At 44.2% G+C, this 71,039-nt stretch overlaps 5 protein-coding genes across 7 annotated transcripts; 2 read left to right on the top strand and 3 right to left on the bottom strand.

Moving 5' to 3' along the window:
• Positions 1-8,751: 8,751 nt before the first annotated feature.
• Positions 8,752-10,314, bottom strand: LOC135383466 (uncharacterized). The gene has a single exon (XM_064612928.1). It carries the CDS (start codon positions 10,312-10,314, stop codon positions 8,752-8,754), a length of 1,563 nt encoding a protein of 520 aa, XP_064468998.1.
• Positions 10,315-14,701: 4,387 nt separating this feature from the next.
• LOC135377862 (eukaryotic translation initiation factor 2-alpha kinase 1-like) lies at positions 14,702-44,993 on the bottom strand. 3 transcript variants are annotated; one of them, XM_064610576.1, is made up of 15 exons: positions 44,101-44,993; positions 36,003-36,194; positions 34,257-34,285; positions 31,084-31,191; positions 28,102-28,184; positions 25,150-25,270; positions 25,001-25,081; positions 24,718-24,851; positions 23,384-23,765; positions 21,587-21,683; positions 21,375-21,472; positions 16,638-16,835; positions 16,370-16,507; positions 15,442-15,537; positions 14,702-14,914 (listed from the first exon to the last, which is right to left on the bottom strand). In XM_064610576.1, exons 1-15 carry the CDS (start codon positions 44,246-44,248, stop codon positions 14,783-14,785), a joined length of 2,037 nt encoding a protein of 678 aa, XP_064466646.1. In that variant the 5' UTR covers positions 44,249-44,993; the 3' UTR covers positions 14,702-14,782. The 3 variants fall into 3 exon arrangements, with proteins under 3 accessions (XP_064466646.1, XP_064466647.1, XP_064466648.1); XM_064610577.1 differs by lacking the exon at positions 44,101-44,993 and adding an exon at positions 39,747-39,981; XM_064610578.1 differs by lacking the exon at positions 44,101-44,993 and adding an exon at positions 39,747-39,981 and having other exon boundaries at positions 36,003-36,185.
• On the top strand, positions 41,521-51,794 carry LOC135377865 (FAD synthase-like). Its single transcript, XM_064610583.1, has 3 exons — positions 41,521-42,121; positions 43,675-43,938; positions 49,580-51,794. Exons 1-3 carry the CDS (start codon positions 41,532-41,534, stop codon positions 49,725-49,727), a joined length of 1,002 nt encoding a protein of 333 aa, XP_064466653.1. The 5' UTR covers positions 41,521-41,531; the 3' UTR covers positions 49,728-51,794.
• A 3,600-nt stretch (positions 51,795-55,394) lies between these two features.
• Positions 55,395-60,220, bottom strand: LOC135377866 (retinitis pigmentosa 9 protein-like). Its single transcript, XM_064610584.1, has 5 exons — positions 60,069-60,220; positions 59,813-59,973; positions 56,275-56,366; positions 56,119-56,180; positions 55,395-55,697 (listed from the first exon to the last, which is right to left on the bottom strand). The coding sequence occupies exons 1-5, from the start codon at positions 60,182-60,184 to the stop codon at positions 55,505-55,507; spliced, it is 624 nt and encodes a 207-aa protein (XP_064466654.1). The 5' UTR covers positions 60,185-60,220; the 3' UTR covers positions 55,395-55,504.
• Positions 60,221-60,272: 52 nt separating this feature from the next.
• Positions 60,273-68,483, top strand: LOC135377864 (uncharacterized). Its single transcript, XM_064610582.1, has 5 exons — positions 60,273-60,762; positions 60,818-60,962; positions 62,395-62,525; positions 62,751-62,928; positions 67,505-68,483. The coding sequence occupies exons 1-5, from the start codon at positions 60,560-60,562 to the stop codon at positions 68,132-68,134; spliced, it is 1,287 nt and encodes a 428-aa protein (XP_064466652.1). The 5' UTR covers positions 60,273-60,559; the 3' UTR covers positions 68,135-68,483.
• Positions 68,484-71,039: the final 2,556 nt, after the last annotated feature.

Raw genomic sequence — 71,039 nt, 5'->3', positions numbered from 1 at the left:
GAAAAAGGAACGAGACCAAGACGCGCGTGCTCTGGGGAAGGGGATTGGCTTATATTCTTTTCTCTCTGGGCAATAGTGTTCACGCCTAGCACTGACAATTGTTTTGTAACAGCCTGCTTTCCGCCCCTAACAGGCTTCGCTGTCATAGAAGTCAGTGGCACTGGGAGACCGAAGTTGATTCGTCATGCGCAGCGAAGGGCGCAATTGTTATGATTCGAGCCTACTGTGATAATTGCGGTTTCACTGTGATAAGTATTATAATAATAACGAATACAGTTCTATATGCCATTTGACAGCAGGGCTGCTTGTCCGTCGCGTAGCGAAAAGATTGCAACGAAACAGCTCTGTTGTACGAAATACCGCAAGCGTTCATTGTACACGCACGCATTGCTTACTAGGGGCAAAAATAGGATGCTACGATTTTTAGTTCTGTCCACAACAGTTGTTTCGATCCAAAGCCAATATGTTACTTTGTGGAAACCTTGCAAGAATGTCAGAAATACAAGCAAAGAGACACTCAAGAGCCAAGCTGTGAACAACAGCTTTGTTGCGTTCCCCTGTGATGTCAACGCGTGCGCATTCTCGTTGCTTTTCCTCGGTCGTTCGTCCTGTGGCCATGTGTCACGTTGACCCGGTTGCAGCAGCACAGTGGATGCCAATCTCCCGTGAAGTGGTCTATTTCCAGGTCTCTCGTAACGGACTGTTACACTGGCTACACTCTGGTCATTGCAGATCCACCCGCTGCGCCGTGGAGCACTACGTAGAAGGTAAAGAGCATGTTGGTTGGGACTCAAAGGAAGACGTCACCTTTGTCGCGAAACACGCTCCCGGGTAGCGGTAGGGAGGATTTGTGTCAAATAAACCTCGGTTGCTAGTTGAACGCCGTCCGTGTCTGTCGTGTTTGTGTTCGTCCACCACGATGCGCCGCCGAGAAAGCACGAATTCAGCTGAAATCACCCGCAGAGCGCTGTCGTCACTTCCGCACTTCGTTCGCAGACCATGGCGCAAACGATATCCCCAGGGTTCAACTGATATCGAGATTATCGCTGCTGAGTAGACTTTTCATGCGGTTTTCATTTGTTTTGAGCAACGACCGCTCGTCAAAAACGCTTAGGAAACGTTCCTGTGTGGGTTTCCGCGAATCTGCAGTTGTGAATATTTCAAAGAAAGGCGCGAGTAAAGGAGGGAAAAATAGGTTTCCCCCCATTTCCTCTCTCTTTTTTTTTTTTTTTTTCGCTAATAGAAAAATCGGGAATTCAGACTAGGTGAAAAGCATGGCGGCACATGATGCGCAATGGTTCGTTGTGCTTTGTTTCTATGATGTTGTTTTATGCTTGCTACACATAACCACCAGCCAACCAAATACAGTAGACACTACAGTACGAGAATACAGCAGCATTTTCGTTGTTCTATTATTTTTCTTTTTGGAATACAGCGTACGGAAGAACTGAGACCGGGAAAACGTCACACGCGAAATTGATACACCAGGGAAACGGCACAGGGAAATGTCACGGGGTTTTCATTTCGTCATTTCGACTGGGACATTTTACCCCGTGTCTTCCCATTTCGCCTATTCCCATTTTGCCTAATGCTTCTTAGCAGATTATCTCGCCATCGCTTAGCAGGTTCACCGACCTCGAACTGCAGGGGGTCCCATTTGGCCTAATGTATGCTGCAGACAGTCCCACTTCGCCTACTAATCCGTGTTACGTACGAAAGAAGGCGGTCATCTGGCATGCTGCCAAAAGTCAATTCCGAATCTTCATATAACTTTACATGCAACCTTGTTGGTTTCACTGAAGCATGAGGTCTGTATTTATAATTCATATTACACTAGGGTTTCTTCCCTCATCTGTTGGTTCACAAATATAGACTGTGCAAGAGTGAAAACATAGTTTTTATTTACATTTTTTTAATTAAAAGGGCAGCTTTGTTTTCTGCACTTCAAAATTCTTCCAAATTTGCAGCTCTACTCAATATGCATTAGATGTCCCACGGCATCGAGGTACGACATCATGTCCCGTTCGCCATTCTGAATTATTGACTGCTCAATGACATTCTTAAGTAGCATCACAACTTTTTATTAATTCCAACGCCCTACGCCGGCTTTTTCAACTGACCCTAAGTGATTTGGGAGAAATTCTCAGCACACCCTGGAGGAGACTAGAATTTGTACGACACCGACCAGAAAAGGAATTCCTGTCGGAAAATATTTCCGTGTATAACTCCCACCGTTAGGTAATGCGCAGGCCCTCTTCAGAGCACCTTTTTACCGAATAACGCGCGCGTTATACACCGGAAAATACGGTAGTTAGGTTGAACGTGGGTTAAGGCGTCTCGCTCGGTGGTGTCGTGCTAACTGGGAGGCGGTGGGTTCGAATCCTACCACCGGTTGTGCTGTCTGAGGTTTTCCCTGGGTTTTCCGAAGACTTTCGAGACGAATACCGGCACAGTTCCCCCTGAAGTCTGCCCAAGACGCATATTAACCCCCTATCCCCCCCACTCCTTCCTGCTGTCCTCTCTCCATCTGTTCTCATCTGTACGTCGCTCATAGCCACCTCTCATCTCCACATAGCCACATCTCGCTCATAGCTTCGCGGCTCTAACACTGGATCTCTCACGCTCTAACGCGGATCTAACTCTGTTTTTTTCTTTCGTGTTAGCTTCGCGGCGCTAACACGAAAGAAAAAAAAAAAAGTTAAATTAAACACGACTATAGTGACACCAGTTTCCATATTTAACATCGCTCAGGTGACACTGAACATGGCTCGAAGCCTTGTTTCATTCGTCATGCTGTCCATCAGGAGTCACTATGTAAAATGTTTGTAAAATGTTTTTGTTATATTTGTACATTATATTTACACCTTATATTTGCAAATGTAAAGGGTATTTGTTTCGGACGACGTAAGGTAGTTGTCCGACGAGCACATTCATTTCTTGCACACGTCATCATCGGGTCGGAGCGTGTAAGTAACGCCCACTTGCCGACATCCCGTTTTGCCTAATGAGATTGCACGGCAGTCCCATTTTGCCTAACGGCTGTTACCCCTCCCGCCTCTTTAATCCGATAATCCGGGTTAGGCAAAATGGGAATAGGCGAAATGGGATGTAACCTTTTACCCAACGCCGTTTCATCGAACGCCGATTTATCATCCCTTGCCTTTCGTCGTCCCTCGTCTCGGGATTTTACTGCCACGCAAAGACATCGGCTGCACAATCGGTTATATGAACAGCAGAAAAACGTGAACGCAAATACAAGAAAACGTACATCTGATAAAAACGTCTGTGATCTTGTCAGCCTACTGGCCGGCATGAGCCCCACGCCATCATCATGTCTTCGTGTGCGTGTGTTGTTGTAATCTTGTATTTTGTTTCGTTAGAACGGATGCGGAGATTTTTTCTTCTCTGTCCCGCAATAATTATACTTGAGCCCCTATACGAGGAGTTCCTCGTGGCATTCACACTGTAGGAATTAGCTAGCTCTGAAATTAGTCGCAGGAATACCGCTGATAGCCTGAATAACGCGGTCAGTCGGGGACATTTTGGGGGCGGAAACGGGACATTTCGGTGTGGAAGTTTCGGTGCACGGATATATATATATATATATATATTTTTTTTTTTTTTCGGGGATATTGTTTCCTACAACAATTGTTCGCTGTTTGCGAAGGCAACGCCGATAGTTACTGTCATACTAATAATAATTCGAGGCTTTACGTCGCGAGACGACTGCGTCAGTTACTGTCATGAAACAGGTTCTCCGTTCATGGGACTATCCCCTTTACTATATACTGAGGCTATACTGAGATTATGACAATAACGTGAAGGTAATGGCAAATGCTATGAGCCCGATATGGAGAAATGTAACGAAATAAGCGCAAGTTTCTCACAGACACGTAGCTGATTGACGTACTGTCACTGTGACTTCCCTGAGAGAAACATGCGATGCACATGACACGCTACTGCTATTTCCTTTTCATGTTCACTCCCAAAATCGAAATTTCTCTTTCCACACCCAAAGTCATCGAGTATAGCTTTAGAACAGGTTTGCTAGCCAATTTTAGATAGTTTTTAATTATGACACCCAAGTACTCATAACGTTGTACTCGCGCACTTTAGCCCGAAGAGGAAAAGCCAGTTCGCCGCGTGACTCAGAAGAGGCACCCGTTTGTTTATGCGAACATATCTACCTATGTACTCCAATATCTTGTACATCCTCGAAGGAGGAGCAGCAGTCGCCAAGTAAAGATGCTCCAGAGCAGTCGTGTGCTTTGAGCATCTAGACGAGTGAGAGATTGTCTACACATTGAACACGCGATCCTTAGGATATCCCGCGAAACGTTCGTCCTGAGTGTCAGCTGGATAGACTGCTTGGAGGGGACCTTGCCCCCGCATGATAAAGTTCCGATGGGCAGTGGGGCGGACACTCAAGCCCCCACGTAGTTGTGCTAGTGTAAGTATATCCCACAAACAAATGTCGTTGACTAACAACGCAGTGTGGGGTTGGTATGACATTTTGGACGCGACGGAGCTACGGCAGACGAGGACAATACGGAAAAGGGCGGTGTGGTGCCTTTCCGTATTGTCCTCGTCTGCCGTAGCTCCGTCGTTTCTAAATGTCGTTGATCACACATTTTCCGCGGCACCCTTTTTTTTCTTTTCTTCTTGTCTTGATGGGAAAGTTATGCATCAACTTGTACAACTTCAGGAAGGTGAATTGCATTGTTGCATTTTTGGTGATACGATATGCCATGTAAAACAGTTGACACGATTACAGAAATACCACGTTTTTATTTTAATTTTACTAAGTTATTTAACTAACTAACTACTAACTACCACGTTTTTGTGGCTTCATAAGAAGAACTATTAGCTGGGAAGCCACATATGTTAGGACGCGTACATGTTCACTCGCAAGAGTCAAGGACGTTGGAGATGGAAGGAACGTTCTACGGAAGCTTTTCGAGATCATGCAATGCGAAAGACCAGAATACAGAAGGCTTTGGGCAATTTTAATTGCGGGAAATTTATTTTTTCAATTGAACTTTGAAAATTGCCAAGCGAACCTTACTTCTTCTTCTTCTTCTTTTTTTTTTTAAATAGAAATATGATGTCCTCCACGGATAACTGCAGACCCAACAAAGACTATGCACAGTATCGCAACAGAAATAGTCGAAAAAAAAAAAAAGTAAAAACTACGCTGTAGCCCCGCCTGCTTGATTTTCGCAGAGAAACGTACGCGAAATCTAAGTCTAGAAGAGAAAGTGTCCCCGCCTTCATTTGTTTTGGCCTTTGTGATAAGACGGTTGTCACCAGCATCAAGGTCAACGTGGCGCAAAGGAAGGTAAAACAAAAGGCGGGAACACTTACCCCTCTCCCCTCAAATACCATGGGCTTTTCTTTGTGACAATCAAGCCGGCGGGGCTAAAGCCGAATTTGTACTAATTTTTGGGGTGCCTGTGGTTATCCCCTGGAGGACTTCATATTTCTGTAAAAGAGTGAGGTTCGCTTGGCAATTTTCAAAGTTCAATTGAAAAAATAAATTTTCCGCAATTAAAAATTGTCCAAAGTATTCCTCAAGGGTGACAAAAGTTTCCAGAAGGTAATTGCGGGAAGTCTGACAATCCTCCGGCGAGTACGTAGCCAGTTGGATTTTTTATCACCTTAGGTGAAACACCCTGCATAATATAATAAAGGAATTATGTTACAAATGAGTACTATATTCTTAACTCGGCTTTTGCTTACATGTGCTGATGCTGAGGAATCCAATCATTTTTTACTCGTAGCAACCATGCACAATTGGTTTCCCTATATAAACGGAAACGACTTCCACAACGAACGTTACCTAATCTGGGCTGTTTTCTCTCGTCGTATGGGTATGCATGCCTTCTTTTAGGGTTAGAGTACCCAAAGGTTTCTTAGAGGATCCGCAGGGCAATCACCCTGCAAACGACACAAAGAGGAATTCCCCACGATCAGAGCCGTAATGAGGCAAGTTTGCGGCCAGGGCAGGGTAAATCTGAAGCCCCCCCCTTCTCCAACTGCCGTCAGAAGCTCTGTAAACAAAGGAATGAAGACGCCTATTTGCACTGCCGTGATCGTAAATTCAAATTTCCTTCGTTCCCGCTTTATCCTGTCCAACCAACCTGCCAGGGCCTGCCGTTTGGCGCCCCCGAGGGCGCCCGGGACCGTTACCCCTCTCGCACACCCGTCGCTACGGCTCTGCCCACGATCCCCAACCTGAGTATGACTACTCTACGTTACATTCACAAACAATACACAGGGGCAAAAAGACGCATCTTGTTGCGTTTTGCAATACACAAGGTCAACCAGGGACCTGAAGGAAACTCCAGATTGTGCATAATGTAAAAACCCCGAGACTAGGGAACACGAAGGGACAGACACAACACGAAGTCACAAGGCGAAGTCACGAAGACACAACACAGTGTCTGTCCCTTCGTGTTCCCTAGTCCCGGGGTTTTTACATTATGCATCATCTTCACCAGTTCGCTTGCTTCCTAGCCATTTTTTCATTTCCAGATTGTGTTTTCCGGGTTCAACCACCAGTGGAATTTGCGCTGTTCTTAGCATGCTTTGCTAATGCGTATGAGAATGAGATGACAATAAACGAAAATTTAGCCTATAGTTCGAGTCCTAGTCTGGACGAAACTGACTACTGATTCTTGTACAAAATTGATTACCTGTTCTAGGCACAACCCGGTTATGCTAAAGAGGACACTCCTATTTGCTTTTCGTATTAGAAACCGATTTGACTGACCAATAAAATCGAAATGAAGCAAACGCATTCTAAGGTACACGTAAATTTTGCAACTTCGCCATTCATCTTTAATAATGAAATGTTATCTCCCTGAAATGTATCATGACAACCATCTAAGTGGGTAGACCCAGGAACATTATCGGGTTGGTTGCATCTAGACAAACTATGCGCGGATTAACTCAGAGGGTGCGGACATCGAATAGAGACCTTTTACGAACAAGATACAAACACAAGATAGGAATAAGAACAATTATATTGTGATTCTGAGATGGGCGAGCAACACGCCCTGATTACCACTCCAAAATATAAGCCGGGGCAGTCCTCTTAGTGTGAACATTTGCCGTAATCTGCCGTTACATATTTAATTCATCTTAATTCCAGTAAATATGCTGATAATATTGACAAGATAATCAAACTTTTCTTTATCGAAACCAAAAATGCACGGCAGATTTTGTGGAGAGCGAAAGGCACAAAGCGCATTGTTTGCTACGTGGATTGAGCTTACGAACTTTCAGTTCGCGAGTTCACGTGCTTTTGTATCTGCCATTCGCATTTTGTCTCCAAAATAATAATAATAATAAAAAACACGAGGCAGATAAATACGGTTGAAAAGGAAAAAAGTTCGCAGACGGTCGGTTACAGTGACTGACGGCAAGTTCCCGAGTTCCAATTCAGTGAAACCAATACACTACATTAAAAAAAAAAAAAAGAATGAAGAAAATGAACGGCATAATTCACAAAAAGTTCATGACAGAAAATGAAAAAAAAAAAGAAAACGAAAAGTGCAAAAGAATCAGGGCGGAAGTAGCTTCGCAGGCGACACGTTCGCGGAAGACGCCGTCAGGTGGCGCGCCAACAGGGATGTATGCGAAGATTCTCCCGAACGCTCCCGAAGCGCGTCTGCTGAACGGGCCGTTTTCGCCCGTGTGGCCGAGAAGTTTTGCGGAGGAATGGAACAGTGAGGGGTAAATATCAATGGAAAACGAATAGCTTAAAACGCATTGAAGATCGCTTATCCAGGCATGCAAAGGATCAGGTACTCAGCTTGGTATGTCCCATGCGTAGCTCGGACGTGACAAAGCTGATGGCAACCTCCCTTTTCAACTTTTATATCTCCCTTTTATCAGGTTATTTTTTTTGTCCATTCTTACTTTTAGTTTTCTTTTTTAATGTCATAACAACAAGGCCGGTTGATCTTTCTTTTTGTCCCTCGATGTATAACGTTTCCTATCAGTCAGCTAGTGAAGACATCTCCAAATTTCAACCTGGCAATGCCAAAACAATATTTATTATACACAGCAATAGAAATAACCTGTTTCGTCCCCTCATCATGATATATATGTACATACATATACACACAATGAAAACAAGGAACATCTGTACACGAGTCTGAATGCTCACATAAGTGTATTCACTGGAGACGCGCCTCCTTTGAAAGTTTCTGCTTTTGCTCCGCTCTGCGCGAGAACGGTTAATGCTCTTTACGAGGAAGTGCATTCTCATCACAGCATAGAATTTTTCTATGTTCATCGTCGAATATTCACTATGGGCTTGACGGCCAACATTTCCATAAGGCTCCCCCTAGCCAGTGATGGGCAAAGTACAAAGTACTAGGCAAAGTACTTCAAGTATTCATCAAGTACATTGTGAAATTAATTTGTATCACTTTGCATTTCACTGTTTAGTATATGTGTCTTGCTTTTTTGGCAAAACTTTAGCGAGCATTCTTGACAAATGCTCTAATGCATTAAAGTCCTAGCTTAAGTGCTAACCTGTGAATATGGTTGTAACAAAATTGTAACAAGAAGAGAGGACGTCTGTTCAAGGGTACTGCAAGACGTTTAATGAATATGAAGATGGCGGAAGAATCTCAAGTCACGAGATCCGTGCCATGATTTTACGCGATATGATGTCATCTTTCTTTACACTCCCACCCCTGAATTGACGATGTCGATGAAGCAGATGAGAGACCCTAGCAATTAATCTAACTTGTGTAGCAGTTGAATTGGTCTACAGATAACTTTGCCCCTCGATATCCTGACCTGGCAAGATCGGATGCGGTCATCGGCGCTCTCTCTTGTACTTTCAACGCGGCCAAGGGGCCAAGACACCCGAGGCGCATTCTCCTTGGCTATGAGAACGACGTCTCCTGTCTTGACGCTGCACGGTGAAAGTGGCCTGCGCATGTTCGCGGATCTCAGGTACAGGATATACTCCTTGGTCCATCTAGTCCAAAACGACTCCATCAAGCGCTCGAGGTACTTCCATCGTCGCCTCAGCTGGTTTGACGTCGAACGCAACTCGACTGCAGGCTCGTAGGGAAGGGTTGTAATACGTTTACCAACCAGGAAGTGACCAGGCGTGAGCACGGAGAGATCGTCTGGATCCTCGGAAACATAAGTCAAGGGCCGTGAGTTCAGAACGGCTTCCACCTCCGTGACAACAGTGGCAAGCTCGCTATATGTTAGGGTGCTTTTTCCCAGTATCTTCCGTAGACACACTTTGGCGCTTTTTATTAGGCGTTCCCAAAAGCCTCCCCACCAGGCAGCGCGCTCAACGATAAACTTCCAGCTGATCCGATGTACCGTACGGAACCCGTTCACATCTGGATCCTGCGACAACTGGCCAACGGAAAGTTCACGGGACACGCTCTTGAAGGTGCGGAAATTATCAGAGTATACTGTTCCTGGCACACCTCGTCTCGATACAAATCTCTTGAAGGCCTTCAAAAAGTCTTCGGCAGTCATAGATTCTCTGAGCTCTAAATGAACTGCCCTAGTTACGGCGCAAGTGAAGATGAGGATGTAACACTTTCTTGAAACATTGCTCTCTCCATAGGGTGGTCTGTAAAAGAGTGGCCCAGCATAATCGGTTCCTGTCACATCAAATGGCGCTGCAGCTGATATTCGGTTCCGAGGCAGGAGACCAGCAATCTCAGTACACGCGCGGGCTTTCGCTCGCCGGCAAACGCGACAGCCGTGCACCACCCACTTTACCACTTGCCGTCCTCGAATGACCCAGTAGGCCTCCCGTAGGTCATTCAGTGTTCTTTGGACGCCAGCGTGCAGCAACCGTAAGCGAGTCTGCCTGATAATCATGGCTGTGACAGGGTAGTCCGAGGGCAAGACTATAGGATGCTTGACTGCATCAGGAAAGACACCGTACTGGAAACGTCCTTGCATGCGGAGGATCCCTTCGTCGTCACGAAACAAGGAGGCGTTCCGAAGAGAAGTGTGGGTGGTAGGCTGCAATCCAAAAGACTCACGCTGAGCATTTCTAATCCAATAGTGCTCTGCCGCATTAATCTCTTCTGAACTTGGCATACCCCTGTCCTTGAGGGAAGGGCTACTGCTGTTGTGGACAAACCGTAGCACCAATGACGTAACCCGGAGCAGTCTGGAGAATGAGCTGTACTTTCGTACTTGCAGGATGGGCTCGTTGATCACTGTCATCACTGCGAGAACGTCGGGGGTCTTAGCCTCGGAGTAGACATCTCCTGGAGCATTGGCTGGATTCAGGACTGCACAGCCAACTCGGGCCATTCCACCAACACGTAGTGTCTAGAAGGCGTCGGCATGACACACCCCTCGTCAAAAGGTCGGCAGGATTGTCGGGACCAGGACAGTGTCTCCATTGGCGGGTTTGCGTAGAAGATTGAATCTCAGCAACGCGGTTCCGTACAAAAGGTTTCCACGCCGAGGGAGATCCGTAGATCCAATGCAAAGCAACCTCGGAGTCTGTCCACAAGATGGCTTCCACATCTCCTGCGTAACACGGGTCTCCTGGGCTCCCTGTGTTTCTCTCTCGACCCAGTGGGCAGTCACCACAGCGCTCCTCCGCTTTCTCCACGCTTCGAACCTTGTCAACGCCTTGTGATTGTGTGACTTTTCAGTTTTAGTTTTGTGTTCTTCCTTTCCTTCCCTTATCTCCTTTGTTCTTAACTTTTTTTCTTCTCCTTTCCTTTTCTTCTTTTCGTCCCCTTTTCTTTCCTTCGCCTTTTTTGTTTGGAATAGCAAGCCGACCTTCGTCTGGCTGACCTTTCCTTTCTTAATAAACATACCCCCCCCCTATGAATATGAACTTAATCAGATGACATAATTTGCAGTTACATGTAGAGAGGTAATCAGTCAACTGGGCTGTTCAGCGCTAAAATGACGACAAGAAGACGAAAACACACAGATAGCTCTATCTGTGTGTTTTCGTTTTCTTGTCATTTTAGCGCTTTTAGTAGGGTGCATTTTTGATACTCTTTTGTGACTTTTTGTCTGGAGTCCAGTTTGGGTACTTGATGGGAAAGTACTCGGAAAAGAGTACTTTAAGTACGGTACAAAGTACACGGCTTAAAATGTACTCAAGGTAAAGTACAAGTACACAGAAATGTACTTGGGTACTTGGTACGTCAAGGACTGCCCATCACTGACGGATGGTCTGCGCTCTGTTCGTTTTTGCACGCTGCTTTTTCTTCACACTGGCGTTAGATGTCTTCTCAAGGTTCACCATTCCACAAAACGGTGCACAGCCGACGATAAAGTAGAATAAAGCACTTCAAAGACGCGACAGCGTCTTTACCCCACCCTCTGATACATCACGCACGAAAGAACTCCGCCCCGGGACTAGCCAGAGCGCACAGAAACTAGCATACACCCGTGGAGCAGCGCGCCTGGTGGCAGTCTTCCGCAACAGTCCCGCTCCGTCGGGTAGGAGGCTGCGGCCGCTCCTCACACCAGACAATATTCATCTAGCCACCATACAGAAACAGCTGTAGCAGAAAACGTCTTCTTTCGGTATTTGCCTGCGACATCTCATCTCTCGGGGAAGAAGATGATGATGATGATGGCGGCTGCCCCTTTGTAGCGGGTCGACTTCCAACTTCCGCGGTAAATCTCGCTTGCCACAGCCCATCGGTTTCGGTTTCGCTGGGCGGTGAGTGGGTAGCTTTTAGGCATTCGGGCTCCCCTTGATACACTCCGATTACGGTGAAAATTTCAGGATTTGTTCTGTGCATAATTGTCTCTCTTCAGTGCGGATTTTGCTTTCAAACAAGCACTAGAACAATCCGAAATGACAAGTTGAAAAATCAAAATTTTCAGGTTTTCTTATGAGTGTTTATAAATTACCTACGTCAAATATCAATAATACGGAGCTGTGGCACACTTTGTGTATCCCAGGACACAACGCTGCAAAAAACTACATAGCGCTATTTTCTTTTTTCTTCGCGTAAAACCTTGGCAAAGATGAGCAAAAAATGAGAATATGGTCATGTTCCTCGCTTTATAGTAGAACAGCTGAGCGATGTATAAACAAAAGGGCGCTGTAGCACATTTGTATAGAAAAAATGCTTTCCTAGGATATCAATACTTCCAATGTCAGACAAATAGGAGCGGCGCAATCTCTTGGCAAACATGGCAGTTTTCACAAGAGGAGTGGGACCGAAGCCTCTCATCCTGTAGAGAGGCTACAGCACTGTCACACTCTGTCATTGCTCCTGCATCCACTGCCACAACCACAGTGCACTTCGCGCTCCTCCATGTGGACGCGTCCTTCCCAGTTTCCGTCAGACCTCAACTGCTAGTACTGCTTTCTGTGTGCTCTGTATACGACAACCTGCCTCTATTGTCTCGCACCAGCGCTGCAAGGATTTCTAGCATTCCTTGACATTGCAACGCTACCGATGCGAACTGTGTTCTGTCATTTTGTGTTCAAAGCTATGACTGAAGTGTTCTTCTTGTCAATTTACCTGCGGTCATCATGTGTCAAATGTAAACTCGTGCAACATGGGATGCTGCACGCCAGTTTTAGTGTATCGGAAGAACTCTACGAAAACGGTACAATAAAAGATGCTATCAAACCCAAGCTTAGTAAGGTGATATCATGTCACCCACTTCAAAGAAACAAGGCTATCGGCTTATGTTTCCGGAAATGTTATCATGAACACCTTCCGTATAGGCAGACAAACTTTACGTGTAAGATCACAGCACCATTATTATTGAACACCTTCAGATTTACTAAAACATGCTAATGGCATGACATCCGTGCGATATTGGCCATCTTTAGAATCGCCACAAACCCAAGCAAATGTTGCGATAATAACCAAAGCTGAGGGAAACACCCTTTCCCGCATTCAGAGTCAATGGCTTATGACATGGCAGACCAAGGTTTCGAACCAGAAGTGAACCGCTATCTTTTCCCGAACCGGAACCATTATTATTTTGCCATCTTGGAACTGAACCGAAACTAGAACTGTTCCGAACCGGTTTGGCAAACGGTTCAGAGTTGTCTTCGTAAGGCGCGTGGACAAGTATGATATGAAAGGTGTGAAGGACACCGTAGTTGAGGGCTAAAAATGCCCGATGTGCTGCAAATGTTATTCAAAATTTCATCTACATACAAATGTGGCACACAATGCTCGTAATCCTTTTCATCATGCGGTGTGGTCATGTTTCTAACTTTGTAGTAGAAAACTTATTTTTGTGACCTTGATTCGCCTAGTGTAGGCCTGTGGTGATCTGGACACCACAAAAAGTAGACACTGTACTAATAAAAAATGTACTCATTATTTTACTAACATTTGCTTTCTTCGGCTTGCTTTCAACAACGGTTAAGTATGGTTGATGTCCAAACGCTCTTGACTTAAAGGGGCACTAAAATGCAAAACCAACTTGCTCTCAAATGAAAGTCCGTGTTTCAATTAGCATAATACACGCAACATTTGTTCACACACCGCTGCCGTTTAGAAGAAAAACACAATGAAAACAGAAGAAGAAGCGCGCTCATATCTATTGTGGTCAGGGGCCGATCCAGGGAAGAACCTCGGGGAGGGGCCCCCACTAAAAAATAAAAAGAGAGAGAGAAGACGGGGGGGGGGGGGGGTCGCCATGTAAGACGGCGAGCTGCTGCGCTTTCATTTCACACCAGAACTTTATTTATGATCTACATGTTGCGAAGCTTAGCAAGCTGTAGAGGAACGCCACCGTGCGGCGTGTGCGGAAAACGGAGCATGCGGCAGGAAAATCTGCCGGAATGGGGGGTAGAGGTAATTAGTCAGCTAGTGGTTACATAGTCTCTTTGACAGAATGTCCACCTGCAAAGACTGCATTTGTGCAGCCCTGGTAGCTTTGCCATGAAAAATCTGTATCAAATAAAAGTAAGACACCCGTATATTGCTTGGTCGAACACACACTTTGTTGGACTTGACTTTCTATGTGGAGAATGCATTAAACCAATGGAGATATGACCGCATCGATGAAAATAACCACATTTTAGATCTGTCTAACTTGGGGCGAAGTGTCACAACCTAATACACAAATCTTCTGTGCAGAGTTTGATGAAACTTTGCAAGCATAAATCTAGGCCAGTCATAAAGCAATCGGCAGAAAAAAGTTATGTGGGGAACGGAGGGAAAGCTCCTAGGGAGTTTACAAGAAATAATATCTATAAATGTGAGGCGAGGCTACATAAATACCGTTAATGCTAACTTGTGGAACTACGTCGCAAGACAGAGAGATGCCACAGAAGTCGGCCCGTGGATTAATTTTGGCTGCCTGAGCAACTTATACCATGGCACTGTCTCCAGCCGCAGTTGTAGAATCATTCGGCAGATATGTTTCCATAGTGGAACGTAGGAAAAGGACATAAGCCAGACCGTTGGTGGATCCAGGATTTTTCTGAGGGGGGTCCAGCCTTGGGGATAGCATGCTACATGCTCTAGTGGCAACTGAAGCATTGCGTGGTGACAAATTGAGGAGGGGGTCAAGACATTAGGACCCTTATTCCAGATCTGCACCGGAGCCAGACCAAGTTGGACCAGGCACACCAATTTGGTTCATGGGTTGGCCAAAACTGACGTAAAGATAATGTTGCACCTTGCGAGCGAGTTATGTGCATGGCCCTATCCTTAAGTCGTCTATTGTGTTGCACCACTGCCAGAAAAAAACAACAACAAAACGTTTTATTCCTTCAAAAAATAAACTATGTACACCTATGCTGAAATACTGATCAGACTAGTCCATGTCACCACTGTGCCCTGCAGTGACAGTTGGCTTGGTACCACTCCAGCTCTGCACACTTCTTCTTGAGCAACACATTTAACTCAGTAACCTCCTGTTCCTTTCTGAGTAAATCTCCTCGCAGCGAGGTGAGCAACTAAGAAAGAAACGCCATCTTAGTAACCAATCCAAACCGATGACAGCAAAATGGTGATACAAGAACATATGTGAATGATTTGTAAGTGTGTCTTATTTTTCAGCACTTGAAATTGAAAACATGTTACACAGCTGATCTAATATTGCCATGCGCTCACTTTTTTTGTGATGCAGTGTGTATGTAATCTTCAAATGGCACACTGACAATGCATTAATCGCTCCAGGAGCTTTCCCAAGCAATCTCTAGTTCCCGATTTTAGAACCTTCACAGTAAGCAGTTATGAGAGAGTTCATCAACTGGGTTTATAAGGCGATGGTATACTCTTATAATGATATTGCACCTTGTGATTTGTAGCGCTTGCAGCCTGACCTGAAACTGACGTATTTATCATGACATTTAACTTCCATTTGCATGCATGTACTATGTCAAAACTAGAGTATGACAATATGCTGCAGAATCTGCTACCTGATGTAGGAGAAAAGCAGGGGCTTCAGCAACGACTTGGTGAATGCACAAAAAGTAATTACCTCATCCTTGGTCTTGAAAAGGGTAGACATGAGAATTTCCGCAGCAGTTGGTCTTTGTACAGGATCTCTTTTGCACATGCGAAGTATCATATTCGCCTGAAACAAGGGAGGCTATGCTATGAAATGTGGTGTGTATGTTGTAAATAACACAATCTAACATTTGTCTTCCTCAAGTGGAAACTCCCCTACTATCCTACTTTCCTGAATTGCAGTTCTATTTTCAGTGCATCCAGTCTACCTCTTTGGAATAGATGAACGGTATGAATGAAGCCCCACTCTGTTATTGTGCATTACTTTGCAGGTATTTTGATGTCTCATGTAACAAACTAGAGAACATTCTACTATCAACGTGTGACATTTTTGGTTTAGCAGCTTGTTACTACACTGTCACTCTACTGCTAACACACACACATTCTTCAGTAGGGTTGTGAATTTTACAAACTCAATGAAGAATACTTAATATTTAAGCGCACACGAGGCCTACAAGCATTGCTTCTGTTCAGCGTGTTTACTTGCTAAGCCAATTTGGTACATCTCCTTATAAATTATACAATTAGGGTACAATATTCTCAGGTAGTCTATGTTTACCCCATGAATTCATTTTTCTCTGGCAGGAAAATACACACTGCAAAGGTGGAGGACAGCTGATAAAACTGGCCTCAAGTATAAACCTTGAGATGAAGCTACTAGAATGACTTCCGTAAGTTACAAGATTTACACATTTTTCTGCCTAACATGGAAGCCAGTATACCAAATATGCAGGCACACACATTTGTTCATTTGCATTAACTGCCCAAAATTGCCAGATTCTTTTTAAAAGTTTAAACAATGAGAGAACCCATTATGAAAAATTATGAAGAAATCAAATTTTCAAAATTATGGAGTGCTCATTATTCACACATCTATGCAGAAACAGAAAATTCTGTACCACTTCTTGGCATTTCAAAGCAACAGGAACTGGTACAAATCCATCACGCAGCAGCTTCAGTGTGGTGATTCTCTCGTGACCAGTTGTGAACGGATGTACCAGCTCTGTCAGGATGATACCCAAGCTGAAGATGTCAGCCTGTAATGCAAAATTGCAGAATCTGGTGACATCTCTGAAGCTAAAGAATCACTGACTTTTGCTTGCTATTCAGCATGTTTTCATTATGGAACTTGAGGAAATATCTTGGTAGAACAGGACACAGACTCACCTTGGAATCATAGAGACCACCATCCCTCTGTTCAGGTGCAGCATATAGATCGGTCCCTACGCCCTGGGTGTGCAATCTTGCTCGAATCCATGGGTGTCGATGTGGGTCTGAGCCTCTGTCTATGTTACTCATTGTGGCCAACCCAAAATCGCCTATCTTCACTCGGGAACCTTTTCCATCAAACATGATGTTGTGTGGCTGAAGAAGTAATAAAACACTTTGTTTTTTGTAAAAGACATCTTTAAAGTACTTTAAATGCTACAGCATTACAAATACCTACAGGGTTAGTCTAGCAAACGTTACACATTTGAACTGGATCGTTAAAATAGAAGACGGGGTTTAGCCAACCACAAACTTCGCAGACTGGTAGCCGTTGCTCTGAAGTTTTGTTGGAATTTTTTGTGAGCACTACGGTCCTGTAGAAGAAAAATTAAAAATCAAGCAAAATCTCACTCTGTGCATTTTCTATGGCCTAGCTGACTCAATAGCAGCCACTTTCTCCTGTGTGCGCCTCATTTTCATTTCACGGCACACAGGTGGCACCACCATACAGAAGAAGAGCATTAGTGCATAACGTCAGAATCATGGTCAGAATGGTCATGTCACATCGTTGTAGGCAGCACCGCTTGTGTGAGATGATGCGAATGTGCAGAAGACACAAGGAAAAATGGCGGTTTTCGCGTGAGATAGGCCATTGAAAATGCATGGGGCAAGTTTTTGCTTGATTTTTAATTTTCTTTCTACATGAGCATAGTACTTACAAAAAATTACAAGGTAACTTGAGACAAATAGCTAAACCCAGTCTTATATTTTTACGATGCGATCGAAATGTGTAACGTTTGTTAGACTAACCCTGTACATTGAAGAAATAAACCTACTACACCACCTTTCCTTGGGCTAAATCATACACATGAAGCTGCGCAGTGGTGCATCAGGTTTTGCCTTCATATACGTGTATGCATATATGTCAGAGTGAAAAGTCGTCCCTAGTCTACTGAGAATTTGCAATGCTCGCATACTCCTCCTATGTTGCCTTCATGAAAGCACAGAAATCCTCTACTTGACAGGTATCATTGCACCAAAAGTAAGAAGGCCACTACTTATCTCAGTTTTATAGGTGCATCCAAAATGTGTGCACTAGGCACATTGCCTGCTCTACTGTAGCCTGAGTGTTGCTTCAATTGCACAAGTCAATTTTTTTTTTCATCTTCTGCACTACAGAAGTCATCACATTCATCCCAAAATGCTACAATAGTCGTGTTCAACTTAAGGAGGAAAAGAAATCTAGTTCATCAACTACATATGCCACTGGAGATAAGGACACTCACAGTGATGGAACTGCCTCAGAGCCCACGGGCGCTGGCGCTGGCGCACAAAAAAGCTGCATTTGGCGCAGAATTTCACAGAATGGCGCACCTCCGCCGTATGTATCCCACTGCGTCCCACCGCAATACGTCGTGTTTGCAATGCATACTCTCCACTTTATGGCGAATATCGGGGTTCAGGACATCTGGGAACAATTATCGGCACGTACGGTTTAAGTCCTGAAAGCTCAATTTCTCGCGCTCTCCTTACGCGCCTACACTCTGCGAGCACGCGCGATGTTACGTAGTAGCGGAAAGCGTGGAGCGATCCATAGTACACGCGCTGGCAACTCCGGAATCAGCGTCGTCAGTTATTCCCATCCACAATTAGTTAAAACGCGGTTGTTTAAAAACAACTCCCATGCAAACGAGCCAATATTCCATCGCAGGCACGTGGCGTGCCCACATGTTCGGTAAATTTGTACAGCCACCTTTCGTCCAGGACGCAAACACTTGATGCACTAACAGTGCGCTTTATTGTTCACAACTTCTCTTTGAAGTACAACAACGTAATATTCGGTTCAGCAGTGACATCCCAGCAGTTTAAGAATCTTCGTCGACTTGGCGGGCTCGGCCGAAACGACACGGCTTGACTCGGCTTTGCTGTCCAGAGGCATCACGAGAATAGACAGGGCGCGGGAGCATCGCTCGCGGTTTTTGTTTCGTTTTCATGCGTCCGAACCGGGGCATCTTTGTTCGGCGCAGCTGTGGCGCAGAATTAGGGAAAATTGCTTTTTCGGCGCAGGGTGGCGCAGGCAATCCCAAATGGCGCACTTTGGCGCAAATGGCGCAGCAGTTCCATCACTGCACTCACTAGCGTGCCAGGAGAAATACTGCAGTGCCACCACGCAGTGTAGTGTCATGCGGCCAGCACAACCTTAACAGCCTTAACAGCCTTACAAGCCTTAACAGCCAATACAAAAGCAGTGTGAGTATGATGGAATACATTATCTCACGGAGGAGCGAGCATGACCTCTCTGTGTACACGCAATAATATTTTGAGAGCTGACAGACTAGATTTCTTTTCCTTCCTATGTTGAACATGACTATAGGTACGGCAAATTTGAGTCACACAATGCTTTAGAAGTGTGGCACGTTCAAGATAGACGACTCATTTTATAATCAAACACACATGGAAATTTTAATAGTGGAGTGTCCTCTACTTGAACTGGTTGTCGAATTGGTAGGTCTGAGGAAATACTGTGTGGCACAAATGCTTTGTTGAAAGGAGCAATGAAATACCCCTCTATAAATTTTCCATTTTTGGCTGCAGGGTGCTGTGCAACAAAGAACATGAGCTCTTGCAATGGAAAGGCGAGCACAGTGACCTCTAGCACGTGCGAGAGAGATAGAGAGGCCTGCATGCCCACTAGAAACCCGCCACTTCTTCAGAGACTGTGTAAGTGAACGATGTCACTTTGTGGCTTTTGCTGTCCCGACTGAAGCTCCTCGTGTTGGCTCCCCATGCCGGACTGGCGGCTGCTTCCACCGAGCGTCCTAGTGGATTTGATTGTGTAGTGACAATACACCACACAGACTTTGTGATGAATGAAAATGGGTTTTGTGCCAAGTTAAAAGTTACTTCCCTAGTCTTTTAATTAATGTTTGGAAACACTTAATAAGTGAAGGTCTTTAAAGTAGCAATACGTTGCTCAAACGTTGCTCGAAACCCCACTTCAGTTATCAAGCACACTACTATGAATCATCGTGCAAATTTCTTCTGTTGAATTCGGTTAGGTCACTGCGAAATGGAATTTACAAAAGGTCTGTGAAAACGATACGAAAAGGGGGCCACCAACACCATCAGGGGAGCGCCAGGTCCACTGTCGTGACATCGTTAGTCTGCGCCTTTTCAGTGACCTTAAGAAAAATCGTCTGCTATGATCCATTTGCACTGTCAGCTTTCCCATTGGCTCTCCACTGTCAGTCGCCTTATCAACAAACACTAACTGTGTCATCAGCGAGACGTCAACAACACCCGCAGGTGGTGAGCCAGCACCACCTAGAAGAGAAGGCCTCCCTAATATCCCCTTGCCCTCGCGATACGTTAGCCTACTCGGATGATCCAATGAAGCGCGTATCGTCTGCTTCGCCAGGACACCGCTTTCGTGTAATTGGCTGACGGCGCTACACGGAGCTGCGCTGGCCTTCTCTCTAGGTGGTGTTGGGTGAGCGTGCTTGGCAAAACCGAAATTCGAGCGTGCACCTCGTGCTCCACGTTTGAGATTCGGCCATAAATCTTTTGCAGATATTCATATTTTTGGCCATGCAAACCAAACCAATGGAACATTTAAAAAATATTGGGGGTCACTTTATTGCTCCTTTAAGCACAAGCACAAATGGCAGGCAGCATTTTAGTCATATACAGATGTTGTGGAATTTTGCAGCAATTCACTCTGTTACTGTGCAATTTGCTAAATTGATAACAAAATAAAAATAAAACTTTTCCTAGTGCACATGGCAGCATGCCTAGCATCATTTATGATTATGTCAAACCCATTCATAGATAGGAACATGTAATAAATATATGGGGGTTGATGAAAACTACATTATCAAAGTATCATTATGTACAAGCTTTCTTCAAATCGACAGTTCAAACCACATTAGCGAAAATAGAGCAGGCACGACAAGTGGTATACTGCTGAACATGTGTGTCTGTTGAAAGAATAAAACCGGCCTCGGTGGCTCAGTCGGTAGCGTGTTCGCCTACTGATCCCGAGATCACGGGTTCGAACCCGGCCGGTGACGCCAGCAACTTGGTGGCAGGGTACAAGTTGCTTAGACACGCCGTCTTCCGCGAGGGACGTTAAATACGGGGTGCCGTGTGATGAGCTTTTATCGCACGTTAAAGAACCCTCAGGTGGGCAAAAGCAATCCACAGACCGACCGCTATGGCGTCGCTCATGATCTCAGTTGTCTCGCGACGTAAACTCCCAATTATTATTATTATTATTATGAAAGAATAAAGATCTTCTAGCTTGTCTCCGGTTTAAGCAGCTTCGCATCACATTCCTTTCAAAGCGTGTCCAGGACAAGGCGAACATTGTGGTGGGACTGCTTGAAGTTACAAACTCTTAGAGAGCAACAACTGCATGCACTTCTCGTTGCTTTGATGATGCACCGTTTGTCAAGAAGGGGCCCTAGGGCAGTCCTTGGGACAATCAGTTGTAGTGCTTTAGGTTCTTTGGCTAATAGGACAGGTGTCATCATATGTGTGTTTTAGCATGTGGTGGACTAAAGCAAGCGTGTGGAACTAGTCAAAGGTAGAAACAGGTTCGGGTTGACTAAGCACACACCGGCCATAACTCAGTCACAGGTCTGCAGTCCCTAAAACTTTCCTAACAGTGATCGCCAACTTTTACAGTGCTCTCACCTTCAAATCTCTGTGAATAACGCCTTCTGCGTGAATGTATTGGACACCTTTCAGAATTTGCTTAAATATATTGAGGGCGTCATCAATATATGTACTGTCTGAAAAAGAAAGAAACTGCCTTCAAGTACAGTCCCTTGCAGAAGTAGCACAGTCATGAGGGAAATATATCGCTATTTCACAATAACTGAGATAGGAAGATCACTGGCACTCACCAGGTGACGATGACAACCTCATATTTCGTGCAGAAATCCAGTCAGCAAGATTTCCTGAACAGAGCTCCATTTGGATAAATAGTGTGGCACCAACCTTCTGCACAAGAGTGATTTCTTTTTTGTACAAAACACTAACTCCTGGAGCCATGCAGGAGACCTTTTACGCAAAGTAGAACTTCATGAGTTTTTTTCCGATCAATACGACGGTCCACTTATTTTGTCACAACTCGGCTCTAGTGTCACTCAATAAATAAAAAAGCTGAAAGCTGCTCTGCTGCTCAACTACACTTAGTGAAAGTGCATGAGAGTACTACTGCACTGATGACTCTGTGTATCGAAAGGAACTTGCGATTGTGGCATATCAGCAACAGAACATTACTAAGCAGAGCTGTAACTAACACAAGTAGAAGAAGGGACAAACAGCTAACGGCAAGAAAAAAAAAGGCATTTCAGGAAAGCACCTGTGTGTTCCAGTGAGAGGACACAAACCAACAGCTCTCTGATTACTGGTCAGGTACACTGCCCCAACAGCTGTTTGTTCATGCTATAACTAGGGTTTCAGAGGTATTATAAGATAGGGTGAAGACAAGTGACAAAGGGAAGTTATTCTGTTATTTCATTATGTGATAAGTAGGGCCCAGAAATTTTGGCACTAAAAATGATCGAAACAGTGATCGAAATAGGCAGGCAATTAGGCCCTCAAAAACAGCAAAATAGGCAATAAAATACCAGAATAGGCACGTTAATCTGGTACACCCTTTGGCTTTGTTGGTGCTTCATAATGCTCCATCCAGGAAACAAGGCTACGGTACCGTACAAGCTTTGACTTCTTGTACACGAATGCTGAGGCAGGATAGAACCACGCAATATTGAATATTACTTCTAGTTCTCCGCCCTAGAAGATTTCGAAAGGCCAAGAAAGGCCAAATGCTTTTATCAAATATACATAAACCCCTTCTAGCAAACCAAGGTACTGAAAAAAACCAAACACAAAAAAACGAAGAAGAAGAAGAAAAGAAGAAGAACAAAAGGCACAAACACGCAGAAACGAAAAGCAACATGCAGCACTCGGCATGAGACTGAAAGGTGCACTCACACATGCACCTTTAAAAAAAAGCTGTTATGGCATCTAAAAATGTTCAAAAAGGCTACAATTCAATAGAGTCGATAAAAAGGCAGGCAACCTCAAAAATGTCACATTCAGGTGTTTATAGGCAAATGCCTAAAATTCCAGGCCCTAGTTATAAGCCAATTCAATCTTGTACTACTGTAATTTGGTTTGGCATTCATTTTTGCCACGTTTTGGGAGATCTCAAAAATTATAAATGCTGAAAACCAGAAACCCTATCTATAACTAAACACGTCGGGATAATTCTGACTATTAGTGAGAAAACCGTTATGGATCTTTTGTACCCCAATGAGCGTTGCCCACTTGTTTTCCCCTCTAAGGGACAGCCACAGGAGTAATAAGTCATAAGTGACTAATGAATTACTAACGTTTTGCTCATCTGCAAATTCCCGCTCAAGTCTCACATGTTCATCTTTTTTTTTTTTTTCATTTTCTATTTTGCACCTGCCTAACCCCACTTTTTTATATTTTATGTATGATATACATGTCTAGCTTGCACGGAATCACACAGATCAATGTTTTAGAGTTCGTTTCTGTACAAGCAACCATTCAAATACACAACAAGAAACATTCTTACAAGATAACCTGGTATGTAGCACTAAGCATGCATTGCATAATATACTACGTACTAAAATGAAAGCAAATAAGCAAAAGAGGTTTTTACTCACAGCCTCAGTAAGCAGTTGAAATAACAAGTCTTTAGCTGGCATGACAGGTTGTAGGTGACAGTTTGAACCATTGCTTGATGCTTTTCCATTGTCTTGTTGAACTTTAGGAACACCACAATCACTCTTGGAATTAGTTCTAGCATTTCTGACAGAACCACTTGCAGTCAGAGGGGCAGTGCAACTGATACACTCTACAGTAGCGCTAGTTGTAGTCTGACTTGCCTCTTGAAACACTATATAACTTTCTTCCACACGAACACCATTAACACATGCACATCTGGAAAAGCTTCCAGATTTTTTACTCAGGTGTGTATTCCCATTGGGACAAGAGCATGAAAGATCTTCTGCAGTACCCTTGTTAATGCAGCTGGCAGCACTTGATCTGCAAAATATTGGTCAACAACTGGTCAATAATGGTCAACCCATCTGCCTTACATCTGTATGCTTTAAAGTGTTTGAAAACATAATCTGCAAACATATTTTAACATTCTTGAATGACAGACAAAAAAGAGAGAAAGAGAGAGAGTGGGGGTGTTCCAAGACGAGAGAGAGGTTCTACGAGGTTCTAACCTTTCCACATAGATATCACCAGGTCCTGATACGTAGAAAAAGAAGAATATCCAGCGAACTGTTAGAAACTCAAGGAAATAGAGAGTTTAAGTGAATTGTTTTCACCCAGACAGTTCACAAACGGTTTTGCCACTGCCCAATCAGAGGATTCTATTCTGAGTCACTCCCTTTTTTCATTGGCCCTCCGCAAAACTGCTCGCGAATCATTTGAGTGAAAACGATTCACTGAAGTTAAAACTGTGCTTTGGGTATGTTGGTAATCGACTGATGTCATCATTAAAAGCGCTAGAAAGACGACACAGATTGCCAAACCAAAATTCACTAAAACTAGCTAATGTTAAGGAAAGAGTTCAGGATGAGAAATGCCGATATTTCGAACAGTCTCTGTTCGAAATATTAGCAGGCTCTTCCCTGAACAGGTCCTGCTAGGTTTTATTAGTCCTGCAGCGCAGTAACAGCAGCATGTTGCAGCCCCTCATATTATGATCTGTATGTAGCCTTGTGTTATATTTCAATATGCATAAATAAATACCACACAAACAAAAAGAAAAACAAAACGAAGAATTATTCTTAATACCTGTTCTAAATATCTGCAGCACACTGAAGGCCCTGTCATGAAGTTAGCATGGGAGCTGTATACTAAACGAGGTGCCTATTTGGTTCTGCGGATATGACAGTACCAGGTTTTGCATTGTTCAGGTAAGAGCAACTGAACCGAATGATCTATGGACTTTCTTTTACTGGACAATATCTTAGTAACGTACGTGTCAGATGAGGTGTTTTCCGAAGAATTCCTCTGTACAGCAATAATGGGCACCTGGTTTTCTATCCAGGCAGTCTTATAGGCAACAATATTAGGATGACATAGTTGTGCTAATAACTCCACTTCTTTCAATATCTGCAAGAAAAAATATAAATGTAAAGGAATATTTTAAATGCTTTAACTTTCCATGTTTGCAAAAAAGAAGTATCCACCACCCAATATGAAGTAGTGACTTAGCATGAGAGAGAGAGAGAGAGAGAGAAGAAAGGTGCCGTTCCACACACCCGTTGAAGAAGGTCCCGGTTTGAGTACTTGAATGGAATCATCTTTATGGCGTAGACACAGCTATCTACTCGTTTCTTTGCCTGTAATAAAGAGGAAAAGACATTTAAAGTTGTGCTTGTTAGTTGTCTGATTTTTTCTTTTTCCGTACCTTGCAAACAATTCCAAAGCCTCCTTCTGCTATTTTCTCTATTTCTTCGAAGTCATACTGACATCGATTCTGTTGGCACGTTACTTCGTCAAGATGGATAAGTGCAAGGTCTCCTACAGGGCTAAAGACACAATGTAAGAAATAAGGAAATGGCTGTGAAGCTACCAAAAGGATTTACTGCAACAAGGCCCTCTTTAAACCCATAATGTTCATATGTTTACAACATAGCCTATCACCTAACATCTGGTACCCGTAATTGGACTAATATCACTGTGGTTTGAAAGTTTTTTTTTTTTCCAACAAATCAAGTGATGCTTGCATGCAGTAAATTCTATTTCAGAGAATGCTTATCACAATATATCAGTTCTAGACATAATTTGCTCAGTTCCTGTCACACACCCTATGTAGCACACTCCGAACTCGCCTGAGCTTCACTCCCCTAAATTTTATCCAATGATATGCCGCTCCCTCGAGTCTCCAGTAAAGACAGAAGACTGACTGCTGGTGTTAGGGATGATTCCAGATACAATGTCAACAAGGAATTACGTGCCTAGAATGTAATCTGCTCTTGAGCACTGCCTGTGTAAGTTTGTCTGTGTGTGTCTTGTGAACATGACTTTAGTTGAGAGTCTGCAGTCGTGTGTATTGTGTTTCTTTTAGTCCAAGTTCATTTGCTGTGTTACATCACTGTGCAAAGTATGTACCAACTACCCAGCATCCAGGCTTTAGTTCTATAATCCCACATTGGGTGTAATACAGTCGAGCCTCGTTTATCCGGATCTTGCCGTTACCAGCGAAAATGTCCGGATAGTGAAGGATCCGGAAATTATTAAACTCTAAAGGAGATGAATCATCAGTTGCCAACAAAGCATGTGTTTATTTCGGAGGACGTAAGGAAACGTCATTCACATAAAATTACTGCAGACACTCAGCTCCTGTAAACTATACTACCTATGTTGTTAACTTGAGAAACATTCTTCCGCGCAAAGAATGCCAAAGCTATTTTCTGTGCCACTCGTACATAATCAAGTTTCACATCACTGGATTCTCCACTCCTGGATCCGAAATCTTCATGCGTGTGCTTCATTTCTTCTTGCATGTTGCAGCTTTGCTTACCATGCTAATTGCTAACCTTCAACGCTTTCACTGACAAGGGGTGCATATGAATGAAAGCATCGTTGAAAGCTGTAGAATCACCTTTCATTACGGCATCAAAGGACTGAACTGGTCAACGTGGTGTACACATGTATAATGGGAAAGGGGAATTTTTTTTAAGGTTGTCGCCCTGTATTGACTGAATGTAGGTCGCACATGGTCTCTGACTCTGAGTCAACAACAGACACAAATGCAGCACACTTTGTGTTGAGCCCTCATTATAAGAAGCCCTGCCAGGGTTCCTCTAATCTAATTCAACCATCCAGATAAGTGAAGGCAGTTGTTGGGTATTTTCCTCAGCAGTTCCAGGAAATCCTTGTTCGGATCCAGACACTGAAGCCCGGATAAGTGAAGGCAAGTTACTGCATTTTCCAGTGTATAATGTGCACCGATATAACGTACAGGCCCTAAAATTAGCAGAAATTCTAAAAAGTTCTATGTATAACGTGCACCAAAGGATAACGTGTGCCACAGTCCTGAATATACCAACACTGTACTATTGAGCAGGAACTCAGACCTGTACGTTGAGTACAAGTCATTTATTGTGTCTTAGGCACGATCGAACCCGTCCCTGACCAGGCTGGCTCACGCATGCCATGTCACCCTCAGTCAAGAACAATGGTGCTGCAGAAAAAGGTCACTATCATCGCTATCCATCCAGAACCTGGGAAGCCCAGTGTCTTTTTTTGGCCGAGGTCAACTCCCTCAATCTCCAAAGAGATCGCCGCATTGGAGCCCGCGCAAAGCTATACTTATTGAGTTCGCAGGCTGGGGGTATCTTCCCGGAAAAGACTCCGATGTATAACGCGCAGTGCCCCTTCGCAACACTTTTTTCAATGCATAATGCGTGTTACCCCCTGGAAAATACGGTACACTGACTGAAATCCGTCCCCATATTTTTTTGTCCTGATAACGTGGGATTCGGATGAACGGGGGTCGACTGTACAAGAACTTGGTACCTACAAATCTGTACAAATCATCACATTCCACGCAACTGGTTTCTTTGAACTATGGTGCCCTGAGCACATTCAGTCACTTCCACATAGCAATGGAAAAAAAAAAAAAAAAAAAATCTAAAAGCAACAAAACTCTTTGAATCAGTGACTCAATAGGACTGCAAGACAAACACCCAGACCAGAATTCTACAACTTCTAGCCCAGTGCTTGCAAATATTCTGAGAAAACAGAAACCAAAGCTGCACATGATGAGCCCTAGACTGGAAGTAGTCACATGTCTTTTGAACATATGTGAAGTTTGAAATGAAGTCAGCCAAACGGTTTCAAGTTCTGACAGCGTGTGCTGTAACCAATACGTAAAGAACATCAGCATTCGATATGAGGGGATTCTGGGCTGACTTCAGGGGAAATTTCGCCAACATCCGGTGGTAGGATAGGGAACCCAACACCTCCTAATTTTCAGTGTGACCTTGCTTGGAGCTACTAAAAAAGAGACTAAAAAGTCAGTCAGTATTGCTACAGTTGATAATGATGATGATGATTAACCTTTATTGGCACTAAAGCAACCAAGGCCATGCTGCACCAACCACATGGTAAGTGATGCATCGCTTGTTTACTAATCAAACAAACAAGCTACAAAAGCGTGGAATATGCGTGTTGCTACAACTGAGATGGGCTTTTTAGATTATACAGAGATATGGAGTCCATATATCTGAGTCCATATTATGAACCATGATTCCAACCCCTGTCAAAATAGTTGTGAACTTGTGTAATAACATGTGTAAAGAAGCTCAATCGTCTTGCAGCAACAGGTAAGACATTTTCAACGACCATCACTTACTCAGACAAGCGAAATGGGGACTGCCCATTGGCCAGGGAGGTGCTGTACGGAACCAGACTTTTGTGCTCCTCATCCAGTATAGCCTATAGCATGGACATATTATGTATAGGCAAATGTGAAGGCTTTACATTGACCACCTATTGTGCCTTTCCAACTGATAAGCACATTCCAGAGAGTACACTTGAAAAATACCGTACTATGTATTCATGGTTCATGGAAACTCAATTTCAGAACAAAGGTTCAAGGGCCTTTCAAGGACATTTTAAAGGGGCACTAAACTGATATGAGAGCAATGATTGTTAGTATACTGCACTGCAGTTATTATACGTTCATTTAAATCTGAAACACATTTTCTTAAATTATGAAGTTCGACAATGGCATAGTAGCGCGGTAATTACAAAATGTGCGGTGCACTATTTCTTGAACTTCCTCCACCCTCTAATTTCCCACAACTATAGCATCGACATAATTTGGAAGTTTCATGCAGGCCATCACTTATGTTACTGCATTTTTGAATAAGTGTTTTTTAGAGCCACTACTGGACTACATTCACGAGGAAGGTTCTTCCACAACGTATTATTTGTGCATCTTTTCTGGCCACCTTCACTAACAGATAACTTTACAGAGAGAGATTACTTTATAAGCTGCACTAGTTCTTTGAAGTGAAACCCCTTCGCAGCGGTGGAGCTGCAACAATGCGGCAGCAAACAGGCGAGGCAGGTTGTGACAGTACAGTGGCGCTATGTCACCCCAACCGGCAAACCTTGTGGGAGTCTGGGATTGGTTGACGACACAAAACGTCATTCAAGGCTGAGTCGGGAAGTACATGTTTCCGATACGTCTGCCTCGTTTGATATGTAGGCCAGTGACGTTTGCTGACTCGTTAGAGGAGGAGAGTGTTGCACTGATTTTGCTCTTTGATCTGTCTTTTAAATAGTAAAAGCGCTTGGGGTTACACATAGCCTTACATATATTTAGGTAGAGTGAGACTCCTGCTTTGACTCTGTGCAGTTTTTTTAGACAAAGCACAGCCATCAGTTTAGTGCCCCTTTAAGGCTCTACAGTCATTTTCCCCAGCATGTAAAACACAGTTTATGGCCCAGGACTCCAATATTTCATAAAGTATTCCCAAGCTAAATGTATCGCACGACAGAATACCTTGGGACTGTGAAGGACTGTGGAAAATTCCAGGGTTTTCCAGACCTCGAAAACAGCATTTTCTAACTCTAGGGTATCCAATCCATGAATTTTGACATTCATTAAGCATGCAGAGGCTCTGTGTGTTTGCACCATTCCTAGATAGAGCTTGTCTCGGCTCTATGTCTTTCCTTGTGTGCTCATTTGTGTTTCATATTCTCTCAAGAAAGAATCTGTAAAATTTTTCACTGAACTACAGGTCCTTATAAAAAAAACGAAATCACTAAGGCAATCTCAATGACGAATAAGTATACATATAAGAAAGGATAAACATTTAAATAAAACAAGAACCCCTGCCATATTATCTATGGGCTTCTAACAGTTTCTACAACATATCTAAAAACGGCACACTAGACGGAGACAAGAAGATTAGACATGGCAACTGCTTACATGCAACTAAACTTTTAGTTGCAAGTAAGCAGTTGTCCTGTCTAGTCTTCTCGTCTCCATCTAGTGCGCTGCTTTCGATATGTTGTACTGCTACCAACTACCCCACATCTTTCTACAACAAAAATGCAACTTACAAAGAAGCCATTTGTCTGTTATGCATAGGGTTCCACGTTTTTGGTTTTAATCGAAAAACATACGCCGGGTACATTTTCCCTAATTCGGTTTTAATCGAAAAACATCGAATACAGAAGAACATTCCAGGACCCATGACAGATAAATTGCTGCACATGCCCATCTTAAGATTTCAACATGCCAAGCAGGCTTTCCTTTATTACTCTTCTTTTCTTTGTATTTGCTATGGTTTGATGACCTGCGACCACATTGAGTGTTCCAGGGTCAATCCTTTTGTCCCGGATCGGGTGCGCTGGTCGGAATCCCATTCTTCTGCCATTGTAGGTGCCCCACTGCGCTTGTGAACCTTTTAGGGATGTGACGTCAAGTAGAATCTCGGTCACCGGCCTTTCGTTGTTTAGTGGAGAGGTTACGACAGTACATACACCTCCACTTTCCACGTACGGCGATCCTGTCTTTCCGCGGCACCCGAGATGGGAAGAAAAAGGAAGAGGGCTTCGGACTATGTTTCCGAAAATCAAGATTTTGAACTCTCGGGCAAGGAAGGTGTTGTCGTATGCAAGTATTGTCGCATGACAGTTAATGTGGGCTGTGGAAGAGGTGCGGCGCGCATATTGGAGCACGTGCAATCGCGGCGCCACGTGAATCTGAAGAATCCTCGTAACGAACAAGGTGAGCAAACGCGTTCCAGTCATTTCTTGCAGCACCTATAGAACTCGAACTGGTACTTCGTAAAACTGGTACTGGTAAAACTGGTCATTCGCATTGGTTGTTGTTGTTGTTAAGGCTGCGTTAGACACGCACAGCAGTGAAATTACACTGTAATTGCTATTCGCCGATAACTGTCGAGTAAACCATGTACACGCAAGCAAAAACATCGAAAAACTCCAATTTCGCGAAAATCAATAAACAACGAAAAACATACGCCGAATCCGCCCAAAAATAAACATTGAATACGTGGAACCCTAGTTATGCAGTCCAAAAAATTGGCAAAGTGAAAAATAAAAACAAAGTATGATGTGAATTTCCAATTCCTTGCAACTGTGCAAGTTACTGGCAGGTAGCTGTTCACCTTTGTATTTCAGCAAGCATTTCAGCAAACAAGGTTGCCTGTCACGTGCCTCACATGTGCTCCCAATGCTTAGACATACCAGGACTGTAGGTTCACAATGATGTAAATGCTTGTATTTTATGTTTACCCAATAAGTCAGACTGTTAAAACACTATTAACCAACCTGGTTACATAACATAAGTGGAACTTACAGAATTTGGCAGTGATGTTTTGACCTCAATCACCAGACGAGAAAAGGCGTGCCGAAATTTGAATCTTAGGTGGTACAGCTCTTGTATATTTGGAAAATGTTCGAAAAGCTGTAAGGAAATGTTACAATTACTGAAGGCACAACTGAGAAGAAAAAAAAAAGACTGCTGAAATAAAACAAACAGTGCTACAATCTGCAGTTATAAGCTAGGTACTATGCACTAATACAGTGGAGGCTGTTTATAGTCCCATCATTGCAAGATACAGAATGAGAATGCCATCATGGGAATGGCAAAACCTCAAGTGAAATAAATGTATTTCTATTCCCATATGGCCAACAGCTGCTGCCCATAGTTAGGGGTCCTGGTTTTCTCTGTTTTTCGGAAAGCACATATGCCAGTAGATTTTTACGTGGTCGGTGAAAACAATTTATAGACTGAAAATCACTGGATGCTTGGTAGGGGACAAGAGAAATGGGAGCCACTCCACTCTTGCAACAGAAGGAGTGGTGTACGATGTTACCCAAGTCCCTTAACAGGTACCTGGCAATTCATTACAACAACTTCAGGCTTTAGCAACTCTACTCTACTAAATGAGAAAATGTAAATAAGGTGTTGTACACAGTGTTGTACGTAACGCCGTTACAGTAATCGATACTATTTTTGGTATCAAAGTGTGGATCGCGATACTTTTATAAATCTGTATCGGAAAAGTATTTTCCGTTACAAATTTATGGTAATGCGATCTCTGTATCATTACCGATACCGATACTTTTTTAGTGCCCCACCCTTTCTTCACTGACCATATTTCTTAGTATTCTTCGTTGTCACTGGTCCGCCCAGTGCTTGACAAGAAGCTTGTGGACACGCCTACGTGCTCCGAAACGGGAATTATACCAAACACATGTTCACTTTTTTCTTCGAACCTGGAGGAAATAACCACACTGCGCTCAACAAAAGAGTTGAGGGCAATGAACAGAGGCCAAGTCCTTGACAGTGCGCTCTGGATTCCACTGCTAAGCTACCGCGTCGCACTGAGTCACGCTCACATATACTGTGGTATTGTTAACTTAGTATAGGTTTCCTTGGTCATTGGACTGCACAGTATGTGTGGGCCTGACACTAACGTAAGTGTCATATTGGCCTCTGTCAGCTGCCGGAGAAACCACGGCCGGCTAGGATGGCAGAAGACCACTTTGAGGACCAGTTATTGATAAACGTCAAGCAAAGTGCCCGAGGTACATAATAAATATGCTACCTTTTTACTGCAAAACTGTCTTCTCCCAATTTGCTGTTATACAAATGTGGTTTTCCAAGAGCGAAATTTCTATTGCATCATCTTCGTATTTCCAAGAAAAGTATAGGGCAAAGTATCGCGTTACTTTTTAGTAACTGTAGCAGTACTCCGTTACTTTAAAAAAGAAGTATCTAAATCGGTATTTCGATACTTTTTACTCAAGTAACGAGTATCAGTATCGCGATACCATATTTCGGTAACGGGTACAACACTGGTTGTACACGATGGAAATTGATGTTCTGAGGCTCAAATCCAGAAGATGTGGGTTCGAGTCCTGCAGATGGCTAACCTTTTCAGTGACATCCTTCTTTCAAGATGTTGTGTTCACTATATACAGCATATGTGCCAGTTTCGTTAGTCGCAGATTTTCACACAGTGGCTTCACGTTTAAAATATTACCACCGGAAACCGCTGATTCGTGGGGAGCGAAATAACCACTGATTTTGCACACAGAGTTCCTGAAAAATTAAACACCGGAAACCCTGCACACAGTGCAGTTATAGTCACTCCCTTTTTCAAGTGCTGTCTATGCCTAGGGCATCCCACTCAATCAATTCAGTAGGTTCAGTGGGAGAGGAAGTTCCCAGGTACTCAAGACAAAACTAGAATGTGCACAGAAAAGGGACCCAACACAACCAGTTCCTGTTATGTTCCGTACTTCTTAGTTGTCTGTTAACTCATAATTAGGGCCTGACTTTTTCGGGTTTTATTTTTGGCCAAATTCGGGGGGTAAATATCGGGTGATATTTTTCATTTGAAAATTCGGGTGTATTCGGGTTAAATCCCGTTACGGCATATTCTGTCGTCAGGAATTCGGGTGTGTTCGGGTGATTTTTTTTGTTTAATAAAAATTTGTCTTAACATGGAACTAATGTTTAGCAATGTTATCAAACTTTATTTTAATGCACGCTTATGAGTGTGCCACGCGACCCGGATGTTTTCGGGTAGATTCGGGTTAAACCCGAATTTTACAGATTTCGTTCGGGGGGTAAATATCGGGCGGATACGGGTTTAACCCTAAAAAGTCAGGCCCTACTCATAATTTGTGAGTGATGATGAGATTAAGCTAACGCAAACCTATGTGCTTAATACTAGTGGATGTTTTGCAATTTATTTTGGACTGAAAATTTTTTACTAAACAAAAACAGGTTTCCTGACAACATGCATTAATTGCTTTACAATCATGATGACAATGACAATGATCATAACTGCACTGTGTGTTGCAAATAAGTCATTGACACACTGCTTTCCACAGCAAAAAGTTCCTTTATAGTAGATTATGTTCACATTCCTATGCATACATGTTACTATGAATATAGCACATCCAGTGTGCTCACAGTCTTGTAGCAGGTATTTCCAACAACTTTCCATGACTCCCTCGAGACTATAAATAATCTTCATTGTTTATCACTGTTGTCTTATTTTATTGGGCCAGGTTAAGAGGACATACAAAACATTTTCAATCAAATGCAAGTGCCTGTATTTCCTTTGTTTACATGCTAAAAAGGAAAGCCTTGTAATACATTACAATCAGATGCTTTAAAGCAAAACTTATTCATATTAACATTTTTTAATTGCTGCTGCACCAAACCACTCAAAAGCATCGCTCGTTTCCTTTCTACTTTTTTCTGCAATTTACTAACGAGTATTCATTGAAATACAATGGTTGAAATTTAGAAACTTGATTAAAAAAAAAAGACCTCTGGGAGGGTACCGAGCTTCCAAAGGGGAGCGGTACATGTGTATGGATACATGTTTATAGGTTTTTGTATTGTTAGCTGAGCTGTATTGGGCAATCTCAGAAATTTCAAGGGGGGTGTTGCAAAAAACCAAGGGGGGTGTAGGGAAATCCCCGTGACAGACAAGTTTGAGAACTTACATGGTACTGTCCCAACCGTTGACATATTCCTGAAACAGAGAAGTATATGTTTATTTAATAAATGCCATGAGAGTGGCATCTAAAGCAATGTCAATCAGTTTAGCAAACCACCCGCAATTGCAAAAGACCAAAAGTACAGACAGCCTGTTAGAACAGCACGACAGGGAAACTGGACACAAGGAAAAACTAAAGTAATACATGTATACAAATTTTGTAACATTGGACATGTCTATTAGCACTTGCCACACCCTTGTAAGCACAGTGTCAAACATGCATTTTTGTGACGTAGTGCTAGAGGAGGCAATTAACACAGGAGTACACAGCGATAAACAATATGTCACTGTGTACTCTTTGTGATAATGTACCAACTACCCCAAATTGCCACTATCTGGAGGCAATTAAACATAGGAGGACAAACACAACACAAGCTTCACAATGCCCAGTCGCATACTTCAATCGAAATCCCACTGCTGGTGCCTTTCTTCAACTGCCATTATTCAATTAAATGCATTTTTGCCTCATTAAACAATTGGCATACTGTAGAGGGTGTCCTGAGGGTTGTGTTTTGTGTGGAGGACTGTTGGTGCGAGCCTGACTCATGGAGCATTCCATGACTTGCACTTATTTTGCAGTATTGCCCTTACACATACAGAGAGCTCCTATTACTTCTAACTAGACAATGATAAATGCATTTCACTTCATGACAAAAGCTAACCTAAAGGTTAACCATCTAACACCCAGTACAATCAATGTTATCATACCATTCACCCACTTGAAATCTGCAGACCACAACCATCATGCTACTGGCATGCTATATCATATGCTGGCATGCTAATGCTTGAACGTTGATTCCACCATCCCAGGCATGTTATATCTATACAAGCGCTCAAATTCCTATACACTAAGATTTGGCATGTTTCACAGCATTTTCATCGAGGGCTATTTCTGGAATAGCCATGTACATTCTACACACAGAGAAACTGACATTGCAATTCTTGAAAGGGAGATTACAAAGGCACTGTTTTGAGATGATGTGCCCCACACACTCTCTGTCTCTATTGCACATTATGGCATGTCTAAAAGATATATGTGCTCGCCTTCGAGAGGCAGGCTTCTGCAACTTGATGGGGCCATACTCTCAAATATGGGCAGTTCCCAAGCACACGATATGTGGCAGCGGGAGTGGCGGCGGGTGTGATAGCGAGTTTTTTTAATAAGGAGTGAAGATAAGAAGATGGAAGATGAAAGTCACTGAAAAGGTTAGCCAGCTGTAGGGATCGAACCCACCTCTTCTGGATTGCCGGTCCAGGGCTCTACCAATTGAGCTAAGCTAACACGCCTCTCCAGCGACTTTCGGGGTGCGTCATCTGAAGGGACGACAAACCAGCCACTCACTCTCACTCACCCTCCTTTCACTCTTACATTTTTGCTCACTCACACACATTCATACGACGGAAATCGACACAAGCGGCACCTGTTGAACAAGAGATAAACTGATGTTCTGAGGCTGGAACAACATAGAGGGGACAGATACAAACAAAGCCTCAAATTGCCTAAGAAATTTTTTTTCTTAGGCAATTTGAGGCTTTGTTTGTATCTGTCCCCTCTATGTTGTTCCAGCCTCAGAACATCAGTTTATCTCTTATAAGAAGATGGTCGCTGTTCTCTTGTTATCACCAATTGCGTGTGCTTGGGAACGCCCACTTACAAATAATATGCAGAGCTTTGGTTCCAAGACTGAAGTACCTTTGAAAAGCTGCCTTCTCCTGTCAGGATTTGGTTCATAAAAGTTGCATAGCTGTTCGATGAGAGATTCAAGCAGCAAATTGTAAGGAATATGTTCCGGCCTTGCGGAGGTGTACCGGGTTGGAACTGCCAGGGGTCCATTTGCGTGAACTGTGCCACCGGTACTGACTTCTCCAGGTGGTGCTGAAATACCTAGAACAGTATTAACATTGACACTTGGGGCAGTTGGTACATCTGGTAACTATCAAAAAGTGGCACAACAACAACACACGGGAGAAACAACATCACAATGTTTAATAAAAAGGAGAGAAAGGATGTTGCGACATTATTTATACCTATGATTTCTCTTTTTCCGTTTTATTTTTCTGGAATTTATTACTTTTGTAATTTGGGGGGTTAAAATCAGGTGATACTTTCATACAGAAGTTCATAAAGAAATTAGGTGTTTCCTCCCAGATTTCATATGTCATTGTGAATTTCGCGTGAAACCCAAGTCATTTGATTCAAGCCACCACTGTGATAATGGCTCTAAACAGAATTTTCGTTGTTCTGTGGTTACAACACGCAAGCTTCGCCAGTGTATGAAAGCTCAGATGCTACGTATCTCCATGTCATTATTGTGTTTCGCGTCGACTTCTTTATATACATAATTGTCTGCATCGAAAGCAAGCCATTGTCCATTCGACACCACTTCGGCCTCTACACGTAGCATGGCTAAGATAACGTTCTTTCTGCATCAGAGCTGCCACGTGGCAGGCTCAACTGATTTATCATTACAGACTGAAGACACAATGACATAATTTCTGCACAATCACAATTCTGAGATCAGATTCTGAGACCTCTGCTTCTTTCCTCGCTCGACCCAGTGATGCCACCCTCAAACAATAATTTGGAGCAATTTTTGGACCAACAAAATGTTGGTTGTGAAAGACTTTGGAGCATGCAAACGTGCAATTTTGGAGTGCTCTGGAGCACATAGCATGTTGGGTACCAAAATTTAGTGCATGAAATTTAAATGATTGGGTGCATCAACCACATAGTATCTTTTCAGGATAAAGGTACGCTCGCTTATGTTGGCCTCCACAGAGAAAAACAACAACTTTATTGCAAGATGATGAACGGGTAGTATCATCGCCAGGGGCGATACTCTACCCCATTGCTAGTGGTGATGCGGGGAATTAAATAATGGGCCCCTTCTCAATAAGGATCAAAGTCCTGTGGTACCCAGAAAGGTAAAGAGAGCTTTGAGGGCAGAGCGTTGGTGGGCTGGACGTGGCTAGCTGGATTCAGCAGCATTGATAATTGAACAACAATAAAACAACAACATTTAAAGAATTTATTATGGCAAAAAGACACACAGTAACTACACAGTTTTTGAAGGCCTTTTTTTGTCAAGTGTCACCCATTGATGTTTTGAAGAAGGCTCGAGTTAACTTTTGAAAGCAGAACATGGCCACTTTCGACCTCTTCTGGTTTTAGCAGGGCTAGAAACCGGAACTGAACCGCAACCGAAAACCGCAAAAAAAAACGTTTTTTTTTTTGCCGTACTGAACCGAACCGAAAAAATATGATGTGGTAACGGGTTCGCCAGACCGTAAAAATGCCTATGCCTTCCCACTCGACTCCCGCGCACCAGCTCCCTGCATCACTTGGAATCTTGCCGAATTCATAGAGCGGAAAAATTGATAAACCAAGAAGTGGTGAGCCCATGCACCTCCTACAGCCTCACCTCAAAAAGGTTCACGACATCCCTGTACATTTTTGAGACTCGAGGTGTAAAACAAAAAAAGATGTGCCACATGACAGCTACACTTTGCATTGTTGCCTCGGCTGCTTGCATTCCTTCAGCGTTGCAGTGTGAAGGCGACGTAAATTTTAATAGTTCAAAGAGTAACATCCGCAAGCAACGCAGACCCCTAGTGACTACGAGAAAGAGGTTGGCGTGTGGTCCAGACCCAGAGCATGGAAGAAGGAAACACAGGAGCGGCGCCCTCTCTTTTCAATGGGGAGCAACGTGTCGCACTGCGCATGGGACTCTGGGACACGCCTATCTACCACGTGGCCACTTTCTTCTCTTTTTTTTTTCTTTAGAAATTGGCGATAGCCTTTTGCAATAAAATTCAAGCGTATGCTAGCTGTACACCATTTCCCAGCACTTTTCGGTACAGTAAACGATTATCTGCTGTGAACTGCATGGTTCTTTGTACCTACGAAGTGTAGAGGCGAGGGAGTAAGAGGAAGAAAGAAGCAAGCCATCGCCAGAACCTGATATTAATTCCCACATGTGGTACACTGATTAGCACAGCACATGTAAACCGGCTCGAACCGATATAGGTTCAAACCGTTACTTTGGTTGCGCTGAACCCGAACCGATAACCTTGAATCGGAACTTGAACCGAACCCCCAAAAAATAACGGTTTCGAGCCCTGGTTTTTAGTGGCAAGCTCCGTTTCGATACGCTCATCGTCGCGTTGAGCATAGCCTTCGAAGGGCCGTGTTGCGCCAGCCGCGATCTTCTGCTCTCATGCGACAGAGACCATGGTCGGAAATACTAAACCACGAGCTCCCGCTGTCATAATTGGAAGTGTCTAGAGGTCCGTCAGACGGACACGAGAGATCCGTTGGACGGACGTGATTGTTTATACATCGGGGTCCGTCGGCTCAACATTATGTCGTGTTAGATCAAGTTAGTTTAGGTTAGGTTAGTGTTAGGTTAGTTTATTCTAGTGAGGATAGTGCACGTTAGCTTCGTGCAGCTCTAGGTTAGGTTAGGAAACAGTCTAGTTCCTCATACCACGGACGATTCGACAGAACCCGCCGCGTAAAGAATGGGGTCCGTCGGTCCGACGGACCCGATTGTTTATACAGTCAAACTCCTTTATAGCGCACACCTTTTTAACGAAAATACCACTACAGCAAATTTTTTTTGCGGTCCCGCTGGAGCCTATAGGTTCAATAATAGACATCCTTTTTAACGAAAATACCTTTACTGCGAACTTTTTTGCTGTCCCCTGAGTTTCATTGTAAAGGAGTTTGACTGTACATCGGAGTCCGTCGGGGCACTCCGCTTTCAACATTATCTTATGTTAGATCAAGTTATTTTAGGTTAGGTTAGTTTATTCTAGTCAGATTAGTGCAAGTTAGCTTCGTACAGCTCTAGGTTAGGTTGGTTAGGTTAGGAAACAGGATCTAGTTCCTCATACCATCCATCATACCATCCGACGGACCCCGCTGCATAAAGAATCGGGTCCGTTCGACGGACCTCTAGACACAGCCATCATAATTTGACGCGGCGCTTCTGCGATCGACATGCGTTAGAGCAAGTTCGCGTAAACGCGAAGGGTCGAGTCCAAATCGCGTTGACGGTCAACTCGACCCACTCGTGCAGAGCCCATGTAAGCAAGGCTGTTGAAAATTAGTAAAAAGTAAAACTATCGAGCAGTACTCGCGTGACATCCCTGTCGCATCTCATGGCAATCTGGAACAATCCGAAACTATGCAAATGTGAGGGACATGTCAAAACTGTCTCCTGGCCCACTCCAACTACGCCGAAATGAATTATACTGAATTTTTCATTTGGTGCACAACGTACAGTAATCGTTGCACTCTTACAATTCACATACCGACGCGCATGCTTGCAATACTTAATTACGAAAGATAATATGGGAGATCATAGGATGTTGATATTTGAACCAACGACTCTGACATTTATTACTTGCAGAGCGCAACACAACACAAACTCACCGCGCGAAGGTGCGTCAATATTTGCACAAGTGCGAGCAGTTCTCCTAGGCAAATCATTGGAGGCCATAATGTCATCAATATCACACTGGTCACTTGTGTATTTCACTGTTATTAATTTAATATTACAGTAGGCGCTAACCGACGAAGGATATTGCCGCGTCCGGGTACACTGCCATGCGTAAGTACCCGCTGTTACAGCGTACTCTTCTAGTCGTTAGTCGTTAGCCACCTTGGGATCTGGAGATCTGGATTCATCATTGGATGCATCGCTGCATTGGACGGCTTGGTGCACCCCTGGTGGGACTCTTTGAAACATTTTCTCTAAATTTTCGCCTGTGGTGTTTCATCACCTGCCTTGATTCAGAAAGGATTACTCGAGACTGGACCTGAACCTGAACGAGGGTCCACCTGTAAATGTGCCGGGTATTCTTCGCTTCTTTTCTTAATTTGTAGCAACATACGAGTCCTTCCTTCAACCTGCTTCAACCCTTTTGATACAGGGCAGACTCCCAAAAGGCAGTCACAGGTACAAAATTGTGTCTGAGCCTTCGTGTAAGTCGTTCCTCTTCGTGTTCCCTCAAGCTCGGGGTTTTGTTAGTTTTGCTATATATGCTATAGAAAAAAAAAAAAAAAAAAGAACTATAAAATAAAACATAGCATCTTGTTCACGTTTTTAGGACGATTTTTCTCTGCTTATCAGTCTTTTGAGATTCAGGTTCAGTTGCGCCTAATCCCTTTTAAATCAGGGCAGATATCTTGCGATATCACAAGCAGGATGTTCCCAATGTAGTAGGCGGCGTAGTAGCACATCCGGTGGCTTTTCATTTTCGGTTTCGGTATCGCGAAACAGTATCCTGATGACATCCTCTGTCTTGCTCATTGGAGTGTCGGTTTGTTAATTTGTTAATAGTAAACCCTATCAACGCTGGTGGTGCTAATGTCGTGTCCGTCGTTCTCGTTGGGATGATTATACATCCACTTCTGCGGATGGGAAAACAACACCAGAACTATGAAAACCACGAAAACCTATTTCAAGTTGTACTTTAATGCTATGACGTCACTTTGCCTCACTTTCTGCTAATCTCGTCCACAATTCCATCTTGAACTTGTGTAGTGTACTCGTGGACTCTGTGTACTCGGTCAGGCTCGGTGGAGTGGCGTGTTTGGAAAACAAGTGTAGCAGGTGATGTCTGCTGCTTACGCAAATTGGTCGTTGTCCTCTGGCCTTGGTTAGCTTTTTCTCGTATGCGGCACGTGCGAAGCCGATTTGAATTTTAAAATTACGGAATCACACACATTTTCTGGACCACTGCTGCTGTTGTAGTCATCAGCAAGGAAACTCTGTCTGGCCGTGTTTTGGGGATACCAGTTGGCATATTTTGTGGAAACGTCTGCACGACATTGGAATAGAAGTTAAGAGGGTTAGCGTTGTTTCTGACTCAGTAGACGACGTTGCGGATCAGACTGCACAATGCTCATCAAAATACATAATTGTTTCTACATCCGGCGGTGTAGGACCCACTCACGATTACGTCACTTACGAAGGAATAGCCAAGACTTTCAATGAAGAGCTCATTTTCACCGAAGAGTTTTTTCGTGTGTTCGAAAACCACGGCTTGTCGCCGCCCTATCGGTCGGACCATGCCAGGAGGTTGGCAATCATTCCAAAGTCATCTTTGATCATCACTGTACCCTGTGAAAGTGAAGGTGGCTGTGCTTACCCGTTTGTTTCGTACAGGAATATTTGTGCTACCAGGGATTCCAAAATACTTTAAGGCCCAAAACATGCCAAATGTACTGCGAGGGATGTCAGGATTGAAGACCTTTCACGAAGTATGCCTCTATCTGAATTGTTCAGAATATCAAGTTGCCGACATTCTGAGAAAAGTGGTATCACACTTTAAAGATAGTGACAACTTTCAATTTGGGTCTTATCCAGAATTAAGAAATGAATTCTACAAATTAAAGTTAACTATACGGACTGATACAAAGGAGAGCCTTGATAAGGCTGAAGCTTATTTACGTTCCGTGCTCCCAATGAATTGTGTTACATATCCCTTTTCAACACGTGGAGAGGCAGCAGTGAATGCCCTTTATGCTCTAGCACATGATGCTAGCAAGTGTGTTGGGAAGCTTGTGTTCCAGGCAATCAAAGCGCTTGAAGAGTGTTTTGACCAGTACAGTCCATTCGATACTTTGGCACTTGCCTTCAATGGTGGGAAAGACTGCACGGCATTGCTGCACTTAACAACCTGTGTACTGCAAAAGTGGTGCAATAAGAACGACATCGAGATGCAGAAGCTGCACACTATTTACATTCGGTGTCCGGATGCATTTCCAGAAATAGAAAATTTTGTTGATCAGACTGTTGCAAGGTAAGTTCAAGGCCTTCACCCATTCACACTTAAGTGATTAGTACGTACATGGGTATGGTGTTGAGCAAAGTGACACGAATAAAGGATGGTGTCTATCAATGAAAAGCACACACACCAAAACAGTGGCATGTCTAAGGGAATGGTTTTCACTGTTATCCTTTGGAGTGCCTGTGTTGTCACCATATACAAGTTTAGCATCACGTAGTCATCTCAAGCTTGCCTGATATTCTTCTCCACGATGCACTCGATTACTCATAAAAGACTCTGGGCTTTTTCGTGTTGGTGCATGATACTGAAGCTTGCTTCAATACTATGAAATTTTGAACAGTTGTTCAATTTATCGCCTAACTACAAAAATGTTAGTTTCTTGCGTGTGGCTAAAGAAATATGTGTTGGAGCACTTAGTTGATAACAATGCAAGTTTCAATTTGATAAGCGAAACTACTGCTCAAGTTGGAAAAGTGGAACAATAGCACTCTCTTCATCTGTATTGTGTATTTGAAATGCTTTAGTGATGCTCTGTTTTCAGTCAAAGAAGCATTTCTCTGCACAGTACCTGTCAGTACAAATGGGGTACCACATGTACTATTACTAGACATTCAGTACAAATGAAATGACAAATACGTCACAGTTTAAGTCTGTGTGTGTATGTACAAATATCTCACAGTCACGGCCCGTTGTTAGAAGTTTGTCAGACCTCAGTTTAATCACTGTACCATTCATCAGTATAAGGACACGTGGATTGCTAGAGAAGCATTCATTTTCTGCCTAAATTTGCATGAAGCACGAGACATTAAATGCATTTGTTTTTGAGCATTCTGCATCTGGATGAACACAGGCTTGCAAAAAGAATGGTGAATATAGCATATGAAGCAGTGACTGTCATTCAGTAGTGTCAGATAGTTGAACAGCTTTTAATAAAGTCACTCAGTCATTGCTCAGCCAACGACATGAGTCATAGTGAACCCATTCAACCCCCACACCTAAGTCCATTCTGGGGACATTGACTTTGGCTAGTCTTTGGTGAGTGAGACTATCATGATCTCAGGCTCCAGGAGCAATGTTACCCTTACCATACTGAAGGGATTAAGGTGAAGGAATACAGGCTTCTCACAGTGGCAATAGATACATTTGTCAAGGCCCGGCCTATAAGTGTGTCAGCTCTAGAACCTTCTTGTGCTTCTTGTATGCAACTAGAAAAGCATGTAGAGTTAACTGCTGGTAGGAATGTCCTTGTGTTAAAATTACACAGGCTACATAAGTTAAATTTGTGCAAGATCATGCCTGAGGAGCGTCCTGACTGAAGATATCCAAAGCTTTTGTGCTGGATACATTGTACTAACATCTGCTGAGAAGGATGGAAAAGAGAAGGATAAACGTTTTTCTCTGAAAAAAAAAAAAAAAGTTACCATTCGTTACTGAAATTGACTGTATTCATCTGCTATGGAACAGTGTTAATTCAATATGTTGGAACATATGAAGCTAGGCTTAATATTTCAAGTTTTTCAGTTCACCACGACAAAACTCTCCTTATTTGTTTTAATTTACTACAGGTACAATCTGAACCTTCACTGCTACTCTGGCTCTCAGAAGGAATCTATGTGGCACGTGTGGTCTGAACTGCCTAATGTTCGTGCTGTGCTTATGGGAACACGACAGACAGACCCAAACTCTGAGAAGCTTTCCCTTTTTGCTGCCACGGACAAAGGCTGGCCTCCCCATATCCGGGTTAGCCCAATCCTCACCTGGACTTATCATGATATCTGGGAGTTTCTAAGGCATCTCAATGTGCCCTACTGCTCACTTTACGATCATGGGTATGTAGCTTGGATTTGCACATAGGGTTTCAGGAACCTGTGACATGGTTTGAAACACTCGGGCATGACAGTCACCATACTGAATGTTGCATGAACAAAACAAGCAGTAATTAGAGCGTTGAGACTAAATCTTAGTCAGAGGAGGGCTGGCAATTTGCTCACCTGGGCTTGCTGGGAAGCTCTGCCATTGCCAAACTTGCATGGACTGTTGGGCTAGTTGGTACATGACTTTTGAAGGACTTAGTGCAGAGAACACTTGAAGCAAGACAGAGAAGACACTAAGCACCTGTCTTGTGTATTTCTTCTTCATCTCGCGTCCAGTGTTTTGTTAGCGTGTTAGCGCAGCGGTCAAAGTACGCGCGCACGAGAGCGAGGAGGGCACGATACCCGAGACGGCCGAGACGGGCGGGGAAAACAGAGAGTTCCGTCGGAGGCATTCGACGCTACACCTTTGGCAATGTCAGACGTTTGTCTTACGTATTAAAGTTTCGTTTTTTTCTTCTTCCTATTTCCGATTCCGATTCCATTTTTATCCGACATGGCGACGAGGAAAACCGTATCGGCCACTGCCACCACCGCTACAACCGCTACCTCCACTACGACACCGCCTCTTCTGGAACCTTTTGGGGCCACACCCAACGCTAGCCCTAACGACCCCACCGTCATCAACATGCTGGCAACTGCATTGAGCTCGATCACCAAACTTCTCGAACAGCAACACGCAACCGCACTGCAGGTAACTACGATGCCAGACTTGACGTCTACGCTACCACTCTACTACGGGAACGACGCCGACTGTTTCAAAGACTGGCATTCCGCTGTGCAGTCCTTACGAGAGAGGTCCGGATGGAGCGACAACGCAACGCTCAGCTCTGCTATATCAAGACTTCGAGGACGCGCATTGGAATGGCATAAAACCGAGGGCACTAAGCTAACACAATGGAATGACTGGATCACCGCTCTCCAAAAAGAATTTGATATTCCCTTTTTGTTTCGCCAGTGGGTGAACCACGTCAACCTACGACGCCAACGCGAGAAGGAACCCCTTGTGGATTACATTTACGCCCGATTACAACGGATCAAGAAAGGAAAGTACCAACTCTCTGACCCTGACATAGTGGACTGGATTATCGACGGTGTTCTCGAACCAAGGCACAAACCTATGGTCTCTGCCTTTTACACGCTCCGGCAAGGTTCTGTGAACGACCTGGTACAGTACGCTCGGGAAATTGATCGCCAATCTACGGACACAGTGCACAAAACTCCCTCCACCGACCACTCCAAACAACGAACAGCGAAGACATTCACAACAAGCAGAAATGACCAAGAAGGAGTTCGGGACCAGAAACCTTCTGACGGCATGCGAAGCCAACCACCCGAAATACAAAGGAAGGCTAAACCTGCAACTGTTCCACCAGACATGTGTGCAAGGTGCTTCAATGTCGGACACCGCGCAAAGGACTGTTCTCTCCCTGACACGCGTACAGAAGAGGAAAAGGCCGAAGCTCAGCAACGTCGTCGGAGCCGTGACGGCCAGTTCCAAAGACAAACACCGCCTCTCACTGAAAACGCAATCAATAACGTTGTGTCCTCTTATCATGCACCTGCGCATGGCATTATACTTGTTCCAGCCAGTATAAATGGCATAGATGTCTTAGCACTATGGGACCCTGGCTCTGCTGCAACACTGCTATCTCACGACATCGCAAAGCTCCACAAAATTGACGTCATCCCTAACAAGACCGTCACGTTAAAGGGACCCTTTGGTGGAATCAACAGCCCTGTCGGCCTGGCCCAAGGGACCGTGTCAATTGGATCGGCAACAGCTACCGTCGAACTTCGAGTCGTCGACAGTTTGAACTACCCCCTTATTGTCGGCTTGGACTGGCGACGCGCAGTTCCTTTTGATTATATTGAGCGCTTTCACGGAAACGTACACACTCTCGAATGGATTCCGAAACCGAAACCAGCAGACATCGATACACCAGAAACCGCAAATCACTCGCCTGCTGTTGAGCTTGTAGAGTCCGAATCGTCTCAGCTCTCTGCTACTCCGCCACTGAGCGACCCCAAGGCTGCAAGCATCAGCCACACCACCGATACAGGCACTGAACCTGACGCTATCAACATCGGGGGATTCACAAAACTGATCATGGAAAACGACACAGGGCAAGCTCGCGACAGACCCATTCCAAGTCTTCCATCAAAAGATGATATAGCCAGCAAAATATCCTGTCTCCAGGGCTCACAAAACGTAACCGCAGAGGAGCTTGAGAGGCTAAAGAACGCATTGCTAACGAACTTGGAAGCGTTTACGCAACCGAGTACGGAACTTGGACTTTGCCCACACGTGGAACACACCATTGATCTACTTGATGACAAACCAGTACGCATGCAACCTTATTCTACCTCAGAGGTCAACCGGAAATTCATCAAGGAAGAGACTGCCAACTGGCTTCTCAAAGGCATCATAAGGCCGTCACGATCACCATATGCATCGCCGGTCATCGTGGTCGACCAGCCACACCACGTGTCCACACCCAAACGCCTCTGTGTTGACTACAGGTATCTCAACTCAAAGACGGTGAAGCATGCATACCCCATGCCCCGCGTTGAAACTGTACTCCGCAAGATAGCAGGATCTCGTTATATGACAAAACTGGATATCAAGAAGGCTTTCCTCAACATTCTGCTCAAGGAATCCGATAAGTCAAAGGCTGCATTCGTAACCGATAATGGACATTACGAGCCCAACCGTATGCTTTTCGGACTATGTAATGCGCCAGCAACGATGCAGAGTGTCATGAATGACGGCTTAAGACACCTTACGAGCACGGGACATGTTGAAGTTTACATTGACGACATCTGCATTTTCACTGATAACGTTGATCACCACATTGAGCTTGTCTCCGAAACGCTGCACACTCTTTGTGAACTTGGACTGCGAACTGACTTTACCAAGTGCATCTTTATGAGTTCCGCCATTCCATTTTTGGGTCTCATTGTTTCACCCGAGGGACTTTCTATCGATCCTCAACGCACAGAAGCGATCGAAAGGTACCCTACACCACGTAACAAGACGGAACTTCGGTCGTTCCTGGGACTAACATCGTACTATAGAAAGTACATCAAGGATTATTCGAAGATTGCCCGTCCTCTTACCGACTTGACAAAGAAGGACGCACAGTTCGTATGGACTAGCGCCTGCGAAACCGCAATGACCACGCTCAAACAATGTCTGATGCAAGCGCCCATACTTGCAACCTTCAATCCTGAGCTTCCCACAGAAGTCCATGTTGATGCATCACACCAAGCTTTTGGAGCTGTTTTGGTTCAGCGAGAGGGTAAAGTTGCCCGTATTGTAGAATACGCCAGCAAGAAGGTTCCTATATCGGACGAAAACAAGCATTCAACTGAACTTGAAGCCATCGCATTGCACTGGGCTGTGACTGACAAGTTCCACTGCTACCTTCAAGGACTGACACACTTCGATGTTTTCACCGACAACTGGGCCGTTACACATATTATGACGAAACAGACGCCACACAGACGCCTCGCACGACTTATGCTCGACCTGATGGAGTACAACTTCACCATCCGACACACACCCGGCAAGCAAAATACCGTTGCCGACACGTTGTCAAGAATACCCGACGAAGCAATCTCCTAGTTCTTCGTGCAGCGGACTCTCGCCTCAACGACGCACAAAGGCAGGATCCAGCACTTAAACCTATCATAGACGACCTCGAAACCTCTGACTGTCCATCTGCAGCGAAGGAACACTACTCCCTTGTAAACGGCACTCTTATGTCAATCTCTCCAAATGAGACACCTCGCATAATGCGCACCGTCATACCACGATCACTCAAGCACGCTGTCCTCAAATGCTACCACGACAAAGATGGCCACAGCGATGCTCCACGAACGCTTTCAAAAATTCAGCGAAGGTACTACTGGAAGACAATGTCGCAAGATACACACACATACGTGAAGGGATGCCCGAAGTGCCAGGAGTATAACCACGTGCCCGGTGTACAAACGCGCACATTGCAACCCCGAGCACCACCTACGACACCATTTGACCACGTCGCTATTGATCACGTTGGTCCAATAAACACGGAGGATCCGAACAAATATTTCATTACAGCTGTTGACCTTACCACGCGGTTCATTGTAACACGCGCTGTTCCCAGCAAATCCACTGAGCATTTCCTCACATTCTTTGAGGAGGACATTATTGATACGTACGGAACACCTCGAGTGGTCATCACAGACAACGACAAGGTGCTTATATCTGCAGCAGCAACACGATATTTCGCCGACCGATATATTGAACGACGGACCACCATACCTTACGCACCTGAGACTAATGGGCTTGTAGAAAGGGCCAACGGCAAAATCTTGCCAGTACTCCGGAAAAACATCGACGGTGACATCGATCACTGGAGCGCCTATCTCAAACGCTCAACATTCCAAGTGAACGTCACCGACCATGCAGGACTAAGAACATCGCCATTCCAGCTGCTCTTTAATTACTCACCCCGACGGCACATCGACAACGCACTTCAAGTCAGCCCCGACAATCTAGCCATCGACATTGAAGATGCGCGTAATGACGCACACGTCAGCCTTACGAAGTATTTACAAGCCATGAAAAAGAGTTTCGACTGTCGACACCGGACACCAACATACAAGATAGGAGACAAGATCCTCTTCTCCAACGGAATGAGAAACGGCAAGCTTGGAAGTCTCTATGAGGGACCCTACACAATAACGAATGACGAGGACAACGCTTACACGATTGAACGCTCGTTGCCGAATGGGCAAACTGAAAAGAAAATCGCCACTGCCATGCAAATCAAAGCCTACCGCGAACCTCATCACATGGAGCATGACTACGACCTCAGCGAGATATTTGACGAGTTTCCCTCGGACAGCCAACCCGACGAGGATCCATCAGCCCTGACCCCTGATATAGCAGAACCCGCTTCCTCGGAAGTACCGCTCAGAGCTCCCGTTGGAAGCCACAAACGCAGGAGATGCCCACCTCGATGGCTATTGGATTACGTCACCGGCGAAGATTGCGAGGACGCAATGTTTTACACCGGGGCCGTGTTAGCGTGTTAGCGCAGCGGTCAAAGTACGCGCGCACGAGAGCGAGGAGGGCACGATACCCGAGACGGCCGAGACGGGCGGGGAAAACAGAGAGTTCCGTCGGAGGCATTCGACGCTACACCTTTGGCAATGTCAGACGTTTGTCTTACGTATTAAAGTTTCGTTTTTTTCTTCTTCCTATTTCCGATTCCGATTCCATTTTTATCCGACAGTTTCCTGTGCTAAGTCCTTCAAAAGCATTGCCAAACCACTCATGAGTAAGCTGCCTTCTCACCAACACTTTGTTGTGTATCAAAATAACGATAATATATCATCCTATTGTATAAATGAACTTTGAATAACTTTGTTTATGCATTTTGTACCACCCTTACTTGGGCCTCTAGGAGGAGGCCAGTAGTATTTGTAAATAAATAAAATAAAAGTAAATTTTGGAACATTATATGGTCACAGTTGCTGTTGCAAGAAACATCTCAAACTGAAATTTTGGATCATGGAGAAGGTGCTTAGAAAATCAAATTCCTTGCAGTTATACTTCCCTGGGCAACAGAGTGAACACAAAACCAAACGTGTTCCTGCTTGATGTTGGTGAAGATGGGGAGGTGTACCTTCCAGCATATCTTCTGAATGATCCATCTGAAGAGCGGGGTGGCCGCATATCTACAGCACAGAATTAATGGTGAACGACGTTGTGGTAGAGAGGTTATAACAGTTTTGTGTAACCTCTCTGTCTGAAAGTGTCACTTCCAGAGTTGTACATTTCAGAAATGTGTATTGAAGTCAAATTATGCGTAGTTTGTAGTGCTTTGTACATATAAGTTTTTCAATGTGGTGATAGGACACACGTCTCCTAAAAGCTACAGTGGTGAGCATGATACTCTGAAATTGTATTGTAATATGCTACGTAAGTAGGTCAAGGGACTGTACATCTTAGCTTCTTCCTTTCCTCGTTTGTAAAGGCAGTGCCCTCATTGGTTGGGCTTCAAATAAGGGGAAAACAAGCTTGAGGTGTACCATGTACATTCCTGCATGTATTTAGCATCAGTGATAAAAGGAGACCAAGCCAACGAAGTGAGATAGCCAGAGAGTGGCCCATGTTTGAAGAGTTTCCCTCACGCTTGTCTAGTCATGTCACGTCACATGGCTTCTCTTCGGTCTACCTCCTGTCATGCGTGCACACACACACTGGTGCAGTGCATACTAGTACTTATGCTAAACAAGTAGGTTTTGACAGAAGTGACTGATACAGGAGCTTTTTATAAAGAGAATATATTGTGGCAACATACTGTTATACATGCTGAGAAACTCATTAGCATCATGGTCCTGGTGTCAGTGACGTCATCACTGGGAAAGTGGACACCAGAGAGTTCCTGTTTCATCTTTGGGAACACCAGATGAAAATCTGATTGGGCAAACTGGTGGACGTTTGGCAGCAGAAAAGCTGCAGGAGTGGATGGCAGCCATTGCCACAGCAGCAGAGAGTTAGGGCGTATTGTCCTGGTGGAACAGAACACTCCTTCAGAGCATACTGCGTTGTTTTTCCTTGATGGCGTCCAGTGAGCAATGAATCCAGGTTGCGTAGTACTCCCAAGTACTTCACCCAGTGATACAACATTATAGGCAATGAATCAAACCAGCTAGCCTTCAACAAACCAACATAATTAGTGCGGCGCAGCATGATCCCAGATATCTATGCCAGAAAATTCCAAATCAAACTCTAACTCAAAACTCCCAGGTACTTCCTGGTCCATCCTAGGGAAACAGATGAGCAGTATGCCTTCCGAATAACCGTGGCCAGGAGAAGGGGTGTTCACTGTTTGGACTGGGCCTTGCTCTCAAGTTGGAAGTGGTTGATCCAGGTTTTGTCCACAGTCACAAACCGGGTACAAAAGTTAACAGGATCAACCCTGAACAGCTGGAGATTATCCCTGGGTTTGTGTGTAGCACATACATTTTTGATCAGGCATGAGTAATCTGGGGACCCATCTGGCAGAGACCTTGTGCATGTCAAGATATTGGGGTCAAGATATGCTGAACAGTGCTTTTGGATATGCTTGTGACTTCAGCTGTGGTCCTTATTTCGTCTCAGCGATGTACAATGACCTTATCATGCACACAGTGGATGTTTTCTTGTATGGCCACTGCCAGGACTGGGGGTTGTGTGCAATGCTGTGATGCCCTCGCTTGGATTCTGCAGCCTGCTTCTTCACAGTGCTGTGGAATGGGGCATCCTTCCACAAAGTCTCCACCATGTCCTGGTGGATACATGCGGGAGTTAGGTCCTGCCGAGTCAAATATTTGATCACTGCACGTGCCTTCACTTTATCTATTTTACCTCAACTGTATGGCTCGCCATCTGGCAGCAGCTGCCACAGGACACAATTGTAGCACACATGCGCCATTTCTGGTGGTGCCAATCTTGAACAGTGCTCAAGTTTTGTGGCGGTGCATGCACTACTTCTGTGTCAGGCCGAGAACTTATGGAACTCCCCTCATAAGAGGAGAAAATACTGTGAGTGATTTTTGGAGGGATTGGCAATGTACAGGACAAAACTGCTCTGCCGTGGCTTAACTTTTTTATGTTTGGTTATGATAGATTTGTAACTCATCCAGTTTTTTCAGTGAAATCAATTTTACCTGGTATATTTCAAATTAATGGTTAATTGTTTTGAATTTTTTAGGTGAAATCAATTTCATCTGGCATATTTCAACTCAGCACAATAAATGTGATTTCACAAAATGCTCTTAACCTTTCTTCTAATGGCAGCAAAATAGAGGTTTCAGAAAACTGTAGCTTTTGTCAAACCCACACACAGATTGAGAAACCAAATCGATCAATTTCAATGAACTGCTAGTTGATCAGCTTAACAAAACAACAAACACATATTACTCACACAAGCCTTGACATCACACAAATGAAACAGAAGTGTAATCATAAACCAGGCAAGAAGCTTTTGACAAGAGCAGCATCAATCTACCACACAGTACACCAACCGCCTATTTAAATATAGCAGATACAGTGAAACACCGGGCTGATTGGTGTAGCTTCCCATGCAGGATTGACATGGGACAACAGAAATCAGTAGGAATTGTGTACAATTCGTTATGCCTGCGTACATGTGATCTTTCTACTCTATGGCACTTGAGTTGTACAAAGGACAAGGATTCAGTTACTTGGGTCTGTAACATGAAGCAGGGAAGTCTTCAGTTCAAAGGACAGCTTCAAACTATACTTCTGGACAGGCTAACTCCTAAATGTCAACTCCACCCACAAATCTAAGGCAGTCTGTGCCAGAGGCGGCGCATGACAGGTCCGAGTCACAGCATAGTCAGGGTGTCTACTGTAGCAAGCTGTAGCCTTCAAATTCCCTAACTTTTCCAGGTTTTCACTGACTATTTCAAGCGAATTTCCTGACCAAAACAAAAGAGAACTTTGTGACTGCTGCTACGTTTTGATACAGATCCTTCATAAAATAGATCATTTATTGAGAAATTAGTAAAACTGCTCTACTTTTCTGCCTCGGAGCTTGTCATATTGGAGAACTGCTACTTGCTGCAACGTTGCTGGGGCAGGGCCACTTGACCACTCATCAGCACTCGCGATTCACTGCGCATCGTGACGGCACTTGTGTGCGATTTTCCCTGACTTCAGCTTCGTTTTTGGCAAATTCCCTGATAATTCCCGGTTGTCCAGGTTGGTAGACACCCTGATAGTGCAACTGCATTCTTTAAATTGTTGCTTGTACACTGATGTTGCAAAAACACTCATTGGAGATGACATACATAGCACACATTTGCATGTTTTTACTGCAAATACGGTTCAGCATTTGCGTTTTCAAATCATGTAAGTTGACTGCCCCGTCTGCCTTGCATCCCCCATGTCCTCGTGTGCCCCCCTCTCAGTCTGTGGACTACACCCTCCGCTAGGGGAGATTACCACTGTGACTGTAGCTCTTAGTATAGAGCTTAGCTCTGTCTCGGAGTATAGATGAATAGCTTTACTGTTCATAGGATAAGTATCTTGTATTTTGGCTGATAATATTGTTGTAGGTACTACATGTGAGCTAGTAAATGGATATAGGCAGGGTACTTCATGAGTTGCTCCTGAACTGGCACTAGGAAATGCCTGCTAGAGTTTGATGAAAGATGAAAGTCATCTGCTAGAATTTCCTGCCACGTAAAAGGAAACCATAGGTGTCCAAATGAAAATGAGCTACACATCGTTGAGAGTACTCTTTTCTCCGGACACTCAATGTTTTCACCTTACGGATTCGTCTCCTACAAGACGTGCATGGCTCTGGGGCTTACTTGCTCTGTGGCAGCTGGTGCTGTACAATACATGCCTAGTGTACTGCTAAAGTCAGGGTGCATTAAATATGAACTTAAAAAACAAAACAGAAAAACATTTGTACCAAGTTAAAGGCACGTTAATTACTCTAGAGCATTAATCATGCGAGTAAACATGGGAATCAGTGTGGATATTGCATGAAAGAGCAGGACTAGAACAAAGGTACATAAAATTTGAATATTACAGAATGTAGTTTATGTGAATAATGATACTCCCCATCCCAATTAAAAAAAAAAACATTTGATTGTGTCCAGATTGATGTAATAGTGTTTAACATCCTGAGAGGTAATACACTGTAAAGGAAATCATCTCAACATTTGTATTCAAGTTTGAAGTAATGAAATTCATTAAAGATCCAGTTGTGTGGAATCCTATAGAGGGCTTTGGAAAATTTTACACTGTGATTAGAAAAAAAAAAAAAGTGCTTCTCTATACCTACACTCTATATAGCCACTTTTTTTTTATTTTCATTTTTATCTGCTTTCGTCACACGCATTCCTCAGGAACCTGCTTCCCGCTCAAAAGCAAAGCGCTCCCGCGTTCACCTTGGTCACAGGGGCCAGTGGTTGGAGCTTTCCATACACACAAGAGTAGGCTCACAATACCTCCCCCCTCCCCCCCAAACCCTTTAAATAGAATGCCAATGATGAGGACGTTGCAGATAGAAGATCAGACCCCTTTTGAAATATATACGAGGGTGGTTCCATAAGTTTCCGGCCCGACCAACTTTTAATAGTCATAGAGACGAAACAAGCGTATCACTTTTTGACATAGTCACCCTTAACCTCGATGCACTTTTGACACCTTTCAACCAGCATTCTTATACCCTTGAAAAAATAGTCCGAAGTTTTGTCCGCAAAATGCTGGAAACTGCCTCTTGCACCTCACTATCGTTTTGAGATCTCCGTCCTCTGAGATTCCTTCAAGTTTGAGAACAGGAAGTAGTCACTAGGTGCCAAGTCTGGACTGTAGGGTGGGTGGTGGATTTCTTCGAAGCCGCACTCCTTCAGTGCAGCCTTGGCAACAGAAGCCGTGTGGACAAGGGCAATTGTCCTGGAGCAACTGGACACCTCGACTCAACCTGCCGCGCCTCTTTTCCTTGATGGCGTCTCGCAGTCGGTGCAGCAGTGAAGCATAATAAGTCGCATTCACTGTGGTGTTCCTCTCTTTGAAGTCGATGAGGAGGATCCCGTGACAATCCCAAAATATTGTTGCCATGATCTTCTTTGTGGATGTGTGACCTTGGCTTTTCTTGGGGGTGCTTCACCTGGTTTGCACCATTCCATAGTAGAGCACCATAGTCTCATCCCCTGTGACAATTGACTTCAATATTTCCTCTTCGTTCTCTTGACAGAGCTCCAAAAACTCTTTGGCACAGACGACGCGCTGTTGCTTTTGAACTTACGAGAGAAGTCGTGGCACCCATCTCGCACTGACCTTTTTCATGTGAAGGCTCTCGCTGATGATGCGAAAAACGGTTGTTTTAGAAATCGTCAGCCTTTCTGAGATTTCCTTCACCCTCAGACGCCTGTCGCTCAGCACTTCCTCCTCGACAAGAGACAAATTTTCTTGTGTCACCACTTCTACTGGACGACCATCGCGTGGATCATCTTCAATGGACTCTCGCCCCAGTCGAAACTGCTTAGCCCAGTCTTTTACCGTTGTGTACGACGGAGAGGCTTCCTTGTACACGTTGTCCAGTCGCGCTTTAATTTCTTTAGGCGAAAGTTCCTCTTTTGTCAAGAATTTTATCACAGCGCGGTACTCGATTTTTTCCATTTTAACTGAAGAGTGCACCCTGGCTGTTTGAAATGCCGCTCTCCAACCGACAAAAGCATGGAGAGGGTTGAGGGTGGTGCTCCGGCCCTCCAACAGATGGCGCCACGCGTCCTTAATCGAATTTTCAAATTCGCGCGCATTTTCTACCACGGGCCGGAAACTTATGGAACCACCCTCGTATAGTGATCTGTGGCTTCTGTTTTGACATTACACTGTACACACAGAACACTGTTTATTGGCTGCCTCTTGCACATAATGAGTACACAGAGAAATTAGTGCACAAGATATTACCAATTCATACACCTCTCACTCAGCACATGGTAAAGCTCACTTTTCACTGTTCTTCTTTTTCTTTGATTTGTGATGATGACTTTTCTGCTTCTTTGACTTGCGCTTTGTGTGCTTGTGACGCCGTTTCCTCGATGTTTTTTCGGACTCTTTTGTACTACAACTGCTGGAACTCGAACGGGAACTATCAGAGTCCGTGGACTCATCGAGAAGGGCTCGGAGCTGTTGAATTCTGCAACGATAAGCAATGTACTGTCGATACTTATTTCCCTCATACGGGATCATAATTCTCAGAGAATCACAACACTTAGACGTTGGGTACTATACGCCATGATAGTAGGTCAACTTGCTGCGCACCTCTCACGCGTATTCCTTTTCCTGTTTGTGAAGTCTGTGACCTCATTAATTTGGTTCGGAATAAGAGAAGAAGAAGCAAATATGAGCTTGACAGTCTATCCTGTGGTCTTAACATGAGTGACCAGAAGAAAACAAGACCAAAAAGTGATATACCCAGCCTGTGCTCGACGAGTTGCCCCCGATTTGGCCAGCCCTATTTTCTGCTCACCTCCTCTCATGCACAGAGACACACTGCCATAGCGTATTGATGTAACAATGTTACTTCTGACAGAGTTAACAACGATTCTGTATTTTACCGCTCCTCTTTGCTGGTACTCTTTCTTTCTTTCACATATCCGTGCATAGGATCTTCATGTATCTGATCAAAAGGATGAGAAAATGTTAATGGCACATTAACTTGCAGTCAAGCAAGCAGGCACTTGGAACATGGCACTATGCAGTCAAGGACTTACAAATCGGAAGCCTTCACTGGCAGTATTTCCCGAGAGAAACAGGGGGCATTCTCTATCGCCTGTGCGATGTCCATAGGCTTTACACCTCCAACCTGGGTATGGTACAATACTTCTCTTTTGAGGACAACAATGGTAACCTTATGCTAGCACAGCATTTAGGGAGCCTTGAAATGACATTTAGGATTGCTAAAAAAACCCTGCTAACTCATCAAGCAGTCTATCACGATCGACAGTGCATAATGTTTTTTGTTGAACGTTGTCTTATCACTGCACAATTCAATTTAGAATTACACCCTGAAAAATTAGCCATGCGGGAAGCATAGTGATCTTGGAGGTGTAGATGCTTCCTTAGTAGCAGTGACATACAAATGCACAACATGAAAATAGAAAGACACCATATGAGATCACACTTTGACGCAGACTTGGAGTTCGACTTAACAGTCAGTTTCCTGCTACCCAGAGGTGGGCAGTAATGGTAATACTTTGTATTATAATACTATAACTGTGATACTTTTGAGTCTTGGTATTATGTATTATAATACTCATTTTTGAAATGTATTTGTATCTGCATTATAATATGCAAAATCAAGGTATTACATGTATTACAGTACTTTTGAAGGTGTAATACTTTCCCAGAGGTCATAAGTCCGACCTACTGAGTGTCACCGGTGCATTTTATCAGTCATTTTTCGTGTCCCACAAGCATTCGGACACCAACAAGGCCCCTATTATTCCCCTGGCCAAAATTATCCCAAAGGGAGTGACCTCGGGGCCAGAGGTTGCTGGAAGCTTCCCCGCATTCCTTCCAGTTCAGTGTCCGTAAGGATGAGTCATCCCATTGCAAGGCCTTTGTCGTATGAAAGGGTGCGTCCAGTCCAGTCACCCCTGTACGCAGTTGCACTATGGACAGTCACACGCTTTTGGACGGCCCACAGTTTATCGTCCAGACTGAATGAAATCAAGACTCTGCCACACTGAGAGCAAGCTGTTCACTCTGGTCGAGTTGATCAGTGCTCATCATATTCATCAATCCTCGGATCCCATCAAATTCGGAAACGCCGTGCACTATAGAGGACCACCCCTTGACACCATGCTAAAAATGTAAGCACCTGAAATAAACATGAGTGGAGAATGGCTGTCTCGATTAAGTAATGCACAAATTGTATATATTTCTGCTTTTCTTTTCCCTTTTCTCCCCAAGTTATGAATCGATGTATTACTCGTGTAATACACACAAGTATTAGTATTATAATACCTCAGAATCAGAGTATTAATAATAATAATTGGGGTTTTACGTCGCGAGACAACTGAGATCAGAGTATTATGTATGAGTATTATAATACATATTTCTAGAAGAATTAGTATTATAATACGAAGTATGAGTATTACTGCCCACCCCTGCTGCTACCAACAGACATCAAGATACACTATTGTCAACAATGAACACTGAAACACTATGCACAGTGGGTGTCCCTGTACCTCGAGGTTATTTTTACCAAAATATACACCTCTGGCGTCATTTCCCAGGAGTGGAAAGTTGCGAAGTAATTCCCATTCCGAAAAAGGCAAGTAAATGCAATATTGAAGATCACCGCCCAATCTTGTTACTGTCAACGTGTTGTAAAATATTTGAGCATATATTGTATTTGCACATATCTATCTTTCTTGAGAACAACTGCCTGATTAGTAGTGCTCAGTATGGTTTTAGAAAAGGAGATGCTACTGTACTTTTGTTAATCGACTTCATTCATTATTTGTCCTTGTCTATTAATCAGGGTAGGCAAGTGGATGTGATTTTCCTAGATATTGAAAAGGTGTTCCATAAGGTGTCACACTCTAAACTGCTGATAAAATTACGATCCGTCTTCAAGAATCCACACCTCCTTACATGCATCAATTTGTATCTATCTAACAGACAGCAGTTTGTTAGCTATGAAAACAAAACATCTTCGTTCTTAGCTGTTAGTTCAGATGTTCTGCAAGGGTTTGTCTTAGGGCCCGTATTATTCCTCATTTACATCAATGATATAACCAAACATACTGGTGTTAATATTAAGCTGTTCGCTGACAACTGCATCTTGTATAGCAAGGTATCCTCGCAAAGTGACGAAGTAAACCTTCAAAACTCTTTAAACTTCGTTCTGGACTTGTGTGCAAGATGGCAAATGTCAATCAACGTGAACAAAAGTGTCACAATGAGCGTTACCTGCAACAAACATCGAACAGGATACCCATATAATATAAATGTACTGCTGAATACTGTTAAAGAATATAAATATTTAGGGGTCATTATTCAGGACAATCTTCGCTGGGACCAACAGATAAATATGGCCATAGGGAAAGCTATCTCTAGGTCAGCATATGTAAGAAGAACATTGAAAGATGCCAACAATAAAACTAAACTGATTGCCTACAAAGCACTCGTCCATCCTATCTTGGACTACGCATCAGTTACCTGGTTTCCCGAATATGCAACAAAGATACAATAAATCAAAATGGTTCAAAGAAGAGCCATCCCTTTTGTCCACAACATATATTCTCGCTAAGAGTCTCCGTCTAAACTCCTCCTGCAAAGTGGCCTTCCCCAGCTTGCCTTTAGAAACCGGGTGCAGTGACTCAAACTGTTTTGGCTGATAGTCAATACCAAAACCTGTCTTCATGCAGAAAACTTCATCCATTCATCCGAACGGCCTAGTGCTCAACTGAATCATTCCAAGCACGTTATGCAGTATAGGTTCCGCACGAATCATCTAAAAAACTTGTTCTTTCTCCTCGCCATAGTAAACTGGAGTAGGTTACCTGAAGGCGCTGTTCAGTGTAACATGTTATCATCCTTTGTACCAGCTATTTCTAATGTTTACTCGTATTAAGAGTAATTCATCTATATTGATTTGCATGTGTACTTATCCGGCAGTGTTTCTTTATTAATTTTCTTTGATTCTGTATTTGTGCTCCTTATGCACTTCCACGCACGTTTCTCATCTTTGCCCCTCCTTCTACAGTACCTGGTACCAGAAGTATCTTCAATAAATAAACAGCATACTTCAATAAAGAAGACACAGTATTCGTACAAGGATACTGATGACCTGACAAATAGTACCATGCGACTATCGCAGAGATTGAAGGTAGCTGTACTAAGAGTTCTGCACAAACGATTTAGAGCAAAGCAGCGATGAATTAGAACATCGAGCACATGTGAACAAGCGCAAGGATCTGGGAAAAGAAAACCTCACAAACAACTTTCTACCACTGCCATCATCACCTGAATGGACTACTGCAGAAGCGAATGCACCGAGATAGCAGTGGGACACAAGCCTTGACTTCACATACTCCAGAGAAAGCAGCAGCTATGATCGAAGTCAAGTGTGTGTGTGTGTGTGTGTTTTGCTTGCTTGGCTCCTTTTGCTAGTGGTTCACATTCCAAACTTTTCATGGGTGCTCCTCTCCACAACAGCTTCCTCTCTCCGATTTATTCAAGAATGTGCGTGCTATTGGAGTACACCCTCCTCAACTTCACGAAATAACCTACCGTACTCACATTTCATAACTTTGACCTCTTTACCAAGAGGCATCCATAATCCCTTCGTCGGAGCTTTCGCCAGGAACTGTCTTGCCCCCTTATTCTCTGGAAGATCAGGAATGCAGTCTTCGGGATGCTCTTTTTCTTCCTGGACCAAACCTGGTGGTGCCTGTCCATAGCTGATATGACAAGAAAACGGATATCTTATAACGGCACCTGTTCCCCAATAATCGGCGAAATGTATTTGCAGATTGTAAAACCTGTAATACGTTACAACGTGTCAAAGTGCTTAAGGGCTTGTATTTTGTCATCCCCGCGTAAGACGGGCTTCACAGACTCCTTAGATTTGTCTTTGTTGCGTGTGCGGCTATGCCCGCTGGAGGCTGCCATTTTGCTCGTGGCTGCTCGTGGCCGGCACTCGTCTTGTCAGCCAATGCCATCCAGAGAAATGGCTGTAGCCATGGAAACCATTGGCGCTGCTGCCTGTTGTTTGGTGGTAACGTCAACGTCACGACGTCACTCACCACTTACCTTTTCTACGACCACATGTAAAACCACGTGAAACAAACAGTTATCTTCTGATTATACCTGACTCTACAGCTAAACAACGTTTGTAGATGTCGTCAGTTAGCACCCTACACGGCTAGCTTTACAATTACCACGTTGTGACGAATCATGTGTTGTAGGACCTCTGATAAGCTTTATACGTGCTCTGTACTTTCGTTCAGTACGCTCTGTATTCCTGCGCATCCTAACACATTCTAAATGATGAAGAAAGTAGCTGTCATTGGAGCTGGTGCTGCCGGCATAAATGCTGCTCGCCATCTCAAGGAACGACAAGACGTTTTCGATTTCACTGTGTTCGAGCAGACGAATTCTGTTGGCGGAACATGGTTTTATACTGATCACGTGGGAGTCAATCCATATACTGGAATTCCAATTCATTCCAGCATGTACTGTGACTTGAGGTAGGTAGGAACGAAGTTGTTGTTCGTGCTTCCTTGAACTCGTGCTTCTTTTTAGGACAAACCTACCGATTGAATGCATGGCATTTCCTGGTTTTCCGTTCCCATCACCAAAAGCAGGGCAATCGTTCGCACATCACAGTGTGATTTTAAAATACCTAGAAAGTTTTTGTAGCCATCATCAACTGGAAAAGTTCATCAAGGTATGTCGTACCATACAATATCATAAAATGATTGCAGAATCATAAAATATAATAATACAATTTCACATGAAATTCATTGTGTTGCGATGCTCATGATGTTTTTTCTTTTTCTTTTTTTCTATCACAAGTTTGAAAGATTGTATGTCACCTAGACACAACTAAATTGGGTCACAATGACCTCAGAACCTCACTAGGTAACCTTTATACGTGTTATAATTATTATTATTAAAAATATCAGTAAAACAGCTGTTGCACATATGGCAAAGAAAAGCTATGTGCCATGATGATTGAAGCCTTTACTGTGTGAAGTGAGAAGGCATTGTTTTTGCTCGGTACGGGAGTACTCAGCTATTTTGAACAACTGTTGAAGCAAGGATGCTTCCATTTTCTACGGGATATGCTGAGGGCTAATTTGGATTATGCTGCCCCCCCCCCAAGAAAAAACAAACAAACGTGAACACAGAGAAACCTATGCTTAATTTGTCCCATAATAAACACTGTAGACTTGGAACCCTGCTTATGTGCAAAAAATACTGAATGTGTTTTGTTTGGGCTGAAGTGTATTATGCAGTTCTTCAGTGAACCTCTGATGCCCTAGTCTCCTTATCTAATGCATCAGAACTAAACTCTGTGAGAAATGAATAAAATTCTGTTTCCTCAACCTACATTCAATTTCAGTTCACAAGTCTGCAAAACAAATCGTGATACAAAAATTGTACTTTGGTGCTTTATGTACGACACATGCCTTGCTGCGATCTCTTTCTGTACTAATAACCACATTACACTTGTACCAACAGGCCCAGAACAAAGTAAGAGTTGATACGCACCCATATGACTATAATGAGCACAGGCGCACCATTTGCAAGCAGATGATAAACCCAGTCGAGCACCAAGAACTTTAGAAGACAAACAGTCAGAGATGACAAAATGCCCGCTTTCCATTACCCCTAAAGCAAAAGCAGCCTAGTTTTGTCTGCAAGTAGACACTTCAGAAAGGAGTCCACCTTTTGTTAGGTGAGATATCATGGGACAATACAGAAGAAGTCCTGAAAGATACACATTCCCTTCATGTGTGCAAAGGTTCTGCAACAGTCGAGTGCGTGTCACACAAGAACTTGATGCCTGTGCTCCTAAAGCAGTCCTCAACAGGGTGTGGGACGCACTACAGCAGGAACTGCATAAGAAAGATATTGGAGCAAGTTATGGATCCCTTTAAATGTCAACATAAAAATTCTCGTTCACATATACTTGATAGTAAAATTCTCATTTTGCGTGCGTATCATTTGGCAAAAATATCATGGTAAATCCCAACCAGTTTATTTTGCTTGCTGCTAGCATCTGTGACCATGTGAGAACCTGAATGTGTACAAGAGAGAGAGAGAATTATTTAAGTTTTCTTTTGCTGAAAATGACCATACCTTCTTTTGCCTAGTACAATAAACGTGTGACAGAGGTGAAACCAATCCTCAAAGGCCAGTCTATCTCGTGGGATGTCTACGTTGAGGATATCCATGACAAGGAGATCTTCCATCATAGCTTTGATGCAGTCATGATTTGCACCGGGTAAGCATTTGTATCATATATCACTATTTTCGCGTGAGATTATTCCCGACATGCCTGCCAACTGGATTGATGGAAAACACAAGCCATAGGCTCAAAAATGCCAACAACATTACAGAACCGAGTTTCTGTTGTGTAAGACACTTGACTTCTAAAAGTAATAAAAGTAACACACTTTGCACAGCACACCTTTTACAGAACCCTGTTTTTTGTTCTCAAAATAAATAGGAGGTACTCAACACCAATGGTTCCCCCTCTTCCGGGTATTGAGAAGTACGCGGGTCGTGTCACACACAGCCATGATTATCGTACAGCCCACTCGTTTACTGGTGAGACTGTGCTGGTGCTCGGTGCTGGACCATCAGGAATCGACATCTCACTAGAAATCGCTACCGTAGCAAAAAGGGTAAGACTAAGCAAAAAAAAAAATATTTACTGTATGCAGCCGTCTAGTACGTGCAGCAGGTAATGTAAAACTGAACCTGGCTTTGTTGTTGTCATGAGGCAGTTCGACGTCAACATCGGAAGAATTGAAGATGAATTGGTAAAACGTTCCCGCGCATCCAAGCACCGTTACGTCGGCGCTCGTCACTTCACCTCATCCTCAGAGTTGGCACATATCTCAGCATGGACACTTCACCTCAAGAGAAGTTGACGACCACACCGAGCTGTGATCGTGAATGTTTAGCCATGGTTGTTTTGTTCCCAGGGCAGCGTTTCAGAGGTAGCGAATCATTTCCGAGACCACCAGGTATCAGTGTCCTGACGACCCTCTCATCCGCGGATATTCCGAAAGTCCGCAATGTCGCTGGCTTTTGATCCACTGATAAACCCTACGAACAGTTGAAGCGCGTGTTAATATTGTAAAGGAAGGGGTCGGGACTCAGTAGGGCAGTCCGAACAGGTCGGTGACCAGATATTCGAAGGAGCGCGCGTTGCCTGAAGTCTGTCATCGTCACAATATCACTACAGCCTCTGAACTGAAGCGACTTCCTGTCTTGTGCTGATCCTTTGGCGACCAAACACCGGCTCAGTTGATGTGCAACATCTTCGCGGGAGTATAACAGTCATAGCAACGACACTGTTTGGCAATTTGTCCTCGAGCGCCTCCCGGCTGTGGTACGCGTAATGTTCCTTAGCAATCCGTGTCTACAGTTGCTGCAGGTGTAGCCAGTGATCTGGAAATCACTATCACAAGACCTAAAGTGTCATCCAACACCGATCCATGCACCCACCGTTTACACCAGGTGCGTCACGTTGCTTCCGCCAGAACTGTCCGCACTACATGCATCCCGAAGTCGCAAGCCCCACGAGTCAACAGTCCTCGCCATGATCCACTTCAACGTCAACCCCGATACTCCTTTATCTACTGGTACAGCTTGGAACAAAAGTTCACGGAACACGGCACTAGCGTATTTCTTCATCAGATCGGCACCCTACGAAGAGATTGAATAAGAAACGGGTGACCCGCTACTCTATCCGGCCGCTCACTATCTGTGTCGGCTCCTGTTTGCTGCTAGGGTGTCGTCCCAATGGAGAAAGGTGACACTCGGGTGTTCCGTAAACTTTTGTACCAAGCCGTACCACACATGTTTTGACCCAGTGAGCACTCGTTGTGAGCCCCCCTGGAAACGTACTGACCAAAAAGTAAGGACAGCTAACTTTGTCAGTGGTCAACCACTGGGCCATGTCCTTTATCCTGGATGCCCCTACAGTTACAGGCGTATCCCACCGACTTTAAAGCTGCGGTCTCAGTCCTCCCCTGAAAACTGGTACGGGCAACGGGCTGTATGTCTGTCCCTAAAGATATCAGTACCTCTGGAAAGCTGCCTTCTTTCGCTAGGGGTGTTACGTTCTCCGTTTTTTATAGCGCTCACAGCAACGGTGCTATAAAGCAGAGAGTATGACAATATTCTCGATAATTGCTGTTCTTTGCAGCAACATTTGGCGAAAACAAAGCAAGCTATCACGGTCTCTTTCTTTGCATCGTGTTGTTTTATGATATGAGAAGGGTGCTACGTTGCGATATTTTTGGTATATGCATTGATAATTTAAACGGGCATATCCAAAACAATAGGAAAGCGCACTCATTGCCATCGTCATTCTAGACTGTTCTGAGATCCGACGATGGGCAAGCTGTACACTGGAGACGTGCAATTATGCGTTTAACGAATAATGAAAATTTTAGCATAATAAGAACATTAAAATGTCAGTTACGATGCTTGCAAGACATCCACTCAAAAGAAACAATGTCTTTGCAAGTGCCATTTAGCGTGTAGATAAACGTAGCGATAGGCGGCATAGAAAGCCTTCCCCCCAAAGGGATGTCGCTAATGACTGCAACCCCTCATTGACCCTCGATCTTGACCTCAGTAGCGTTTTCCATGGGGCTTTTCCTTTAGGGGATATCAGGCACTCCGTTATCAGTGCCAACTTAGCCGCTTGACATCTGCAGAAGATGGTCCAGGCGCCAGGGGTACTCGTGCTTTATTAAAATATGAAAACAGCACTGGCAACTACAATAACTGAACATCACACGTTAGCGCCAAGACACTGCGCGACGCTACCTCTCTGTCCTTCAAGTGCTTACCATTAACCGTTCTTATGGGGTTGTTTATGGGCACCTAATCAAAACTAAAATACTTGCAATTCTGGGACCACAAGCCTGTTTAAACCGGAATATGGGCTTATTGGTAAAATTATATCTTTTGAGTATCAGGAGCCACCGGAATCCGGACGAAACACAGGACACAAACAACCATGCTCCGCCATCACGTTTACTGTACGAAAAGATCCGGTACAAGGTATATATACACATGCCATGACGTCATTTACAAAAGCTAGACCTCGAACACAAGCGCACTTGTTTTTCCCGGAAATCACCATAAGCCTACTCCCAGCTACATCACCTTACGAAGTTGTCGTAAGCATGTTTCCTGGCATTAGCGCTCATCCCCTCAGGTTCTGCAGATAACACCGTTTAGACCCAAAAAAAAAAAAAAGAATCAAAAGTGCGACCCATGGCATTCACGAAAAGGGGTGATTGGGTGCTATGCGGGGCCTGCCATGCGGGGCCTTCCACGTGGGCTCTACCACACATGCACGACTCCAATACTCTACGCAAGTAGGTCATCTGTCTGCGCAGCGTCCCAGTTCCCCTCTTTCCAGTATTGCCCGTGGAGCGACCTTCTTTCGGTCTCTCCAAACTTTACCCTCTCCTCTGCGCAGATACAAACTGTCGTAGGGAAAATATTTTTTTCCAAAGTGGACATGACCAAGTCCCTAAGACCGCCATCATCACCTCTTTGTTTGTATAGCTACAAACGTGTGTACCATTCGGGCTACGAAACGCAGCGCAGGTGTGTGGTGGTGAGCATCCCAATGAAGACTACTGAGGGATGCTCGCATGTTTTCTGTGGTGGGTAGTCCTCTTGGACTACCCAAATCTCAGAGGAAGAGGGTTAGCACGCCACCCCATCTCCTGTGCATCATCCCCCCATATCTCCCCTCCCTCTTTCATCCTCCCCTCTTTTCTTTCCTCTGGGTGCACCGAGCCGCCACCTCAGAGCAGGCTGACCGCACCTTCCCCTACATCACCCCCCCCCCCCCCCTCCCGCAGCGCAAACGTATCATGCTTGCTTGCATGCGATGCTTTTTCCTCCCTCGCAGTGAACGGCAAGGGGAAATCGCGTTTCTGGCAGAGCGACAAATTTGCCATGTTTTCGAGGGCCCATTTCCTGAAGCTATATTTTCTGAAAAGGCAACGGCACGAGCGCACCAAAAGGAACAGATGTTGTCATTGCGCCGAACTTCTTTCATGATTAAAAGGTTCATTAGCCAAAATTAATGAAAACAACGCCACAGAAAGTTGCCAGTGTGACCATAAGGGGCCCCACTTGACCTAGAATATAGGTAGACATTTATCGTGATCGAAAACAAAAAAAAGGGCATTCCCTTATAAATTCTGTCTATAGTTAGTATGGACATCCTGTATATTGATATACATACAGGGTGTGTGCAGAAAAACATGACCCGCATTTTTACATGTAACTCGTTGTCTACTTAGCCGAGGAACTTCCGGTGGCGCACGACGGCGTATTTATGCGTGCGAAAGCTACAAAAAAAGTCCTGGAAGGCATACTCAGTGTAAAAAAATAAACAGAGCGCGAAAACATGGGCTTCCATGCATTAGAATAGGGCGGTCATGACAGTGCTTGGTAGTGCATTTCGGTCTCAGGAGAGTTATGTGCAGGCACCGCTAGGGGTACTGCCGATGAGCATCCATGTGGGACATCGTTTCGATTTATGCACCGATAGCTCCCCTAGCGGTACTTGAACACAACTCTCCTACGTTAACCGTGTTGCCCTTTCACATACACCCTGTTGTCCACCATGTTGCCCTATTCTGATGCACGGAAGCCGACGTTTTCGTTGTTCCGTTTATTTTTTAAGCTGAGTATGGCTTCCACAATTTTTCTACAGATTTCGCACGCATAAATGCGCCATCGTGCGCCACCGGAAGTTCGTTAGTTAGGTAGGCAACAAGCTATGTGCCTAAATGCGGGGTCATGTTTTTCTGCACACACCCTGTATATAGGGTGTTCGTTTTTATATGTTACAAATTTTCTATAAAAAAGCTATGAAAGCTACACAGATGTGGCTTTTGCAGTTGAGTTAACAGCTAGGCGGACACCCTCTCGAAGAGAGTATGCGACTACACGATTACTATAATTAGCTAAAATTCAGGAGGAATGTGGGTTCGAGTCCCCCCCACCGGCACTCGCTGTCTTTTCGTCGGCTGCCGTCTTTCAGATCATTGCTTGAGGCCTAAGTGTTGTAATTGTCTTAAACGTTCAGCCTCTGCAGTTAACGATGATTGTTGTGACTGGATTCTTTGGCCAGACACGACTAGCCCCATTCTCGTGTCATTTTTGAGGGCCCAACCCACGGCCTGAAAAAATAACTTCCGGTTCTCTTTGCAGGTATACCTGTGCCACAATCAATTAAGTCAATTGAAAAAGGATTTTCCCGCAACCATTTGTCAGGAGGCTGGAATTCTTCGCTTTGACGGAGGCCACACAGTTGTTTTGAAGAACGGCAAGACAATTTCCGCCACGTGCGTCGTCCTATGTACAGGGTACAAAATGACCTACAGGTTCCTTTCTGCAGAGTGTCGCGTGACTACCGACGAGAACGTCGTCTTTCCACTCTATAAACACATGTTCCACGCGGACTTCCCTTCTCTGGCGTTTATAGGATTGCCCATGAGGGTCATTCCATTCCTGGTGATGGATTATCAGAACCGCTTTTTTCTGAGTGCCCTCGACGGTTCAGTAAAATTGCCCAGTTGTAGCGATATGAGACTACAGGCCACGATAGACTTGGAAAATCACATTAACGCTGGCCACGCCAAGAGGCACTTCCATTGTCTGCCAAATAGAAAGATGTGGAACTACTTGGAAGACATCGCCAACATTTGCGGTTTGCACAAAGTGCCACAATATGTGAAAGACTTGTACGATATTACGTCCAAGGAGAGGGAATACAATTGTAAGTATAAAGATATAAAAATTAAACTTTTAGACGATGGAACGGTACGCTACTGTTATTAACACGAAAACCTAAACGTTTGGCCTAGCGTGTCCATATTTTGGCACAGATCAATCGAAGATAGATATTTTGCAGGGTAAACAACCACGAACCAACCGCTGACTGCGACATTTTCTACGTTATAGTTTGATATGACGTTTCATGTAATACTTATTTTCCGCAATATTGCCAACTGCAGTTTCGACATGTTTAATCTCTCATTTGCTTTTTCCAAATCAGACTTTGATATCTGAACAAAGAATAGGGGCATCATGCTGGGTGCGTGCTAGGTGTATTTACATAGGTGTATTCAAATGTAGTTGAAGCAGGATTATTATTAAATAAATGCTAGAAAACTGAAGAATCAGTAAAGATAGGTGTGTGTGTGCGTCATTGACGGTCGTATTCGTGAACCATCCTCGACTCGACAACCTACGTCGACTCCAGTGTGTGGAGGAACCGGCGCCACCTTGTTGTACGTGGGGGAAAGTGCGAAGGACTCCCTACGTTTGAACGACGTTTGGAGTCAGTCGAATTTTGAAACAAAAACGGTCCAGAGGAACAGCTCGAGTGAAGGATCGAGTCGGGGATCGATAAAACAGGGTGTTTATGCTAGTGCCGCGCTGTCATGTGGTATTCTGACAGCAGGAACGAGCATGCAAACGGTTTTCGCGCAAAGTTACCACTGCTCAATTCAGTTTGCGGAAACGTCCTGAAAAATCATCCTTGTGCGGAACGGCGTTGCTTTGAACATTGTGTGAGTGAGCTACCCGATAGGCACCCCATCTGGTCCCCGTGACGTCAACCTCACTCATTCTCTTACGGGCTCTCTGAAGGAGTTCAAGTGTTTCTTGTCCGGATCAAAGGTCTCTCTCGCATGCTACGGGTCAGCTATGATCATTGTTGAACGTTTGTTACCTCTCGTGTCAAGACAATTAAAGCGAAACGTTTATGAAGGGGCCTTTCAACTGCTCCCTTAAAGGGTTGTCCTTCCAGTAACGACATTCGTGTCCACGTAGCACGATATTGCTGTATTCGTCGTTGACCTCGAACGAACTTCGCAAGGATTTTTCTTGCACCCCCACCCCACCCCCTAATGCCCCCACCCTCCCAGAAGACCTGCCAGAAAAATTCAGTGGCGATTTAGCGGTAAATGCGAGAACAATGCGTTAGCATTAAGCGCTTTTTCTGGTCTATACTTGACTTCCGGGTATCCACTTCCGGTCCAACTCTACTTCCGGTTGTCCACTTCCGGTCTATACTTGACTTCCGGTTCGACACTATCAATTACTATATGTAAGTCCACATAATTAATCTTTAATTAGCCTCAATAACTTTCAGTCACTCTTTAGTTAATCTTGAATTTCATTTAATTCGCTTAAATTACGTTAGATTGCTTTAATTAATCTCAATTTACCTTTAATTGACGTTAATTACATTCATTTAATATTTCTCTTAATTACGTAAATCTTACATTCATTACCTTTAAACTCAACTTTCTTGCTTTAATTACATTTAATTACCTTTAATTACTTTTACTCTTAATTACCTTGAACTACTTCAATTTCATGTCATTTTCCTTCATTTACATTTATCTTCTTATCTTCCCTTTACATCTCCACATATACCTCTGTCTCGGTGAGGCTTCACCATCTCTCTCTCTCTCTCTCTACCCCGCACGCACGCACACACACGCGCACAGCTTTTTCCACTTTGACACCCCTAATGCTAACGCACTCATTAACGCAGCAACCCTCCTCCGAGAGGAGAATTCTGGGAAAATCCTTGAAACTGCAGACCATTGGGAATCGTATGACAAGCTCGGCAGAAATCGTCAGCATTACTATATCAGATTCAACCTACCCTACCATGGCAGCCAGGCCACCTGCCTGTTTACTCGATCAAGACAACATGACAGTTTTTGCGACGCCCGACGGTCTCTCTGAATTCAATGTCGTGCCCTTCGACCCATGTAATGCGCCATCTACTTTTGAGCGGACTCGGCGCCTCGCTGTCTCCGTTGGACAACATGCATCTGCTATCTCGACGACGTTGTTATGTTGTTGTGAAGAACAACACGCCGACGGCACAGTTCCCCCCAACGAGTGGCTGGAGAGCAACGAGTGGTATCTTGTACAGCTGGGACATGGACCTGACGTGACGGACGTAGATGAAGCGGGCAGAAGTGGGGGGCAAGAAGTTAGCCAAGGAATTGAATGAGCTTGGTAGCAGATGTTGGTTGCGCAAAACCGCGTATGGCAGCAAGAAGTTAGCGTAGGCGGAAATGCACAGGAGAACATGCGGGTCGTAACATGGTGTAGTACAACTTAATGCTTGTTTGGTTAGGTCCAGTCAAGCGGTTGGGCGAATCTTAGAGGACGGAAGTGTAGCCGGATTCAGGGACTGTGTAGGACAGAACCTGGGATGGTACGGAAACGAATCCGTAACCCGTGGACGAAAAGTGTGCATTGCGCTTATGGTGTCGATCAGTCGTTGGCGGGAGGCATCGACGACAAGGCGAAAATGCTGCAAGAAATGGGCACCAAGGATAGCCTGGGTGACGCCGGCAGTATGGAACAGCCACCGAAAATACCTGCGGAGGCCCAAATTCAAGGTTAGAGATTTTTGGCCGAAGACTGAGATAGCTGAACTATTGGCGGCCTTCAGAGTGAAGCAGGGGTTGATGGGAGCGTCGGAAAGAGTTTACTGGCAGTATGACGCCAGTGTCAGTGCGCAATTTCTGTGCCAGTGTCAAATAAGAACCGCTGTCCCGTGACGCGTTCGACGGCGTGAAACTAGCGGCTATCCACTCGCCACCCCTAGCTGTTGGCCGGGGGGTTTCCTGTCCAAGTGGATGGTATCAAGCAGTGTTGTGCGTCTGCTCCGAAACGGCGGTGGTACACAGCTTGGGACAAAAGCTTACGGAAC

Source organism: Ornithodoros turicata, chromosome 1 (assembly GCF_037126465.1).
Source record: "Ornithodoros turicata isolate Travis chromosome 1, ASM3712646v1, whole genome shotgun sequence".
NCBI classification, from domain to species: Eukaryota; Metazoa; Arthropoda; class Arachnida; order Ixodida; family Argasidae; genus Ornithodoros; species Ornithodoros turicata.
The sequence above is the reverse complement of the archived record's forward strand: the minus strand, read 5'-3'. Positions and strand labels throughout refer to the sequence as shown.

What these genes read in the sequence shown, in the direction of transcription:
- LOC135383466 (XM_064612928.1), bottom strand. Translation starts at nt 10,314, where the DNA reads ATGGCCCGAGTTGGCTGTGCAGTCCTGAATCCAGCCAATGCTCCAGGA.
- LOC135377865 (XM_064610583.1), top strand. Translation starts at nt 41,532, where the DNA reads ATGCCAAATGTACTGCGAGGGATGTCAGGATTGAAGACCTTTCACGAA. An exon ending in GTTGATCAGACTGTTGCAAG is followed by an intron (nt 42,122 to 43,674) that starts GTAAGTTCAAGG and finishes AATTTACTACAG; the next exon opens with GTACAATCTGAACCTTCACT. An exon ending in TGCTCACTTTACGATCATGG is followed by an intron (nt 43,939 to 49,579) that starts GTATGTAGCTTG and finishes AATTCCTTGCAG; the next exon opens with TTATACTTCCCTGGGCAACA.
- LOC135377862 (XM_064610576.1), bottom strand. Translation starts at nt 44,248, where the DNA reads ATGAAGAAGAAATACACAAGACAGGTGCTTAGTGTCTTCTCTGTCTTG. An exon ending in GAGCTTCCCAGCAAGCCCAG is followed by an intron (nt 36,195 to 44,100) that starts GTGAGCAAATTG and finishes ATACTGTTCTAG; the next exon opens with GTATTTCAGCACCACCTGGA. An exon ending in TTCAACTGCTTACTGAGGCT is followed by an intron (nt 21,684 to 23,383) that starts GTGAGTAAAAAC and finishes ACTCTTGTGCAG; the next exon opens with AAGGTTGGTGCCACACTATT.
- LOC135377866 (XM_064610584.1), bottom strand. Translation starts at nt 60,184, where the DNA reads ATGGCAGCCTCCAGCGGGCATAGCCGCACACGCAACAAAGACAAATCT. An exon ending in CTTAAGCACTTTGACACGTT is followed by an intron (nt 59,974 to 60,068) that starts GTAACGTATTAC and finishes TTGTCATATCAG; the next exon opens with CTATGGACAGGCACCACCAG. An exon ending in AGTACCAGCAAAGAGGAGCG is followed by an intron (nt 55,698 to 56,118) that starts GTAAAATACAGA and finishes TTATCGTTGCAG; the next exon opens with AATTCAACAGCTCCGAGCCC.
- LOC135377864 (XM_064610582.1), top strand. Translation starts at nt 60,560, where the DNA reads ATGATGAAGAAAGTAGCTGTCATTGGAGCTGGTGCTGCCGGCATAAAT. An exon ending in AGCATGTACTGTGACTTGAG is followed by an intron (nt 60,763 to 60,817) that starts GTAGGTAGGAAC and finishes GCTTCTTTTTAG; the next exon opens with GACAAACCTACCGATTGAAT. An exon ending in AACTGGAAAAGTTCATCAAG is followed by an intron (nt 60,963 to 62,394) that starts GTATGTCGTACC and finishes TCTTTTGCCTAG; the next exon opens with TACAATAAACGTGTGACAGA.